This window comes from Miscanthus floridulus, chromosome 11, assembly GCF_019320115.1.
Source record: "Miscanthus floridulus cultivar M001 chromosome 11, ASM1932011v1, whole genome shotgun sequence".
Lineage (NCBI taxonomy): Eukaryota > Viridiplantae > Streptophyta > Magnoliopsida > Poales > Poaceae > Miscanthus > Miscanthus floridulus.
Genome location: NC_089590.1, coordinates 89741708 through 89802655, shown reverse-complemented (window position 1 = coordinate 89802655; position 60948 = coordinate 89741708). Strand labels below are relative to the sequence as shown.

General features: G+C 45.7%; 3 protein-coding genes, 1 long non-coding RNA gene and 1 pseudogene across 4 annotated transcripts in view; 1 reads left to right on the top strand and 4 right to left on the bottom strand.

Annotated features, from left to right (window-relative positions):
* Positions 1 to 583: 583 nt before the first annotated feature.
* LOC136492569 (DNA-directed RNA polymerases IV and V subunit 2-like) lies at positions 584 to 11265 on the bottom strand. Its single transcript, XM_066488539.1, is given in 9 exon segments — positions 584 to 1398; positions 2019 to 2290; positions 3311 to 4255; positions 5044 to 5335; positions 5435 to 6222; positions 6224 to 6316; positions 9056 to 9262; positions 9669 to 10314; positions 10985 to 11265. Coding segments are annotated over 8 exon segments (3720 nt in total). The 5' UTR covers positions 10290 to 10314; positions 10985 to 11265; the 3' UTR covers positions 584 to 896.
* Positions 11266 to 40221: 28956 nt separating this feature from the next.
* Positions 40222 to 42697, bottom strand: LOC136492567 (uncharacterized; annotated as a pseudogene).
* A 37-nt stretch (positions 42698 to 42734) lies between these two features.
* Positions 42735 to 45118, bottom strand: LOC136492568 (uncharacterized). Its single transcript, XR_010768124.1, has 3 exons — positions 44596 to 45118; positions 43640 to 43713; positions 42735 to 42802 (listed from the first exon to the last, which is right to left on the bottom strand). It is a non-coding gene; the product is annotated as an uncharacterized lncRNA (long non-coding RNA).
* Positions 45119 to 47010: 1892 nt separating this feature from the next.
* On the bottom strand, positions 47011 to 50112 carry LOC136493816 (uncharacterized). Its single transcript, XM_066489956.1, has 7 exons — positions 49790 to 50112; positions 49462 to 49545; positions 49117 to 49208; positions 48713 to 49008; positions 48407 to 48635; positions 48078 to 48282; positions 47011 to 47366 (listed from the first exon to the last, which is right to left on the bottom strand). The coding sequence occupies exons 1-7, from the start codon at positions 49883 to 49885 to the stop codon at positions 47271 to 47273; spliced, it is 1098 nt and encodes a 365-aa protein (XP_066346053.1). The 5' UTR covers positions 49886 to 50112; the 3' UTR covers positions 47011 to 47270.
* A 10704-nt stretch (positions 50113 to 60816) lies between these two features.
* The window catches only part of LOC136492547 (beta-D-xylosidase 4-like), a 7613-nt gene continuing 7481 nt past the window's right edge, over positions 60817 to 60948 (top strand). The window contains exon 1 of the mRNA XM_066488525.1: positions 60817 to 60948. This exon is cut by the window's right edge and continues 569 nt beyond it. The gene's annotated coding sequence lies outside the window, so the exon portion shown is untranslated.

Here is a 60948-nt window from a genome sequence, read left to right as displayed (position 1 = left end):
GGTTATATGGCAAACAGAACGGCACACCTGATCAAAGATCCAAAGCACCATACAGGCACGGTTCCTAATAATAATAATACAATCTATAAACTACTCGCTCGCCCCTCTCAAATTATCTGATGCTTTAGATTTGTTCTAAGTCAGACCAATTTAACTTTACTAAATTTATAGGAAATAACATTGATGTCTATGACACCAAAACCAAATAGATATAATATGAAAATATGTTTCATGATAAATCTATAGTTATTAGTTGGTACCATAACATTATTTCTTTTGTAAAAATAAAGACTTATCAAACATGAGGCATATAGGTTACTTATCAACATACTATTGAGCAAGTGGCACATGCTTCTAATCTTTCGGCCGGCGCCCCCTTTTGGATTGCGAAATTTTTCCTATGAGCCCTCAATAATCAGGGTATCTCGATTCATGATGACCTAGGATCTAGGAATCATGGCACAAATCAGCAGGCGCCAGTCGACTCCCATAGCAACACTCCCTGACCCCTACGGAGCAATACAGGCACTCCACAAAAACACAATCTTAAATCTTAAAACAAAAAAGGCATGCAGCTACACAATTCAAGCAGGAAACAGGAAACGAGTGTTCATTCACTTGAGCATAGTTTATCACATGAGCAGGGAGAAACAGCACATAAACGCTACAAGGTTTCTAGTTTCAACAGAGTTTATTCTCAAAGCAGAGGTGAATCCCCACGCCGGCTTGGAGATACCCACCTGCCAGTGCCGTTTCACTCCATCAGACTCGCCCATCCTTGCTATGCCAGCAGCACACATCGGCACGAGTTTTCACATAGCCCAGTACGATATCCTCATAGGCTAACTTTATGTACATAATAACTGGATGTCTGGATACAAGCAGGTCTACAAGTTCTAGCAGACTTCGGTGTCAAACTTGAGGCAGATCCCCATGCTGAAGAGTTCCTGGTAGAGCAGCTTCGCGCCATAGGGCACATTGATTCTCACTATGTTCTCCGAAGACTTGCAGAAGCCGCAGTAGGGGCCACGGATCTTTTTGCCTCCGGGGACAGACCTCATGACAACATTAGCCACGCGCTCACATGTCTGGCAGATGTGCATCTGGGAGAAGTCACTAAGCATGAAGAGGCGTTCATGCAGGTTGGCAGCTGACCCATGGGCGAGGAGGCAATCACGCTCCATTTCTCCAAACTTAACTCCACCAAACCTTTTCCTGTCGGCAACAGGCTGCCTCGTGAGGGGGTGCACCGGCCCAGTGTTACGGAATTTCACCTTATCTTCGGACATATGAATCAGCCTCTGGTAAAAGGTAGGACCCATGAAAACCAAGGATTGCATTCTTTCACCAGTTCGGCCATTTAGAACATTCTCAGCTCCCCAACGTGAATAACCAGCCCTGCAATGCAACAAGATACATAAAATTTTGGAAATCAACTGAACAAGTCACATAAGAAAACAAGTATACAACGCAAGAATATAACTAAAATATTCTCATTCTCAGATGCATTACATGCAAAGTTATTTGATTATCTGAAGTAAGATCCTCACTGATAACATGTTAGTGTGTGAGCACACTCAGCTTTATATCTTCTACTAGTGGGCCACTATGGATGTCTCGGTTAAGAAAAAGATAAGCATCAACTGATAGTAATACAAGTTAAAAGGGAAAGGGAAAGTTGTGTGTTTCCACCATTTTGGAGCAAAAGATTACAAAAAGATACATACATGTGAAATTACTGTAAACTAAGAGATACTAAGAACAATGCAATACATGTTTACTCAAATGACCAATATACAAAATACGAGGTTAGCCACCAGCCATTCTGTGCATGTGTATTTTATTTCCCTACCTTTCTTTTTCCTTTTTCTTCTTCTGTATGTGTAATAAGCAGTGAAGTACTAACAGAGTTAAGACTTGAGAGCATAGGGTGCATTAATGACGTAAAAGTTTCTTATAAGATGTACTAGTAAGCTTAACGATTACAAAGTTCAACTAAAACAAGAAGAAACACTTACTTGTGCAACTGTTCTGTAATAATGTCAACTGATGCTGTGGTGAATGGTGTTGCATATCTCATTGTACCTTTGCAGGCTATTCCCTTCCCCAGAGCAGCTTCAAGCAGCTGTCCAGGAGTTTGACGTGTTGGGAAGGCATGTGGATTTATCACAATATCCGGGACTATACCTTCGTGAGTAAATGGGAAGTTCTCTTGAGATTCTAGAAAACCAACAACACCTTTTTGGCCATGCATGCTGGAAAACTTATCTCCAAGGCAAGGTGTCCGAACCTAAAATCAGATCAACAAAGAAAACTTCATATGGTCAATAAAAAGTAACATATGTGGTGTAAATGTGAAGGTGGGGACGCAAAGAAAATTAGAATAGTCACATTATAAGTGTTGGAAGGAATCTAAGGAAATGGAAAAGGGTGACTTGAGCTGCTGGCCCAACCAAGCCAGCAGCCTATCTGGGCTCATCCATGTCCTAAAAGTCAAGAACAAGGAGAAGCCAAATTCGTATTATTACTTTTTTGGGGTATGGGGACGTGGGGTGGATCAATGCAATCATGTAAAGTACTGAACCCCATAAAAAGGTACTACCCCTGTTTCATAATACTTGTCAGATTTGATTTTCTAATTATCTATAGTTTTTTAGATATATGGTTCAATAGTGTGAAATTACCATTGTAAGAATTGCCAATATTGGTACCCAAAGAATATATGTACTTAGAAATATTAGCGTGTGTTGAAGTTACATCCTAAAAGCTAATAGTGCCAAGTGTTGTAAAAGAAAAGAGGTAATAAAGTCGAACCAAGTTTTATTTTAACCATAAAGGATGAAGTACCCATGAGCGCACACTGATGCTTGTCTTTCTTATCATCCATGATCTCCTCTTAATTGCATGGCAAGAATATAGGCATAGATAATTCATTAATATTTTTCAGTTAAAAAGGAATGTCAATAAGACCAACAATAATCGCTCAAGAGCAAGATAACTACTGGGTTAAATAAAAATGTCAGGCACACAAAACAGGCAACATGCTTAACTGACAGCCAATGCAGCTACAGATGGTTTATGTCAATTGGTGGAACAGTCAAGAGAAGAATGCAGCATTCTATTGTCAAATAAGGTCCGTACGCTCGCTAGTGAATCCAGAATTCAAGGAATGTACTAATTGGTTAATGCTTAATACTTCTTTGCTAAGACAAATGTCATTTAGGTCTTGTTTGGCCGCACTCGTATCCACCTCATTTCCACCCCAAGTTCCCAACACATGTGGAATGAGGAGCAGCCAAACAAGGATTACCTGTCTTAGAGTAACAACAGCAAAATTCTTCCCTTCATCATTTGCTGAAAGCAATACTTTCTGAACCATTCCCTTTTCTGTATGCTTCAGCTTAATACTGTGGTCTTCTCCAGATTCTGAGACTTTTCCAATAACGATGTCATTGGTCTGAAGACTTGCGCCAATGTAAGGTAAGCCATCATCATCAAGATTGTCAACACGTCCTCTTTTGCTTTCTATTTTTCCAAAGTCTATCTTTTCCTTCAATTTCAGTCGCTTGGTTCCATCCTTGTTTTCTACATCTGTCTTATAGCTCCTGAGGTGTTCAGTCCTAAACATACCTCGTTCAAGAGAAGCCCTATTCATAACCAGGGAATCCTCTTGGTTAAACCCCTGATGAACATTCACTGCTACAATTGCATTTTGTCCATTGAAATATTCTGGTCTCGCGAAGTCATCTTTTCTTCCAAAAGTAGTATAATCTGATCTGCCAAGACAGTCGGCTACAACTGTTTTGAAAAGAGGCCTCTGAGGATAATATAGTTGATGAGAAAGAGTATCAACTCTGATGTGTGGATTTGTCGTTGAGTACCCAATAGCTTGTTGCGAGTGTTTTTCAGATTGGTACAATACCCTCCGAGCAAAATTGTGGTTTGCAAAAGGAATGATACCACAGCTTAATCCCATAAGAAAGGAAGGATCCAGCTCACAGTGAGTATAACTAGATATAGCTCCTTCACTCTCAAACAAATGCCTGATTCCCCACGCACATTGTATATCTTCTTCCTCTTCAACACCAATGAACTCAATTATTTCTTGTTGCATTAATTCCTGGAACGAGAATGAACGCCCCTTCGGTTTTCTGATTTTATTAAGATTCTCAACCACAAGAAGGGGTCTGAGGATTCGCCCTGCATCAGAGAACACACGAACCTCCTTGTGGTGCTTGTCCCTTTTAATTTCAACCTAATAAGATGAAACGAGAAACATAAGAAACATTATAAAGAACATCTTGGTGTGGAATATTAGTATGCAGTACTGAGAAGGTGTCAACAACTAAAAGCAACCGACATCCTCACATTTGTGCATTGAGAAAAGGATGCAACCTAAAATTACATGACTCAAACACAACAGTTGAGATAGGCAGGAAATGTTCAGCAGTTAACTGAACCAGAAAAGAAAGACAGAATACAATTTGGGAAATTGATAATAAACAAACTAATATAACAACTTGGTCACTTCAAAGGAAATGATTTTAACTTATTTATACTCGCTCATTAACCAAATTGCAAAAAAAAAAAAACATTTATCCTCAAAAAATAGGTAATAGATACAAGACAGAGCACCAAGATTGCAAAGGAATTCGCTCAAAAAAAGAGTTGCAAAGGAGCCAAACAAACTAATATAACAACTTGGTCACTTCAAAGGAAATGATTTTAAACCTATTTATACTCGCTCATTAACCAAATTGTGAAAATCATTTATCCTCAAAAAATAGGTGATAGATATAAGAGAGAGCATTAAGATTGCGAAGGAGCCAAGGAAAACCATTATTATTCAAGCAGGCTTTATAAGCAAGTTATATGGATCAATGTATACTAAAGATGAAAAACTTTTGTAAAATCAATGACAGGAAATTGGGACTCTTCTAAAACAAAACATTGTAATATATGGAACCTGCACACCAAGCATCTTAGTAAAGGCTGCAAATAAGTTAAAGCAGAAAGTGACCAGCCATGAGAAAGAGAGAGAACCTGAGGATCAATCATACTGCTGCGTCTCATGCACCTCAATCGAAATACAAATGAAGCTGAATCTTTACAAGATCCCACCCAATTGCCATTCAAAAAGATCTTATCCATTCTTTGAATGTGCTCAGTAGGAATGTCATTCAGCTTACTCATTCCACAAGAAATGAAGCTCTCAATCAAGGGCTGCCCCATCCTTGAGCTAACAATAGCAGTAACAGCTAGATTTTTTACAAGTCCACAGTTTTCACCATCCGGAGTGGACAAAAAACACAGCTTTCCCCAATAGGATGGATTCCTGTACGTAAGGGTTTAGTTTTAAGTCGCTCCATGTTAGGAGATACAAAAACACAAGATGGACATGCAATACTTGGTTGCTGAAAAATAAGATACTTACGGATATCTTGCATCACCAGCTTTCCCAGCATAAGCAACCCGCTGCCGGGTTTTCCTCAAGTCAGACATCATTTGAAGAGGATTAGTTCTCCTTAGAGTCGCAACAATTCCTGAGCACCGTTCAGCTCTTTTGTAGGGATGGCACCAAGAACCAGTGGAAAAGGCACGATTTAGACCATTAGTAACAATCGATGCATCTATATAACGTTCAAGATCTTGTAACTCGCGGTCACTATTTAAATCTCTTTGAATGGCCTTAACCATGTGTCTCTCTAACAGCCTAAGATGTGCCCTAAGTTCCCTTCCAAGCAATTCACCAGGTAGGTCCAGCCTCTTGTTCCTGAAATCATCCTTATTATCACATTTACGCTTCCCAGTAAAAGCCATTAGCAGACATTTCACCATGTACCCTAAGAAAAATGCTTTGTTCCTATTTCCATTAATATCAGGAAAAAGAAACCTAGCAACATAGTCATCAAAGGACTCCGCCGGAGGAAATCTAGAACTTTTTACCAACTCATCAACATATTGACGAGCTTTATCTGATTTACGAAAGCCTTTACACAGTTCATCAGATTCTTTGATGGTTGCAGATATCGTGTTGATAACAGAAGCATCACAATCTTGCATATCTATCACATCAAAGGCTTCCTTATCTGATGATATTCCAAGTGCAAAGAACAACAACCAAACTGGCATTGTCGCATACAAAAAGGAAATGGAAATGATTTTGCTCCCACTGAAATCTTCACTCCTTGTAGATTCAACTAGTTTAATATATATACGTCTACTGCTTCATTTCATGCATAAAAGAGATCATCCAGCAAGGACGGTCACTAATCCAAAGCCTCTTTAGACATCTTTGCTCTTGAGCAATGAATACCTGCAGGTATGACAACAATAGAAACATAGTTAGATGACAGAAAAATACTATATGTGATTCAAAGGGCATTCTCTTTGCAGTAAAAAGGCTACGACTCAGATAGCCACACCCCAAAAGGAAACTCCAAATGAACTTAGCAAATAATCGGGTATCTGAAATCGTGAAATAGTATATGAGTATGTCATCAGCAGATCCTCATCGTTCCTGTAAATAATTATCACTGGAACTTTGAAAATCTATTAGAATCTCCAAGATGACTAAATAACACACTGCAGCTCATTTAGACCTATTGGATACGTGAATCTCCAAGATTTTTTATTATTTTCGTGAATTTTGAGTACATGGCCTGATACGTATGCCTGTTGGATACGGCCCAGCCCAACAAGAAACAATGCTATCTCCAAATGCCCCCGACGCCATAGCCCCCCCCATAGCCCCTGACGCTGGAACGCCCGCACCCTCGCGCTGCCTCCCGGAAACTCAGGCGGTACGCACGCCTCGTCCCGCTCGCCGGCCGCCGGCGACGAGTCTCTGCCCCCGCAACGTCGATCCAGCGACCCTCCGACTCCCGTGACTGGCCGTGAGTTCATCCACTTCCCTGTTCTCACTTCTCGATCTACTCTACTGTTGCTTGATTTCTTTGCTCCTCACTGAGGCATCTGTCAAGAAGAATTGATGCATATAAGACAGTGGGATGTGGGAGGAGATTCTTTTGATTCGCTTGGTGGTATTGGCATTCTCGAAGTGGCTGACCTCTCCCCCTTGATCTCTTCCCCTTGATGAGCCTGAATTGCAAGCTGTGTCTTTTGGTTTGGGTGATCTGCGGCTTGATGTTGTGGATGAGAATGAAACAAATGAGAAAATAGGAACTTGATGTGAGCCTGAATGCCTTTTATTACTTTCCTATATTTGAGACTACTATAAAAAAAAGGGGCGTACACAGTGCAGAGAGCTCCCGCTCTGTGAGGGGTATGGGGAAGGGTGTCAGTGGCAAGCCTTACCCTCGCTTGTGCAATGCGAGGAGACCGCGACTCGAACCCGGGACCTTCCGGTCACAGGCGGTAAGACTCTGCCGCTTGCACCAGGCCCGCCCTTCATATTTGAGACTACTATATTTGAGACTTGAGACCTGCTGTTCTGTAATAATAGAACTTAAGTATTTAAGTAGATTGCAATGTTTTGTTGTTTTATCAATTTTAATGTGTTATTATCTTTTTATTTTAAATAGTAAAACGTATCCGCGTATGGATTTTTTTTAGGAAATTGCCGTATCCTTATCCTTCCAATACCGATACATGTATCAATATCCGTGCTGCATAGTTTAGACCTGTGTTGCATGGATACATGTGATGGGCAGTGTATCCCTTATCAGATACGTATCTGATACGGATACGCAAAGGATACAGCTCCGATATATATCGGCAGCGTATTGGAAATGAAATAAATCCAACAAATGTCGTTACGCACCGGCGATACGTATCTGGGACAGACCACCAATATGGCCCATCCCAAGTAACCTCCGACACTCCATCCTTATCCACTCCCACGCTGTTCTGCGTCTCATTCGCTGCATCGTGCCGCCGCCCGCACACCCGTGCACCAGCGCATCGACACAGCACAGACAAGCGCTCCCATCCGCTGGCTGCCGGCGACGAGCCTCCGCCACACTGGCGACGCACCTCCCCCGCCCCCGATAAGAAGCTCCACCATGCCCCCACGTTGCAGCATGCACAGGCCCCTAGCAGCGATTCAGTGACGAGCCAACGACAACCCTCTTGTTGGCTTTCTATTCTCGAATTAGTCATGTTCTTCAGTTCTTGACCTCTGCTGATTTTCCTTGTTTCCCATCCTCATCTAGTGCACTCTGCTGTGTTTTGTCCACGATTTTTCCCAGCCGCAACAAGATGGCAAATGGCATCACCAACAAATTCGAGTACTACTGGTGCTAGTGCTTCGTTCTATACTTCTATGCCAATAACACCAATGACCAAGGCCAGAGCTCATACATTGAACTTCTATGTTTTCCTACAGTGATTTATGAACTTTATTCAGCCTGTTCGTTTCGGCTGGATTGGCTTATAAGCCATGGGCTGAAAGTACTGCTGGCTGGTTTGGTGTGAGAGGAAAACACTGTTGGCTGGCTAATAAGCCAAGCCAGATACAGGCAGTTACAGGCTGCCGAACAGGCTGATTATTTGGAAAATTAGTGAATGGAGATGCTTATCTTGACTTTTGGTTGACTCAAAAATTGAAAAAGAGGAAAACACCAATATTGTAGGGTAATATCGAACTTTCTTTTGGCTGCTATTGCTTCTATAATTTTAATGTTTTATTATTTATTTAATTAAATATCATAAAACGTATCCATGTATCGTATTTTTTAGACAAATGCCTTATCCGCGTATCCATATCCGCCCAACATTGATACACATATCCATGCTGCATAGGTTTAGACACAAGAAGCTAACATATGGCACCAGGAGGAGACCAACTCAAATGACTGATGTGCCAAAGTTTCCTTTGATACGATAGAATTCTGTGTTTATATAGCTACAATCATATTTGAACATTTTTCGCCCTCTTATGAGCTACCAGTAATGCACATTACACAATTTTGCTCACTGGGTTCTAAGAAAGCTCACAGCCCTATAGTCCCATACCAGCAACAAAAGGACACTTGAAAGTTAATAGTTCAATCATCCTACATAATACATTAACACAGAGATCACAGAGTTATACCTTCTCCATTCCCTTGACCAAAAAGTATCCACCTGCATCGAACAGGCACTCACTTTCCTTGAGACTATGCAACAAACATAAGTTTGATTTCACCATAACCGGAAGGAGGCCAATAAATATCCAATGAGTTTCATTCATGAAGTCCCTTTTTTGAACAAAACCATCATTCCCTGTTTTAGATTTGTCACTTTTCTCCAAAGAATAAACCTGATACAATGAAAAATAACCCTCAGATAATCAGGTGACCATAAAATCTAAGCAAATGTGAGTCATTATGACACCAAAACAAGTACCAAGGTCACACTACATGTCTCCAGCTTCATCATACATAAGGAATAAGTAAATGTAACAGACTCTTCAAATGGAATCGAGCAAATGGAGAAAACAAGAATAACTATAGTGCTGATGACTGATGGGATGTCCTCAAAACACCAATCACCCATCCAGTCCTAGGCTGCTTTATTTAATATTCAATCATTTAGAACTATGCTATACTTTTTTTTCCTCGTCACTGATTTTATAGCTCACCCAGGATGGCACATTTTTTTTGGAAAATCATGGCATATATAAAGAACAAGTAATGGACATGTTAAAGAATGAAAATACTCAGGACCTGAATAGTCACTTCTACTTTAAGTCTTGAAGCATATGTCATATTCTGGAGACGAGCATGCCAAGGTTTAAAATCAACAGAACCTTCATCTTTCCCGGTCCAAAACACAGGCTTTTCAAGCTTCACTCTCCCAAACTTGATGACGGCATGCTTCCAGCCACCTGATCCTTTCTTTGAAGGATCATAGCCAGGTTCAACAATCACTTCCCCCAGCGAATCAAAAAGCTCCTGGAGCCCATGTGAGACAAACTCATTGTAGGAATTTATCTGATGGCTAATCAGACCAACTTCATCAAAGAAGGACCTTGATGCTTCTTTACAAAACTTCTCTAGGCTTTCCACACTCATGTCGATTGGAGCATTGGAATATGGCTCGGAAGAAGACTTTCCATTAACATCATCATTGAGGGATGATTTTCCCTTAATATCCACATCCATAGAGGACTGGCCTTCATTGACATCTATAGGAGAATCCTTGCCTTCATCGACATCTATAGGAGAATCCTCGTTTCCCTCCATGCTATGGGATTTTCCTGCTCCATTGTCATCCAATACCATAGCTTCTGGCTCAGAATCAGAGCCATTTGATGGTTGCCCACTGTCCTTCTGTAGCTCTTCCATTACACAAGCACTGACAGCTTATACCCTATCAAGTATCACAAAATCACAAATTAGTCAAATTAGAAATTAATCGTCTCAACAGAAATAATACCATACAGAGTGGACTGTTAAGATCATGAAACCAAAACAACTAAGGCATTAATGTTCTACGAAAAATACGGTCATAAGGCGCAAGGGGAATTTGCATGCATGAAGCATCTTTCCAAAGAGTTGTGTGCCTCAACCTTAGGATGGTGTTAAATCATTTATACAGCTCAGAGTATACACTGAGTTGCATAAAAACCAAGGAGCAAGTGATAGCACATATCAGAGAAATCCAAGCAGAAAACAATGATATACAAACATCAGCCTATCACTTATCAACACCCTGGCTCATCATCAAGTGGTGACAAACTGAAGAAACTGGACGATTGCCACACATAAAACGTCAGCACAAAGCAAGTCACAACAGAGAAACCCCATCTATACTGCTGAATGGTTTTATTTTCACAGCAAGTCAGTACCGACTAACGAGTCATCAAAAGACACCAGGGGATGAAATTGACATAGGAGGCACAGCGATTCAGCTGAACCCTAGAAAATCATGGAAAATAAACTGCATTCGTTCTGGAAAATAAACTGCATTCTTCCTTGGTACGTTCTCAGATGCCCCACTCTAATAGAGTGCGGACGAGCGGCGGGTGGTGGATCCGAACCTGGTGGGTGAAGGGGAAGTTGCGGTAGGCTGGACGCGGACGCGGAGAGCGGGGTCGGCGGACAGCTGGCGGTGCGGCGAGGCAGCGTGTCGCCGGCGCCCGTGAGCGGTGGTGGGAGGCGGCGGCGGCGCAACCGCCGTCGCGCGTTCACTTGTTCCTTCGTAGTCCGTAGAGTGGGTGGGAGAGGGAGGGACGGAGAGTTCTGGCGGTGTAGCGCTGCGGGAGAAAGGAGAATCGCCTCGAGTCGGGGACGGGGGGTTTAACGGGGACGACCGGCGGCGTCGACGATGCCCGGTGGTTCTGACAGGCAGGCCAGTGGTCAGAAAGTGCTCTGCGGGTCCCGGTCTCAGTGAGGAGCGCATCTTGTCCGCCGAGACAGATCGACCGTCCATGGTGCCATGCAGGACATCCAACGGAAGAACGAACCTCATAGCGGGGATCGAGGAGGGCAAGAACATCGTGTCGTGTGATGTGATTTTCTGTGCGCGTAGAACGGGTATACTAGCTGTTTAGTGTGCCCAACCAACAGCAACGAGAAAAGGTGAAACGATCAATCGACAAAATGTCAAGCGCTCAGCCTTCGCATGTGTTCTTTTGTTACCACGAAAGTTACAACTTACAAGTGCTTTGTCTATTAGGGGGTGTTTGGTTTCTATTCGAAAATTTTAGTCCATGTCCCATTGGATGTTTAGACACATGCATGAAGTATTAAATATAGACGAAAAAAATAACTAAGTGCACAGATTGTGGCTAATTTGCGAGACGAATTTTTTAAGCCTTTGACAATGTTGTGCCACAGTAAATATGTGCTAATGGCGGATTAATTAGGCTTAATAAATTTGTCTCGTAAATTAGCCTCCATCTATGTAATTAGTTTTATAATTAACTCATATTTAGTTCTCCTAAATAGCATCCAAATGTCCGATGTGACATGGACTAAAATTTAATCCAGGAAACCAAACACTCTCTTAGTTTAGACGAAAAATAGTGTACAATATAGAGCCTATTGGTTGAAACGTGGACGATTTATCTAGCAAAAAAGTATTGCCTGTGCCTCGGCAAGTAAGTTGGACGGTTATGTTGTTTGGTTGGTGCCTTAGAAGACTACTATGGCTCGCAAGGGGCGTTGAGAATGCGTCGATTCCAGAAGCTATATGGAGTTACATATAAATGACAGATATTATTTTCAAAGTAAATGAGTTGGGTTTTGTTATCCACCTTTAGTAGATTTATTATCAAAATAGTTTTTGTGAGGAAAAATATTTCTGATAAAACATATTTAAATATGGTACTTATTGGTTTAATGTCACCTATGCAGCTGTGCTCCAACCTCACACGAATAAAAAATAAAATAAAAGAGAAATATTTTCGCGTCATAAACCCGGGGTCCCTCAGGGACCGGCTTCCCAAACAAAGGCTCGGCCCAAACTGATAACGCACAGTTCATGGGCCGGCCCAAGTATCGGAGCGACAGGGCGGGGGAGTGATCCAATCTCCGACCGGAAGGTCAGGCCGAGGAGGAACAGCGCCCGTTTTTCGACTCCGGCCCACCTCTCCGACCGGAGCGCTCGCTTCGGTCATCAGCCCGCCTTCGGACGGCCTCTTTCGACCGGAAGGCCTGGCCAAAAGCACCGCTTTCGACTCCGACCCCGCACTCTTCGACCGGTGATACGCCCAGCCCCTGCTCACCGCTCTTCTCCGACTGACACGATCAGAGCCGACTAGGATCAACCGACCAGGGACGCCCGCTCGGTAGGGACCAGGAGACGTGCGGAGAAAGCAGGGCAAGGGCATAAGTCAAACCACGATACCAAGGACCATACCCTGTACACCTGCAGGAACAGTACCCTGCAACCGCCCTAACACAAACAGTGTTGTAGGCGCCTACATTTCCCCTATAGTATTGCGGGTGCCATTAAACTCCCATATGGTGGGCTCCCCCCACATGCCTCTGGATATCGACAGTGTTGTGGGCGCCAAGATTTACCATATCGAGTGTACATGGTGAAACTCCTCACATGCCTCTGGGCATCAACAGTATATGCAGGTACCGACATCTACCATACCCAAACAAGAACGACAGAACCTCCCATGTGCATCTGACATCCAATAGTGTTGTGGGCGTCTACCATCATCCTGTACCCGTCGGCGTGGGCAACAAGGCTTAGAAGCATTCGTACTCTCTCTCTCACACACTTGTAAGGCCATCCCCTTCATCTATAAAAGGGGATGCGCTCTCTCCCATTAGACCTAGTTGATCCAAGTTAGTCCAGATCGATCAAGTTCACTAGATCACAACCACAGAACCACCAGGTTCGGACCTCAGGCACACGCTTGAACACTTAACCCATAGCGGAGCTCCTGTCGCTCTCGGCCCTTCCGACCGGAGCCGACCGGACCCCTTGTACACCTCATCTTTCTCTTTTTCGTTTGTAACCCCACTGCAGACTTCGAGCACCTGGGCTCAGGAATAAAGTCACCGACCGACTCAAACTGGACGTAGGGCACGTTGCCTGAACCAGTATAAACCCTGTGTCATTGAGTGCTAGGCCACCTCCGATCACAACGTACGGCAAAACTACAAATATTTACGTGTTGGTCACTTTCTGCACCGACAGTTGGCACTGTCTGTAGGGAAGACGTTGTATGTTCAATACTTTTTTGGTCATCGGATGGCCCACTTTTCCGCCACCCTCGCCGTGACGGGCTCAGGCGATACAATTCGCCTCGGCTCGCTCGAGTTTCCCACTCCCCCACCAGCTGGGATGCGGGTTCCACCCGTCTTCGAGCCATCCTAGGCCTTCCTCTTCGGAAGCCTGGACTTCATCGTCGACCGACTCGGCGTACTATACCTCCGTGAGGAGGCTCACGTCCCGACATCCGTTGGAGGGGCGCCCTCCATTGACTCTGGGACGCACGACTTCGACTACGTGGCATCTGTGCTTCTTTCTGAGCAAACTCTCTGTTCAAACTCCGCTGTGAGTAATGTACATGCTGTTATTTACTTACTATTCTCTATCTTCCGCCGATTACCCGGAGGAACCCCGTTGTCCCCAACGCGACCGCTATACGACCAGTTTCTCTATGGCCTCGCGTCTTCCGTGAACGCATATGCCCGGAGGCTCCGAAGTATGCCAGCGCCGCCCCCTCTCGCATCCGAATTTGTGGGAATGGCGAGCTATGCTCCTACCTATTTTCTCGACCTCATGGATGATGATGGCGAGAGTGACGGCTCTAGCATCGGTGACATGGCGCCTAGCCACCATCCGTCCTAGGAGTGCACCATGGCGGACGCTCTGGGACACCCACCAGTGGAAGCAGAGTCCTCACAGACTCACACCTCACCGGACTCTCATGCGAAGACCCCTCGGGCTCACATGGGAGCACGGTGAGGCACTACGACAACAGTGGCTGCATCAGCCACCGACTATGCCAGCGCGCCATACTGCGCCTCGTGCACATAGACCGATGAGCGATGCTCGGGGTCACGCCCGTTAGGTCCAGCGCAACACCATGGACAGGGGGACCGGCCCCCCATAGTTCGCTCGGGGTCAGTCAGAACATCGTCGCCGCGGCAATGCTTCTACGCAGCATGTCCGAGCCGAACGATCCTCATGAACAGGTGATCCACCAAAACCTCCGGGCACTAGTGGAGACCGCCGCCATGCAACAAGCAGAGAGCTCCATATCGCGACGCCAACTCGTGACCTCACTCCCCACCAAGGGAATGGGGACACAGCAGATGGGTTGCTCCACCCGATCACCACAACGACCGCCGAGCGTGGCATAGGAGGCCGTATTGGCACCTCGTCTTGACTTGACGACCGCTCCATACCAACCGCCTATCTATGTGCGGCTTAGGCCGAACCGAGACACATGCAGCAGCGACCGGAGTCCTAGCCCTGATGGCCCGGGACCGTGGACCTTTGTCCAAAACCTCCAGCGAGCGCCGCTGCCGCCGCACTCCAACGGAGGCCGGGGCAAAGGAAAGGCCAAGCGCTAGGATCAGGATGAGGGCCCCTCCACGTAGTGGGGGAAAAGAACAGAAAGGATCACCGCCGACCGGCCAACTCCACGTTGGACGCCACGGCTGATCACGCGAGCACGTAGCCCTAGCAGGACCCTCCGAGCCACTTCCACGAGCTCATGGAGAGCCCATGCACTAACAACGACTACCCCGTCAAACACCTCTATAAGGACTGCTAGCTCCTCAAGCGCCTTCTGCGGTAGGCTGGTAGGCCAAAGGAAGAAAAAGGCGAAGAAGCAGCGACCGAGAAAGAGGGCGCAACGAGTAGGGATCTGGACAACTGAAGGTTGAAGAGATCCAACCGAACACCTACCGACTAAAGGACAACAACGACGACATTCTCTCCAAACGCTTGGAACAACTATGTCGTTTCTCTTCCCCTAAGTTTCAGTCTTACCATTATTTACTTAGCGTATGCTCCTAGAAAAGCACCCTGACCCGAACACTTTTCGGTTCGAGGCGCTTAGGGGTTCCACTAGGGTACACTACCACCTCTCTATTTTATTTACTATCATATGGTGAAATTCCTTCCTACCCGACCAAAAGGGTAGTTCATTCCTTTAATTTGCCTTACGTAGCGTTGCTTTAAAATATTTTGACCGATCGCACCCCGCCTTTCCCTACGGTTACGAGCAGCTGAGTCTCACGGGCCACACCTTGGGCTCCCAAGGTTGTAGCCTATGGGACAAACAGGTAGGTACGAGAAGGAAAGAATAAAAAACAAAATTATGCTTAGGAAAAACTAAGGGACAAAAGGGGAACAAGCTTCCCCGAACGGAGTGACTCCATCATAGAAAATAAAAACAATCGTAGCCATTAAGCACACAAGAATGTTTACACGGGGGCTCCTCCACGAACTTAAACTTTTTACGTTCACTAAACTACTTATATTTCACAAGCTATTGGACCGGCTCGGTGGCATCTGCTGTCGGTGTGACCGATGAAGGCGTGGGCTGCTCACTTCTAGGCAGGACCACATTTGGCTCGGTCAAAGCTGGGGCAATGTCCACCTTCGACCCAGGCTCCGTGCTATCCGTAGGCTAGGCAACTGAAATGTCCTAATGGCTAGAGGGGGGTGAATAGCCTAATAAAAGTTTCTACAACAACACTTAACAAAAAGGTTAGACAATTATAAGGCGAAGCAAGTGTTGCGCTAGCCTACTCAAAATATAAGCCACCTACCATAATTCTAGTTTAGATAGTATCTATTCACACAATAGCTACGACACTACTCTATGTTAGTGTGCTCTCAAAGGCTAACTAAAGAGCCACACTAACCAAGCAAGCAACCTCTCACAACTAACTACACTAAAGAGCTTGTCAACTAGTTTGCGGTAAAGTAAATAGAGTGATCAAGAAGGTTATACCGCCGCGTAGATGAAGGAACCAATCAATCACAAGGATGAATAACAATGAAGACCAATCACCTCGGAATCAATGATGAACACAATAATTTTTTACTAAGGTTCACTTGCTTGCCGGCAAGCTAGTCCTCGTTGTGACGATTCACTCACTTGGAGGTTCACGCGCTAATTGGCTTCACACGCCAAACCCTCAATAGGGTGCCACACAACCAACACAAGATGAGGATCACACAAGCCACGAGCAATTTACTAGAGTACCTTTTGGTGCTCCGCCAGGGAAAGGTCAAGAACCCCTCACAATCACCACGATCGGAGCCAGAGACAATCACCACCCTTCGCTCAACGATCCTCGCTTCTCTAAGCCGTCTAGGTGGCGGCAACCACCAAGAGTAACAAGCGAAATCCATAGCGAAACACGAACACCAAGTGCCTCTAGATGCAAACACTCAAGCAATGCACTTGGATTCACTCACAATCTCACTATGACGATGAATCAATGATGCAAATGAGTGAGAGGGCTTTGGCTAAGCTCACAAGGTTGCTATGTCAATGAAAATGGCCAAAGGTTATGAGCTACAGCCGGCCATGGGGCTTAAATAGATGCCCCCATGAAATAGAGTCGTTATACCCCTTCACTAGGCATAACATGGGCTGACTGGATGCTCCGGTCCAACTGACCAGACGCTGCTCCTCAGCGTCCGGTTGCCCGATGGCGGCCATGTGTCTCCTGCGTTCAACACTGAACGTTTGATCTCAACAATCGACATGTTGACCGGATGCTCCGACAGAGCTGACCGGACGCTGGACCCTCAGCGTCCGGTCGTTTACAGTAAGGGTCCAAAACGAGTTTTTGCCGACCGGACGTGTCCGGTCATGAAGGACCGGACACAGCCCAGCGTCCGGTGCTTAACCCTAATCACTGTGCCGACCGACAATATGACCGGACGTGGCCCTTCAGCGTCCGGTCGTAGAGCGACCCAGCGTCCGGTTAGTTGATCGACGCCAGCATCATTGCGACCAACTCCATTTCACTTCTAACTTCTCCACCCTTGCTCAAATGTGCCAACCACCAAGTATATCACCTTGTGCACATGTGTTAGCATATTTTCACAAACATTTTCAAGGGTGTTAGCATTCCACTAGATCCTAAATGCATATGCAATGAGTTAGAGCATCTAGTGGCACTTTGACAACCGTATTCCGTTACGAGTTTCACCCCTCTTAATAGTACGGCTATCAAACCTAAATGTGATCATACTCTCTAAGTGTCTTGATCACCAAAACAAAATAGCTCTTATGGATTATACCTTTGCCTTGAGCTTTTTGTTTTTCTCTTTCTTCTTTCCAAGTTCAAGCACTTGATCATCACCATGGTATCTTCTTCATCATGCTATGATCTTTGTTTGCTTCGCAACTTGGAGTGTGCTACCTATCTCATGATCACTTGATAAACTAGGTTAGCACTTAGGGTTTCATCAATTCACCAAAACCAAACTAGAGCTTTCAGCAACGTCCTCCCCACGCATGCTTCTGGCCATGTCTTCACGGTGGACGTCCATCACCCACTGGGCAGAGACTTGCTCTGCCACCGACCTTGCGTGTGGCAGCAAGCCCTCCCCGATCGATTAGATGTCCTCCATGCTCAAGCCTTCTAATACCCACTACAGATAGTGGTGAAGTCCAGGTTTGGGTGGTGCGTTGCCACCGACGTTAGCACCCCCGACGCTCCGTAGAATAGCCCGCTCGTGATAAGGTCCTAGACCACATCCGGGACCTCCACCAGCTGGACGGCGGGTGTGCTAGTGCTTGGCACCGACCCAAAGATCTCTGAGACGACTAGCTAGGCAACATTGTGGATTTGGTCAAGTTTCCCCTCGAGCGCACGTTGCTCTTCATGGGACTTAGCCAGCTCCTCTGCATTCTGACTGAAAGTCACCTTGACCGTCTCTAGGTTCTGCTCCAGCAACCTCACCTTTCCACCCAGCTCTAAAAGAAGGGCGTCAAGCTCAAAAAACAAGCATGCTAAGGCAACCAACAAAAGATCCATAGGTCAAGGACAAGTACGGAAAACTCACCTCTACGGCAAGCTGTAGGTCGACCTCGACTAACTGCTGGGCGGACTTAACTCGCTCCTAGGCATCTCCAAGCTTCACGGATAGGTTGGCAAGTTTGGACATCGCGACATGTCCTTGCTCCCCAAGGATATCCTAGAGCTAATGCTCCTATGAATCCTGAAGGATGAACCACACCTTTGTCGGGTCCTCAGGGTAGGGCCACTCCAAGTCGCCCTCCGACAGCCCATCGGAGGGCCTAGCCTCCGATGGAACCACCGCTAGCTCCTACAACGACACCGACAGCTCCACCTTGACATCCGCCTCATCGTCAGATGGGATATCCACCACCTTAGGTGGGCAGGCCGCTATCGGGCACTCCAACTCTGTCCCAGCCATGTCTTCCCCCAGTGCCTTTAGCTTCGACCATGAGGGTGAGCCATATAGCCCTCCACCCAGCGAGGCAGGGAGCTCGGTCTCTCTCTCCTCTTCCACTATAGCTAGAGGAGGAGGGGCCAAAAGGGTTATGTCCGATGCAACCCCCACCGTCAGCACCGGGATCACTGCCAATGCCGATGCCTCCGTCGTCATACCAGCAACCAACCCGGGGGGCACCACCCTTGGAAGGGAAGGACTCACCGCCGCCACCCTGTTCCCCCTATCGCTCACCGCGACATGTTGTAGTGTGGGCCTCCAAGTCTCTCGCATGGGAGTTGGGGCGATGCTCAACCCCAACATCTCCCGACCACTAACAAAAAGTGCGAGTAAGTCACACTCCAAAAAAGGCTTAATAGCGAAAGATCAAAAAGAAACAAAGGAAAATGTACCAGGAGGTGAGCGGCACGACTCTGAAGGCGAGACCCAATGTCGACGGGCCTATAGGGCAAGGACCGCTCCCAGGCTACAACTCGTGCCCCCTCACTTCAGCTAGGGGTGGAGTCGTCCCAACCAGCTCCTGCCTGGCCGGTGGGTCGCCATGACCCTTGGCTCAGGACTCCTCGACCGGAGCAGCGGGCAGGGCACCCTCCAGTTGCGAGTCGTGTAACGCGCAGGTGCCAGTCTGCTCCTTGGACCACCCGGCTTGCTCGACCACGTCTGCGGTAGGCGGGGCCTCCACCGGCTGCGAGTCACACGTCAGCACCGGTCTCGAAAACGCACAAGTGCTAGTCCACTCCTCGGACCACCTGGCTTGCTCGCCCGCGTCCACCACAGGCGACGACGGGACCAACGACGCCACCAAGGGGCGCGGTGACCGCGTCTGCTTTGCCTCCCATTCACCGATGGCATCCGCGCTCGGTGCGGGAACCACCGCGCGCCTCTCCACCTTCTGCTCCTCACTAGTGGACACCGCCGTAGGATCGTGGTGCTACCGAGGTCGCAACGACCTCCCGACTTTCCTCCTCCTCGAAGAAAACCATGTCATCCACATCTGTGGGATCCTCCGACTCAAGCTCATACTCGACGTCGCTCTTTCTCTCCCCAGCCTTCATGCGCCGGGCAACCTCCTTCTCCTTCTTGTACTTCCGATGAGCCACCTTAGCCTTCTTCTTCTTCCTGGCGTCTATCGCCTCCTTCTAACTAGCCTGTAGGGCCACGCCTCCGGACCCTTGGGAAGGTGCGGTCGGGACTTGTAAACTCCAAGCCCCTGCGGAACGTGTGGCTCCAAATCAAAAAATAGGAAAAGCAGAGGAAGAAGTATGGACTAAAGAGAAGGGAGCATACCAGTCTGGACATGATAGTGGAGTTGAAAGGCGTTGGCTTCCCTTCGACCCTCTCTTTGGGCTTCAGCTGCAGCACCCGGCCAAGGCGACTCCAGACCTCGTCGTTCGGCAGATCCTCCGGCGACGCATGGTCTGGGTCCGACGGGCTGCTGTACATCCACATTGGTCGCGTCCTCTCCACCAACGGTGCAACCCGGCAGTGGTAGAGGGTGTGGAACACCCGCACCCCATCAAGACCGCACCGCACAAGCTTTTGGAGCTCCTCCTCAATGACCTCCACCTTCTTCCTCTCCTTATGGGCGCAACCCCACGACCAACTTTCTTGCTTCTCCAGCCTCTCGTCAGTGAACGCCAGGAACGGCGCCTCCACTGGATTCCTGATATAAAACCACTCCCCATGCCACCCTCGGTTGGAGTCATAGGAGAGGTACATGGGATACGAGCCTCCCGCACTCGGTTTCCTCTGCAGGGCAAAACCCCCCACCGGCGCATTCTCAACCGGATTCCCCACCGTCAAGGCTCCCCAAGAGAACAGCCGCCGGAAGAAATCTATGTGCGGCTCTATCCTGAGGAAAGCCTCATAGACGGTGACGAAGCCGGCGATGTGCCGCACCCTCGTTGGATTAAGGTGCTACAGCTCTAGACCCCACTCATTGAGGAGCCCACGTAGGAACCAGTGCGCGGGGTACCCTAACCCACGCTCATGGAAGGTAAGAAAGGACACCACCTCGCCAGGCCGAGGTTGTGGGAACTCCTCCCTTCTGGGAACCCTCCAGTGCGCCACCTCCTTCGACGACAGGAACCCCTTTGAAGCGAAGGCCTTCAACACTGACTCCCTCATGGTGGACGACCTCTAGTCCGACATTTTGCTCCGAGGTCGTAAAAGGATTGGTGAGTTTTTCTGTTCTCCCTCGCTCTCACCCCTTTCTTTCCTAGAAACCACCGCGGCTCTCAGGAACGCAAGAAGGAAGATGAAAGGAGGCGGCAGATGAGGAACGGGCAAAAGAACGGGGCGAAAACCCTCTCCCTTCTCCTACTTAAGGAAAAGGGAACAACAGTTAGGGAAGGGCGTGCCGATCAGGGAAGGCGAAATGGTGGAGAGAAAAACTCTCTCTCTCTTTCCCATTTAATGCAGATGAGACGCGCCCAGATCGATGAGACACGCCCTGACCAATGAGACATGCCCTACCCGATGGAACGACTCCTGATCGAACAGGACTGGCCTAGGCATGGCCCACCACTACCGCACGACCAACCACTACCGCATGCTAGGCACAAGAACCAAAGTGCCACTGCATGCAGGCGGCTCTCCGCTTCCCCAGGCCAGACCTGGAAAAACCCAAAACGGGATCTCTACCAGGAGAGACCATTAGGCCCCCTGAGTCGATCGAATCACTCAGGATAAACACCGAGAAGTAGGTAAGGAGCAAAGGGACGCCCCATATAGGCCATGCCGACTCCGTCATGAACGACGAGCATGGGTCCCGGTCGGATGTTTTCGACTGAAGCTTTCCAAACCCCATCACTTAAGTCATCAAGGTAAACACTAACAACCCCCTCTATTTATTTATAATCATTTCATACATCCATACACGCATTCATTCCATATGCCCGAGCCTCCCGGACGATTCAGGTCCTGATTCGTCCGGGGGCTCGGGAACTAAGCATCGCACGTGCAGCGAAATGCATCACAACGCTCCGTGTTGCATCACGAAGCGGCGGTTGCCTCATTCAACATGAGTAACCAACAGAGCTAGGGGAGAAAAATGTAGATGAGCCCCGTGCAGCCCTCACCCAGTCTGGCAGACTAGGTCATCTCAACCATCTCGTTCGATCCAGAACCTCTTGCCAAGCCCACAGAATCTCCATCAAGGGGAGGCCGTTAGGCCACCCGGATCGGTCTCTGGAATGACCCAGGCATCTACCGGGTTGTAGGTAAAGGAGCAATGGAATGTCACAAGAGGGCTATGTTGACCCCATCATGAACGACGGACCCGGATTCCACTCGATCATACCTGTTAGTGAATTCACCGAACGCGTCACTCGAGCCCGGGTGATCGGGACAAGCGACAAAACTCAGCCCCTTCGGTTATGAGGAATCGAGGATGGGGTAATGCACACAACTCACACCGACCCCTACTAAGGCCCAACAGGGCTCGGGGGCTTAAGACAGAAAATGCCTAGGTCTACGACCCCGATCTCGCCCCATCCGGCTACGCTCCGACTGCGCTCCAAAATGCCCGGGTCTGCGACCCCAATCTCGCCCCATCCGGCTACGCTTCGACTATGCTCCAAAAACTACCTGGGTCTGCGAGCCTGATGAAACCCCAAAAGGGGTTGTCATCAATTACCAAAAAGGGGGAGATTGAAAGCTCTAGTTTGGTTTTGGTGAATTGATGAAACCCTAAGTGCTAACCTAGTTTATCAAGTGATCATGAAATAGGTAGCACTACTCCAAGTGATGAAGTAATAGCAAAGATCATGATGATGGTGATGGCATGGTGATGATCAAATACTTAAACTTGGAAAAGAAGAAAGAGAAAAACAAAAGGCTCAAGGCAAAGGTATAAATAATAGGAGTTATTTTGTTTTGGTGATCAAGATACTTAGCGAGTGTGATCACATTTAGGATTGATAGCCGTACTATTAAGAGGGGTGGAACTTGTATCGAAATGTAGTTATCAAAGTGCCACTAGATGCTCTAACTCATTGCATATGCATTTAGGATCTAGTAGAGTGCTAACACCCTTGACAATGTTTGTGAAAATATGCTAACACATGTGCACAAGGTGATACACTTGGTAGTTCGCACATTTGATCAAGGGTGAAGAAGATAGAGTTGAAAAGGAGTTAGTCGCGCTGGTTACAGAGTGACCGGACGCGTCCGGTATGGTGACCGGACACGTCCGGTATTTGGCGACGAACTCAGCGACCGGACACGTCCGGTCACCACACCGGACACGTTCGGTGTGAATCAGCAAACGCAGTATTCAGCAGAACAGTTGATCGAACGTTGGTGACATCCGGTCTGGTGTGACCGGACGTGTCTGGTCGAGAGTGGATGCATACTGTACTCGACCGGACGCTGAGGCTCAGCATCCGATCAGTTTCTTACAGACACGTCCGGTCGGCCCTATGGTGGAGATGCCCGCTTGTTAAAGTGCTTGGGTAGCCAAAGGTTTTCTCTCAACAAAGAGGGATTAGGTTATACCCCCAAGAAAGGCAAGGCGGCCTTTGTCACTCCCAAAGTTAGCTTTGTGAAGGGCAATGGTCGGTTTTGCAATAGATGCAAGTAAGTTGGGCATATAGAGCAATATTACAAGATTAACAAGAACAAGCTACCTAATGTATCCTCAATTAAATTTGATTCTTGTTACATGCTTTTCAAGGGTGCCAATGGTGTGAGGGCTAAGTTTATTGGTACACCAATTGTGGGCCTAAAGAAGAAGGTCATTTGGGTACCAAAGACCTTGGTAACTAACCTTCAAGGACCCAAGCAAGTTTGGGTACCTAAAAGAAATTGATCCTCTTTTGTAGGTCAATTATAAAGCCGGAGGAAGGCATTGGGTGCTTGATAGTGGGTGCACACAACACATGACTGGTGATCCAAGAATGTTCAATTCAATCAATGAAAACAAGAGCAATGGGATTGATAGTATCACATTTGGTGACAATGGCAAAGGCAAGGTCAAAGGGCTTGGTAAGATTGCAATATCCAATGACTTGAGTATTACCAATATGCTACTAGTAGAGAGCTTGAACTTCAACCTATTATCGGTAGCTCAATTGTGTGATCTTGGTTTCAAGTGCATATTTGGTGTGGATAATGTAGAGATCATAAGTGTAGATGGCTCTAACTTGATATTCAAAGGATTTAGATATGAGAATCTATACTTAGTGGATTTCAATGCTAGAGAAGCTCAATTGTCAACATGTTTGATCACTAAGTCTAGCATGGGTTGGTTATGGCATAGAAGGCTTGGTCATATTGGAATAAAACAATTAAACAAGTTGATTAAGCATGACTTAGTTAGAGGCTTGAAAGATGTCACATTTGATAAGGATAAGCTATGTAGTGCATGTCAAGCCGGAAAGCAAGTTGGTAATACACATCCTAAGAAGAGCATGATGAGCACATCTAAGACATTTGAGTTGATGCACATGGACTTGTTTGAACCAACCACATACACTAGCATTGGTGAAAACAAATATAGATTTGTGATTGTGGATGATTTCACTAGATACACATGGGTGTTCTTTCTTATTGACAAGAGTGATGTGTTTGCAACATTCAAATAATTTATCAAGGCCATTCACAATGAGTTTGAAACAACCATCAAGAAAGTTAGAAGTGACAATGGTAGTGAATTCAAGAACACTAGAATTGATGAGTTGTGTGATGAATTTGGAATTAGACATCAATTCTCGGCTAAGTACACTCTTCAATCAAATGGCTTAGTTGAAAGGAAGAATAGAACTTTGATTGATATGGCAAGATCAATGTTGAGTGAGTACAATGTGAGTCATTCATTTTGGGCCAAAGCAATCAACACGGCTTGCTACTATAGCAACCGACTCTATTGTCATTCCATGATAGAGAAAACACCTTATGAGCTATTGAATGAAAGAAATCCCAACATAGCATACTATCGGGTTTTTTGTTGTAAATGTTACATATTGAGGAAAGGCACTAGATTGAGCAAATTTGAAAAGAAATGTGATGAAGGTTTCTTGCTTGGTTACTCTACTACTAGCAAGGCTTATAGAGTTTGGAATTTGGCTAATGGTAATCTTGAGGAGGTTCATGATGTGGAATTTGATGAAACAAATGGTTCCCAAGAGGAAGATGAGAATCTAGATGATGTAAAAGGCACTCAATTAGTCAATGCAATGAAGAACATGGACATTGGTAATATAAGGCCAAGAGAAGTGATTGATGTTGAAGATGACAAGAACCAAGTGCTCTCTAACTCAAATGTGCAAGCTAGTGGCTCTCATGATCATGTTCAAGCAAGTACTAGTGTTGAAAATGTGCAAGATCAACAACAAGTTGTTAGTTCATCATCTCAACCAAATGATCAATCAAATGCTAGCAATCAAGTGCAAGTGCTTCAACCAACCAATGTTGTAAGAGATCATCCATTAGACACTATCATTGGTGATATTTCAAGAGGTGTGCAAACAAGATCAAGATTGGCTTCATTTTGTGAGCATTTCTCATTTGTGTCATCCATTGAACCTAAGAAGATAGATGAAGCTTTGAGGGATGTTGATTGGGTCAATGCTATGCATGAAGAGCTAAACAACTTGACAAGAAACCAAGTATGGGATTTACCGATTTAGTTGAGAGGCCTAAGGGTCATAATGTGATTGGAACCAAGTGGGTCTTTTGGAACAAGCAAGATCAAGATGGGATAGTAATAAGGAACAAAGCAAGATTAGTGGCTCAAGGTTACACTCAAGTTGAAGGTCTTGACTTTGGAGAAACATATGCCCCAGTTGCAAAATTGGAAGCAATTAGGATCTTGTTAGCCTATGCTTGTGCCCACAACATCAAGTTGTACCAAATGGATGTGAAAAGTGCATTTCTCAATGGGTACATCAATAAGCTTGTGTATGTTGAGCAATCTCTTAGTTTTGAAGATGAAAAGAAACCCAACCATGTTTACAAGTTGAGAAAGGCTTTGTATGGATTGAAACAAGCACCTAGAGCATGGTATAAGAGATTGAGGGATTTCCTACTCTCTAAGGGATTCAAGATGGGAAAGGTTGACACCACTCTCTTCACCAAGAAGCTTGGAAATGACTTATTTGTAATGCAAATCTATGTTGATGATATCATCTTTGGATCAACAAATCAAGAATTTTGTGAGGAGTTTGGCAAGATGATGGCAAGTGAGTTTGAGATGTCTATGATTAGAGAGCTTAGTTACTTCCTTGGTCTTCAAATCAAGCAAATAAAGAATGGTACATTTGTGAGTCAAGGCAAGTATATCAAGGACATGCTCAAGAAGTTTGAAATGGATGATAGTAAAGCTATTAGTACACCAATGGGGACAAGTGAAAGCTTAGATAGTGATGCTAGTGGCAACATGGTGGAACAAAAGATGTATCAGTCTATGATTGGAAGCCTACTCTATGTGACCGCATTAAGACCGGATGTGATATTTAGTGTATGCATATATGCTAGATTTCAAGCATCACCAAGAGAAAGTCACTTGAAAGCAACAAAAAGAATATTGAGGTACTTGAAGTATACACAAAATGTTGGATTGTGGTATCTCAAAGGAGCAAGATTTGAGTTGATTGGACATTCGGACTCCGATTATGCGGGATGCAAAGTTGAGAGAAAGAGCACATTGGGCACATGTCAACTATTGGGAAGATCACTTGTGTCTTGGTCATCAAAGAAGCAAAATAGTGTAGCACTTTCAACCGCCGAAGCGGAGTACATTTCGGCCGGTAGTTGTTGTGCTCAATTACTTTGGATGAAGGCTACTTTGAGTGACTTTGGAATTAAATTCAAGCAAGTGCCATTGCTATGTGACAATGCGAGTGTCGTAAAGCTCACAAACAACCCGGTTCAACACTCAAGAACAAAGCATATTGATGTCCGCCATCATTTCATAAGAGACCACCAACAAAAAGGGGACATTTGCATAGAGAGTGTGGGCACCGATGATCAACTTGCCGATATATTCACCAAGCCACTTGATGAGAAGAGGTTTTGCAAGCTAAGGAATGAATTGAACATACTTGACTTCGCCAATATGTGTTGATGCAACCCCATTATATGACATGCCTCTCCTTCGAGCAATACAAGGTATAAATTGATTGGCATGACATACATCCTTGCTAAGGACATGATTAGTGCATCTAGACATATTTCACATTCAAATAGGATCATTCATGAAAATCAAATGAATTTGATGCTTGTATGTTACCACTATTGCTTGTATGTTTGAAATGATCTAGTGGTAGCATATGACATGTTTGTGGGCTTATAAACCTAGTGTTTGATCTATAAAATGAGCTATAAGTGTTTAACTCAACATGGTACAAGATAACCCTTATTTGGAGGTGTGAAGAAGCTCGTCCTTGGATCAAACCGAGTTAAATATCTTTTGCAAGTAAACTAGATTGAACCAAATTGAAAAATGATCCTCATTTCACATGGTCTCACCCCAACCTGTCTATAATTTGAACCTATCTCTACTTTAAGCCTTTGTGGTCATTGATGACAAAGGGGGAGAGAAACAAAGATAAGTGATAGGGGGGAGAAATAGTGTAGAGAGATAAGATATGACAAAGGAAGGGGATCAATTCAAATTTTGAGCACACAAGTAGAGGGAGCAAGCTCATGAACTTGTATGGTGCATTTGAATGTGCATTTCATGTGTTTGCTTGCATGGCACAAGTTCTAAATTTCAACATCCATGCTTGTGTGGTGTATGCTAATTGTAAATTTGCATGATGAAATGAAAATCTTGTGTGCATAGGACATCTAATGATTTCATTCCCATGTATTTACAAGTGGTATCTAGCTAAAGTAACTAGACTTATGTTCATCATATGAAAACTAGACCCTTACTTGTAATATTGATCTCATGGGGTATTCTAGTTTTTATGTATGACTAGTTACGATTGATGCTAAGGATGGTATATTGGTGCACTCCGATAGGTTTCACGCTTCAAAGGTCCATCTCTTATACCTTAGCATCATTTGGTAGAAATTGTCTCCTACATATCCTAACTAAACATATGTGCAAAGCTACAATCCAAACTCTTAGCACATATATAGGGGGAGCAATTGCTACCATATGGAGTTCATGAAACTTGTCCATATCCTTTACACATGGTAAATATGCTTGGGCAAGCAACATGAATTCAATTGAATTTTAATTCATATCTTTGTATAAGGGTTGTCATCAATTACCAAAAAGGGAGAGATTGAAAGCTCTAGTTTGGTTTTGGTGAATTGATGAAACCCTAAGTGCTAACCTAGTTTATCAAGTGATCATGAAATAGGTAGCACTACTCCAAGTGATGAAGCAATAGCGAAGATCATGACGATGGTGATGGCATGGTGATCATCAAATGCTTAAACTTAGAAAAGAAGAAAGAGAAAAACAAAAGGCTCAAGGCAAAGGTATAAATAATAGAAGTCATTTTGTTTCGGTGATCAAGATACTTAGCGAGTGTGATCACATTTAGGATCGATAGCCGTACTATTAAGAGGGGTGGAACTCGTATCGAAATGCGGTTATCAAAGTGCCACTAGATGCTCTAACTCATTGCATATGCATTTAGGATCTAGTGGAGTGCTAACACCCTTGACAATGTTTGTGAAAATATGCTAACACATGTGCACAAGGTGATACACTTGGTGGTTGGCACATTTGAGCAAAGGTGAAGAAGATAGAGTTGAAAAAGAGTTAGTCGCGCTGGTTACAGAGTGACCGAATGCGTCCGGTATGGTGACCGGACACGTCCGGTATTTGGCGATGAACTCAGCGACCGGACGCGTCCGGTCTCCACACCGGACATGTCTGGTGTGAATCAGCAAACACAGTATTCGGCAGAACAGTTGATCGGACGCTGGCGACGTCCGATCCGGTGTGATCGGACGCGTCCGGTCGAGAGTGGATGCTTACTGTACTCGATCGGACGCTGAGGCTCAGCGTCCGGTTAGTTTCTTACAGACATGTCTAGTCGGCCCTAGGGGCTTACTGGACTCGACCGGACGCAGCGGCTTAGCGTCCGGTCATTTGTGTTTGTGCGTCCGGTATGAGCGTCCGGTCGTCGGCAGAATGGGCAGCAACGGCTATGTTGGTTTGAACTGGACACGTGGCAGTCTAGGAGCTACCGGACACGTCCGGTAGGACGACCGGACGCATTTGGTATTCACGGTCGGAGCGTCCGGTGCTGCGTCCGGTGCATTTTGACCAGAGCATCCGGTCGATGCGTAGTCAGCCAAATAACTGAGCCAACGGCTCTATTTCATGGGGGACTTCTATTTAAGCCCCATGACCGGCTCAAGCTCACTCACTTGCACATTTTTCATTGACATAGCAACCTTGTGAGCTTAGCCAAAGCCCTCCCATTCATCTCCATCATTGATCCATCATCTTTGTGAGATTGGGAGAGAATACAAGTGCATTGCTTGAGTGATTGCATCTAGAGGCACTTGGTATTCATGTTGCGCTGCGGATTTCGCTTGTTACTCTTGGTGGTTGCCACCACCTAGACGGCTTGGTGCAGCGGTGGAGGATTGGCACGAGTTGGTGATTGTTCGTGGCCATCTCCGGTGATTGTGAGGGGATTAGTACCTTTCCCAGCGGAGCGCCGAAAGGTAACTCTAGTGGATTGCTCATATCATTGAGTTACCTCACTTGCGGGTAGGTTCTTGCGGTGTCTAATTGTGTGGACGAGGTTTGTGCAACACCTCTTAGCCGTTGAACCACCAAGTGTTGGTCGACACAACGGGGACTAGCGTGTTGGTAAGCACATGAACCTCGGGAGAAAAATCGGTTGTCTCTTGCCATTTGATATTCTCCCGGTGATTGGTTTCATATTCATCTTGTGATTGATTCATTCCTCTACACGGCGGTATAACCATCCTACTCACTCGTTTATATTCTTACAAATTAGTTATAGCAAGCTCTTTAGTGTAATTAGATTTGAGAGCTTGCTTTTCTATTTAAGTTTGCTTAGTGGAGCTCTTTAGAGTAGAAAGATTGAGAGCTCTTAGTGAGTAGCATCATAGCAAATTATGTGTCTAGCTATCATTGCAACTAGAATTGTTGGATAGGTGGCTTGCAACCCTTGTAGAGCTAGAGCAAGTTTGCATTTAGCTATTTGTCATACTAATCAAATTGCTCTAGTTGATTTGTAGATTTTTAAATAGGTTATTCACCGCCCTCTAGCCATATTAGGACCTTTCAATGTGTGAGCAAGTGCACACTTGCTTTGAGATGAAGAGAAATGAGTGCAAATAATTAAACAAGAAAGTCAAATTTCTTGAGCAATCTCTTGATGAGCTCAATGCCACTCATGAGAGGCTAATGGAAGCCCATGAGAAGCTTGGCAAAGCTCACTCTAAGCTTGAAAAAGCTCACTCCTCTCTCATCGAGCAAGTCAAGAAGGAGGAGGCTAAGAAGGAGCAAGTGATCGTGTCTTGTGATGTGGGACTAACATGTGATCTTATTGATGAAACTTTTTATAAGCCCATTGTAGTTGCTCCCGCTAACACTTCTTGTAGCACTACTACTTCTACTTTACCTTTGAGTGATGGTCTCACTTATGATGCCTCACTAATGGTAGAAAATGAGACTCTCAAGAAGGAGGTGAATAAGCTCACTCGTGCCTTAGGCAATGCCTATGGTGGAGATGCCCGCTTGCTAAAGTGCTTGAGTAGCCAAAGGTTTTCTCTCAACAAAGAGGGATTAGTCTATACCCCTAAGAAAGGCAAGGCGGCCTTTGTTACTCCCAAAGTTAGCTTTGTGAAGGGTAATGGTCGGTTTTGCAATAGATGCAAGCAAGTTGGGCATATAGAGCAAAATTGCAAGATTAGCAAGAACAAGCTACCTAATGTATCCTCAATTAAATTTTATTCTTGTTACATGCTTGTTAAGGATGCCAATGGTGTGAAGGCTAAATTCATTGATACACCAATTGTGGGCCCAAAGAAAAAGGCCATTTGGGTACCAAAGACTTTGGTAACTAACCTTCAAGGACCCAAGCAAGTTTGGGTACCTAAAAAGAATTGATCTTCTTTTGTAGGTCAATTATAAAGCCGGAGGAAGGCATTGGGTGCTTGATAGTGGGTGCATACAACACATGACCGGTGATCCAAGAATATTCAATTCAATCAATAAAAATAAGAGCAATGGGATTAATAGTATCACATTTGGTGACAATGACAAAGGCAAGGTTAACGAGCTTGGTAAGATTGCAATATCCAATGACTTGAGTATTACCAATGTGCTACTAGTAGAGAGCTTAAACTTCAACCTATTATCGGTAGCTCAATTGTGTGATCTTGGTTTCAAGTGCATATTTAGGGTGGATGATATAGAGATCATAAGTATAGATGGCTTTAACTTGATATTCAAAGGATTTAGATATAAAAATCTATACTTAGCTGATTTAAATGCTAGAGAAGCTTAATTGTTAACATGTTTGATCACTAAATCTAGCATGGGTTGGTTATGGCATAGAAGGCTTGGTCATATTGGAATGAAACAATTAAACAAGTTGATCAAGCATGACTTAGTTAGAGGCTTGAAAGATGTCACATTTTAAAAGGATAAGCTATGTAGTGCATGTCAAGCCAGAAAGTAAGTTGGTAACACACATCGTAAGAAGAGCATGATGAGCACATCTAAGGCATTTGAGTTGATGCACATGGACTTGTTTGGACCAACCACATACATTAGCATTGGGGGAAACAAATATGGATTTGTGATCGTGGATGATTTCACTAGATACACATGGGTGTTCTTTCTTGTTGACAAGAGTAATGTGTTTGCAACATTCAAATCATTTGTTAAGGGCATTCACAATAAGTTTGAAATAACTATCAAGAAAGTTAGAAGTGACAATGGTAGTGAATTCAAGAACACTAGAATTTATGAGTTGTGTAATGAATTTAGAATTAGACATCAATTCTCGGCCAAGTATACTCCAAAATCAAATGGCCTAGTTGAAAGAAAGAATAGAACTTTGATTGACATGGCAAGATCAATGTTGAGTGAGTATAATGTGAGTTATTAATTTTGGGCCAAAGCAATAAACATGGCTTGCTATTATAGCAACCGACTCTATTGTCACTCCATGATGGAGAAGACACCATATGAGCTATTGAATGGAAGAAAACCCAACATAGCATACTTTTGAGTTTTTGGTTGTAAATGCTATATATTGAAGAAAGGCACTAGATTGAGCAAGTTTGAAAAGAAATATGATGAAGGCTTCTTGATTGGTTACTCCACTACTAGCAAGGCATATAGAGTTTGGAATTTGGCTAGTGGTACTCTTGAGGAGGTTCATGATGTGGAATTTGATGAAACAAATGGTTCCTGAGAGGAAGATGAGAATCTAGATGATGTAAGAGGCACTCAATTGGTCAATGCAATGAAGAATATGGACATTGGTGATATAAGGCCTAGAGAGGTGATTAATATTGAAGATGACAAGAATCAAGTGCTCTCTAACTCAAATGTGCAAGCTAGTGGTTCTCATGATCAAGTTCAAGCAAGTGCTAGTCATGACAAAGTGCAAGATCAACAACAAGTGGCTAGTTCATCATCTCAACTAAGTGATCAATCAAATGCAAGCAATCAAGTGCAAGTACTTTAACCAATCAATGTTGCAAGAGATCATCCACTGGACACTATCATTGGTGATATTTTAAGAGGCGTGCAAACTAGATCAAGGTTGGCTTTATTTTGTGAGCACTTCTCAGTTGTGTCATCTATTGAACCTAAGAAGATAGATGAAGCTTTGAAGGATGTTGATTGGGTCAATGCTATGCATGAAGAGCTAAACAACTTCACAAGAAACCAAGTATGGGAGTTAGTTGAGAGGCCTAAGGATCATAATGTGATTGGAACCAAGTGGATCTTTCGTAATAAGCAAGATCAAGATGGGATAGTAATAAGGAACAAAGCAAGATTAGTGGCTCAAGGTTACACTCAAGTTGAAGGTCTTGACTTTAGAGAAATATATGCCCCGGTTGCAAGATTGGAAGCAATTAGGATCTTGTTAGCCTATGCTTGTGCCCACAACATCAAGTTGTACCAAATGGATGTGAAGAGTGCATTTCTCAATGGGTACATCAATGAGCTTGTGTATGTTGAGCAACCTCCTAGTTTTGAAGATGAAAAGAAACCCAACCATATTTACAAGTTGAGAAAGGCTTTGTATGGATTGAAACAAGCACCTAGAGCATGGTATGAGAGATTGAGGAATTTCCTACTCTCTAAGGGATTCAAGATAGGAAAGGTTGACACCACTCTCTTCACCAAGAAGCTTAGAAATAACTTATTTGTAATGCAAATCTATGTTGATGATATCATATTTGGGTCAACAAATCAAGATTTTTGTGAGGAGTTTGGCAAGATGATGGCAAGTGAGTTTGAGATGTCTATGATTGGAGAGCTTAGTTACTTCCTTGGTCTTCAAATTAAGCAAATGAAGAATGGCACATTTGTGAGTCAAGGCAAGTATATCAATGACATGCTCAAGAAGTTTAGAATGGATGATGCTAAAGCTATTAGTACACCAATGAGAATAAGTGGAAGCTTGGATAGTGATGCTAGTGGCAGCATGATGGATCAGAAGATGTATCGGTCTATGATTGGAAGCCTACTCTTTGTGACCACATCAAGGCCGAATATGATGTTTAGTGTATGTATGTATGCTAGATTTCAAGCCTCACCAAGAGAAAGTCATTTGAAGGCAACAAAGAAAATATTGCGGTACTTGAAGCATACATAAAATGTTGGATTGTTGTATTCCAAAGGAGCAAGATTTGAGTTGATTGGATATTCGGACTCCGATTATGTGGGATGCAAAGTTGAGAGAAAGAGCACATCGGGCACATGTCAACTATTAGGAAGATCACTTGTGTTTTGGTCATCAAAGAAGTAAAATAGTGTAGCATTTTCAACCGTCGAAGCGGAGTACATTTCGGCCGGTAGTTGTTGTGCTCAATTACTTTGGATGAAGGCTACTTTGAGTGATTTTGGAATCAAATTCAAGCAAGTGACATTGCTATGTGACAATGAAAGTGCCGTAAAGCTCACCAACAACCTGGTTCAACATTCAAGAACAAAGCATATTGATATCTGCCATCATTTCATAAGAGATCATCAACAAAAAGGGGACATTTGCATTGAGAGTGTGGGCACCGAAGATCAACTTGCCGATATCTTCACTAAGTCACTTGATAAGAAGAGGTTTTTCAAGCTAAGAAATGAATTGAACATACTTGACTTCTCAAATATGTGTTGATGCACCCCCATTATATGACATGCCTCTCCTTCGAGCAAAGCAAGGTAAAGTTGATTGATATGTCATCCATCCATTGCTAAAGACTTGTTTAGTGCATCTAGTCATTCCTATCATGTCCTAGGCTCATTCATAAAAATCAAATGAATTTGATGCTTGTATGGTACCACTATTGCTTGTATACTTGAAATGATCTAGTGGTAGTATATGACATGTTTGTGGGCTTGTAAACCTAGTGTTTGATCTAGAAAATAAACTATAAGTGTTTAACTCAACATGGTACAAGATAACCCTTATATAGAGGTGTGAAGAAGCTTGTCCTTGGATCAAATCGAGTTAAATATCTTTTATAAGTGATCTAGTTTGAACCAAATTGAGAAAATAATCCTCATTTCTCATAGTTTCACATCAACCTATCTATAATTTGAGCTCACCTTTTGTGCTAATTGTTAACAAAAGGGGAGAGAAATTCACAAAGATAGTAAGATAAGAGGAGCAAACAAATGAAAACAAATGAAATGATATTGTAAGGGGATCAATAAAAAATGCACACAAGTAGGGGGAGCAAGCTCATAAACTTGTATGTTATATTTGCTTGCATGGCACAAGTTTTAAATTTCAATATCCATGCTTGTGTGGTGTATGCTAGTTATAGGCTTGAATGATAAAATGAGAAACTAGTATGCATAGGCTAAAGTAACTAGACTTATGTTCATTCTATGGAAACTAGACCCTTGCTTGTAATGTTGATCTCATGAGGTATTCTAGTTTTTATGTATGTCTAGTTACCAATGGTGCTAAGGATGGTATATTGGTGCACTTTGATTGGTATCACGCTTCAAAGGTCCATCTCTTATACCTTAGCATCATTTGGTAGAAATTGTCTCCTATATTTCCTATCTAAGCATATGTGCAAGCTACAATCCAAACTCTTAGCATATATGTAGGGGGAGCAATTGCTACCATTTGGAGTCCATGAAATTTGTCCATATTCTTTTACACATGGTAAATATACTTGGGCAAGCAACATGGATTCAATTAAATTTCAATTCATATCTTTGTGTAAGGGTTGTCATCAATTACCAAAAAGGGGGAGATTCAAAGCTCTAGTTTGGTTTTGGTTAATTGATGAAACCCTAAGTGCTAACCTAGTTTATCAAAGTGATTATGAGATAGGTAGCACTACTCCAAGTAATGAAGCATTGATAAAGATCATGGTGATGGTGATGGCATGGTGATGATCAAATGCTTGAACTTTGAAAAGAAGAAAGAGAAAAACAAAAGGCTCAAGGCAAAGGTATAAATAGTAGGAGCCATTTTGTTTTAGTGATCGAGACACTTAGTGAGTGTGATCACATTTAGGATCAATAGCCATACTATTAAGAAGGGTGAAACTCGTATTGAAATGCGGTTATCAAAGTGCCACTAGATGCTCTAACTCATTGCATATGCATTTATGATCTAGTGGAATGCTAACACCCTTGAAAATGTTTATGAAAATATGCTAACACATGTGCACAAGGTGACACACTTGGTGGTTGGCACATTGGAGCAAGGGTTAGGAACTTCACCGGCGCCCTAGACAGAAAAGACGGAGGTCACTATAAGTAATCGGACGCTGGTCTTGGTTGGACCGGCGCGTCTGGTCAGGTGAAGCATGAAGACGCTGGCGTTGGTCTCTGACCAGACGCTGGGTCACTTAGTGACCAGACGCTGGAAGGTTGCGTTCGGTCCTGCTGACATGGCAGCGCACAGGGGACTTGCCATGTGACCGGACGTTGGGTGTGTCCGGTCGAGCATGACCGAACGTGTCCGGTCGTAAAAAGTCATCTCTGGATGCTTACTGGAAATGATCGGACGTTGGGGTTCAGCGTCCGATCACTTTGAGCTGCTGCGTCCGGTCATCACTTGACCATTGAGACCGGGCGATCGACATTTGAAGAGAGGGGACACGTGGCACGCATCGCGTGACCGAACGTTGAGGTCTAGTGTCCGGTCACCCCGTGTTGTGCCCAGTGAAGGGGTACAACGGCTCTATTTCATGGGGGCTTCTATTTAAGCCCCATGGTCGGCTCTAGCTCACTCTCTTTGCCATTTGTATTGACATAGCAACCTTGTGAGCATAGCAAAAGTCCTCCCACTCATCTCCATCATTGATCCATCATCATTGTGAGATTGGAAGAGAATTCAAGTGCATTGCTTGAGTGATTGCATCTAGAGTCACTTGGTATTTGTGTTTCGCTGCGAGATTCACTTGTTTCTCTTGGTGGTTGCCACCACCTAGATGGCTTGGAGCAATGGAGGAGGATTGGCACAAGTTGGTGATTGTTCGTGGCCATCTTCGGTGATTGTGAGAGGATTTGTACCTTCCCCGGCGGAGTGCCAAATGGTAACTCTAGTGGATTGCTTGTGTCATTGAGCTACCTCACTTTTGGTAGGTTCTTGCGGTGTCCAATTGTGTAGACGAGGTTCGTGCAACACCTCTTAGCTGCCGAACCACCAAGTGTTGGTCGACACAACGAGGACGTAGCATGTTGGCAAGCACGTGAACATCGGGAGAAAATTGGTTGTCTCTTGCCCTTTGGTATTCTCCCGGTGATTGATAAAGTATTCATCTTGTGATAGGTTCACTCCTCTACGTGGCGGTATAATCACCTGACTTACTTATTTACATTTCCACAAACTAGCTATAACAAGCTATTTAGTGTAGCTAGAATTGAGAGCTTGCTTTGTGAATTAAGTTCATCTAGTGGAGTTCTTTAGTGTAGCAATTATGAGAGCTCTTAGTGAGTAGTGACCTTGTAAATTATGTGCCTAGTGATCATAACAACTAGAATTGTTGGATAGGTGGCTTGCAACCCTTGTAGAGCTAGAGCAAGTTTGCATTTCACTATTTATTATACTAATCAAATTGCTCTAGTCGGTTTGTAGATTTTTAAATAGGCTATTCACCCCCCTTTAGCCATATTAGGACCTTTCACCGCTAAACAAACACTCCCCAGACGGTTCAGCCCGAACCGCATGGGGGCTCGGGGGCTCCTGTCGGGTTCATAAACTCGGGGTCCCTCAGGGACCGGCTTCCCAAACAAAGGCTCGGCCCAAACTGATAACGCACAACTCATGGGCCGGCCCAAGTATCGGAGCGACAGGCTGGGGGAGTGATCCAATCTCCGACCGAAAGGTCAAGCCGAGCAGGAACAACACCCGTTTTCCGACTTTGGCCCACCTCTCCGACCGGAGCGCTCGCTTCAATCACCAGCCCGCCTTCGGACGGCCTCTTCGACCGGAAGGCCTGGCCAAAAGCACCGCTTTCGACTCCGACCCGTACTCTTCGACCGGGGATACGCCCAACCCCTGCTCACCGCTCTTCTCCAACTGGCACGATCAGAGCTGACTGGGATCAACCGACCGGGGACGCCCGCTCGGTAGGGACCAGGAGACGTGCGGAGAAAGCAGGGCAAGGCGCACAAGTCAAACCATGATACCAGGGACCATACCCTGTACACCTGCAGGAACAATACTCTGCAATCGCCCTGACACAAACAGTGTTGTAGACGCATATATTTCCCCTATAGTATTGCGGATGCCATTAAACTCCCATATGGTAAGGCTCCCCCCACATGCCTCTGGATATCGACAGTGTTGTGGGCGCCGGGATTTACCGTACCGAGTGCACATGGTGAAACTCCTCACATGCCTTTGGGCATCAACAGTATATGCAGGTACCGACATCTGCCATACCCAAACAAGAACGACGGAACCTCCCATATGCATCTAACATCCAACAGTGTTGTGGGCGCCTACCATCATCTTGTACCCGTCGACGTCGGCAACAAGGCTTAGAAGCATTCGTACTCTCTCCCTCTCACTTGTAAGGCCATCCCCTTCACCTATAAAAGGGGATACGCTCTCTCCCAATAGACCCAGTTGATCCAAGTTAGTCCAGATCGATCAAGTTCACTAGATCACAACCACACAACCGTCAGGTTCGGACCTCACGCTTGAACACTTAGCCCATAGCGGGGCTCCTGTCGCTCTCGGCCCTTCCGACCGGAGTCGTCCGGACCCCTTGTATACCCCATCTTTTTCTTTCTCGTTTGTAACCCCACTGCAGATTTCGAGCACCTGGGCTCAGGAATAAAGTCACCGACCGACTCAAACTGGACGTAGGACACGTTGCCTGAACCAGTATAAACCTTGTGTCATTGAGTGCTAGGCCACCTCCGATCACAACGTACGGCAAAACTATAAATATTTACGTGTTGGTCACTTTCTGCACCGGCAAATACTGACAACTTAATAGAAAACAATAAAAAAGAGGTTAATCACTTTCAAATCAAACCAAAACGCGGTGCCCAACGTGCAGGCCAAGGCAATTGAGCCAGGCGTTGGATTTTGATCGTCGTAGCTTCTAGAAACCTACTTGCTTGGGCAAAAGTCTTTCGAGACCCGTAACCAAACGAGCCCGTAGCGTAGTTGTAGTGTAGGGGTAAAGATGCAGAAAGCACAACCTATAGGTCCTCCCGTTCTCACCAAAAAAAGGCCACCCATTCTAAAAAAACACTTCTTGGACAATTTAAAATAGAATATGTGGTTCACTAATGCTTGTTGGTATGTTGTCGCCACTAGCGACATATACTGATTAGCCAGGATTCGTGGCCTTTTCTCGACCCTGCAGAAGAGGGTCTTCTCCATCAATGCATTGGGAGAGGTCTTACCCTATGGGATCGTGCTTTTTTTTATATTTGTACCTTACTAGTATGATGAAAACTTTTCAGATCAAACGTGCTCATCCTTTGCATGTGTTATTTGAAAAAAAAAAGTTATAGGTGTTTTGCCTAATAATAATGCAAAAAGTTATACATGACTCTAGTCACTTGACGCACTTTAGTGCTTTCTTCTGTACCGATTTACTACATGATCATGTTTCCTTTAGCAACTTAGGTAACAAAACGAATTAAAAAAGATCAAGAGATCCTTCCTTTAGAAAAGAGAAGATAATACTAATGATAGCCATTGCCTTGTTAACTGGCTCGTCAAGTCCTTAGGGGTTAAGTGTGCTTGATCTCGACAAATTTGGAAGAAACTCGCATCTACGTTGGTTGTCACAAGACTGTGTTGACAACTCTAAACCACAGGTGATCAGACAAAGATGTAAGGTCACATACAATTTGGCTAACGAGATGCTTTCCATGCCTCCATCATGGTTAAGACCGAAAATGGAATGAAGGCACCCTTTGGGGCACCATAATTGCCCGGAGAGTGATCACCTGTTCAAACCGATCAAAAGAAAAATAAATAATTAGTAGAGCAAGATAAGAGCCCTTCATAACAACATAACAACCACAACACAAACTTGAGAATTTCATACCCCTTTGGACTGTCTACATGATGTGGAGTCATAAATGGATGTGCATGACATGATCACCTGGAAATGGACGACGGATGGCTAATAATCTAGTTTGATTTAAAAAGCGAATATAAACAGAACAAATGCAGATCGTAAACAGAACAATGCAGATCGTGAACACTTACAGGACACGATCCTAACGGCGTGACATGATCATCCCCCTTTTCACCAAAAGAGTCTTGACCCATTTTCTTTGTTGGGAAAGCTACAACATGAGGCAAGTTCCCCAAGCAAATCCAAAGGGACCAATAATGACACAAATTTAATATGAAATCTACAGAATCTGTGGAAACTTTGAAAACAAATTACTCCCCCCATTCTAAATTATAAGATGTTCTGGCTTTCTAGATATATAGTTTTGTTACGCACTTAAATATACAATATGTCTAGATACATAAGAAAAACAATATATCTAGAAAAAGACAAAATATCTTATAATTTGGAATGGAGGAAATACCTTTTCTGCGTTCGAACTTCTAAATTTCCACATTATTACACATTTTTCTGCAATTTTTAATAAACTATCAATTGTTACCGGTTTTAAAAATACTAGGTAACAGTGAATCCCACACTCCCACTGATTTACTAGCCTAAGGTTCGAACCCATCAGGAAGAACTAAATATTTCAGTAAATAGGTTTGCAAAAATTCGGAGAGACAACTTACAAGCTTCCATATAATTTCTGAACCCAAGTAACTATGCAGTTCTCAGCTCTTTGCACAACATTGACTAAATGCTAAAACCACTCTTGTACATAGCAAATACTACTGTTACACAATGGCCAATTGGCAAGTACTACAGTTACACAATGGCCATTTGAAAAATCATGTATATATTACATTGCAAGAATCATAATAGAGGCATGCAAAATAGCCTGAATTCTCTGTTTGTGCTCACTACGTCACATCCTTGGTGTTTCAGGCTTTCGAACCATCAGGATTGCTTCCCAGGTTGCCTCCAACTCCAAGCATGGACATCAGCCCTCCACCGTGCACCCTTCCCTCCGTCACCACGAGCCCAAAGCTGTGGCTCCGGCTCCCTCCGTCATCCCGGCCGTTGCCTGCTAGACCACACGAAGGAGAGGCCTTCAATGAGCCAGGGACCAGCTCCTGATGTGGTATCAGGAGCCTGCCGGCGCTCTGCATGTCTCCAGACGAGTCAACGCAGTCTGACCATGCGCCATGGCTGGATGATGAGATGGCATGGTCCATGTTGCTATCAGCTGCTGATGAACCAGAGACAATGCCGCTGAAGTGGGAAGGCCCGACCATGCTTCGTGCATGTCCAGGATCATGCTCTAGCTTGGAAGCCATCAGGGTCGTATGTGCAGCGCATAGACCGCTCCTTCCCCTAGCAAACTTGTCGCAGCCTTTGCTCCAAGCGCATCGCTTGCCCCCGCCATGGGCCTTGCAGAAGTCAGTACTCCCCTGTGCGCTCTTGTCGCACCCATCAAACCTGCAACGTTTGCCACCACCGTGCTTCACACAGCAATCAGAACGACCACGGGCGCTCTTGGTGCACCCAGGAGCGGAGCAGCGTTTGCCCCCTCCATGCGCAACACAGAAGCTAGTTCCGCCATGGACGCTCTTTGGGCACACCCCACCTCCCTCAAAGAGGCACCTCTTCCCGCCACCATGCCCTTTGCAGAAGGACGTGCTGCCCTCTGCGCCTCTGGTACAGCCATCAAACATGCACCTCTTGCCTCCACCATGAGACTTGCAAAAGATGGTGCTTCCTTGCGCCCCCTTACTGCAGTTTGGGTACTGGCACCGGCGACCACCTCCATGTGAGATGCACAACCCAGGATGGCCTTCAGCACTACGAGTGCAACCCTCTATCCTGCACCTTTTCCCTCCACCATGTTTTATGCAGAATCCAGATTTCCCCCTTGCCGCTCTTGGGCATTCCTCAATCCCACACCGGCGCCCACCACCATGAGCAATACAGAACTCTGTCTTCCCTTCAGCGCTTTTGGTGCAGCCTAACTCTTGGCAGCGTCTCCCTCCTCCATGAGCTTTGCAGAATGCTGTTCGACTCTCAGCACCTTTGTTGCAACCAGGCTTCTGGCACCTCTGGCCACCGCCATGAGAAATGCAGAGTCCTGATGCACCCCTTGCACCTTTCGAACACCCATTGAACCTGCATTTCTTTGGGTGGCGCTGATGACTCCTCTGCTCACCACTTGTACCGGCTACTATATCAGAAGTTGCAGCAAAAGAACAATCAGCTGTAATGGATAGGTCAGGGCTAGGATGAATCTCGTGATGATTCAGAGATCTATCATGATCACTTTCAGAATCACATCCAGTTCCATCATGCTGTTGGACATCGGTGTCTGGAGATGTTCCATTAAGACAAAGATCTTCTGATCTTGGCGCAAACAGAAGTGGCAGCATATAACCACCTCGTTTCCTTTTTGCTGAAGTTGATCCCTCATCAATAAGTGGAAAGATGATACCAGTCTTCCTTGCAAATGAATAATTCTTGCTGCCACTCGCTGTTGTAGATTGCAAATTTCTTGAGCTGCATCTTGAAAGGACCCAACATTAAACCAGGGTCGGTTGTGCCATAATGTTGAGTGAGCAAAGTTGCAGATTGATAAGTTTTGTTTCCACCAAATGAGTGACTATCAGCAGAATATAGATTTGGTGTTGGCCCAAGTCCAAGGACCAGCCTGCAGCTATCATCAGGAGTGGCCAAACTTTGATCGCCATGCTGAAATGATTTTCTAGAGTTCTGTGCTATTTCTGAGCTCCTGATGCAACCCAAGTTCACGGCTGACACAGCTAGTTCTTCATTCCTGCAATTTATGGCAGATGGTTGGGCCTGGGAGATTGAAGAAGAAGCTATATGTTCCTTCCCATGAAACCAAAGATTTGTCATACTGAGGTCCATCCTGCTTAGTATAAATAAGGTAGGATTATGATAGGAAGAAATTTATATGCTGTTCAGAGACCAGATGCTTCAATCCAACCAACAGAATTTAGGACTCCAGCTTTACAACTTCACCACTGAGGAAGCACATAGTATACACAAAATGAAAATACACATGGATGCTCATGTAATGTATACCACCACTGACAAAACCTGATGTATCAGCCCTGTCCATGAGCATGAAGCTTTATTGATCCCAGATGGAAAACAATGAGGCTGCAGAAACTAATGGACAAATCATATGCACACTATCTTATGCATCCAGAACCCCAAAGGGACTTCATAAAATGTCCACGATCTGCAGGTGAAGCAAGTAAGACCATAAGTGAAATTGAACAAATAAGATTGAAGAGTAGTAAGACAACAGCTGATTGAAGTTAATATTCCATTTTTATTAAGATGATGCAAATAATGTGAGAGGAAAAAAGGTGCAAATATCAAGCCGAACTCAATGTTTTGAAAATCTGCATGCAGCCTGCATGCAAACAAACCACAAGAACCTGGAGACTGAGGTACAATTATAAATGGACTCAAAATCGTACGAAAGTTAGCATATGTATCTAATGGAAACAGTGTCGACACTCAACAAGATACATAAAAACTTTTGCTGATCAGTTGATTTCACAGTTAAGTAGCATGAAAAAAAAATCGTGGGTATGTACAGAAGCAATATGATTACTGAAGAAACTTAAAACGCCTGTGGGGAAGCCATCATAATGTTTGCTTAATTTGAAATAGCAGCATCATTTGAAAGACTGAAATAGCACTTATTACTTCAGAATCCTTACACCAATACTCACTGACATATCTCCACACCCCTCTGAAGTTGAGTTACAAAGTTTGATTTTTTTTTACTGTAGAGACAATCCATGTGACCATGTCCACTGGACAAGAAGTTGCATAGTTCCAATTATAATTATATTTGTTGTTTGTCCATATCTCTTGAGCACATGTTTTACAGAGCAAAATTTAGAAATTATTGCGTGGGTATGCACTGAACATTAAGTGATGCTGTTGACACAGAAAACTATATAGGTACTCCAACGAATAAAAGATTAGTTTTTCCTTGAATTGGAAACTTCAGCTCAAACATGTAATTAAGAAACTGCCTACAGAAGAAATGGATGAATTTTACCAAATTCCCACTAAAATTCACAAGATCCACTGCAAAGCTTCAATTATGCCAACTTTCCCATTAAAATCCATGCACTGAAACCATAGAGAAAGACAATCATTTAGGGAAGTATCTTAACTTTCGTGCATCCAATAATTCCAGCACAAAACAGTTAGTCCTCAAATGATTGTCACAAGAACTCCACTCAAAGGAAAGCCTTAAATTCTCAAGACTCGCAACTAAAGAAGAAAGAAGATTAAACAGGGAGGAGGGAAAGAATTGTGAACTTTCCAAGGAGCAGCAAATCTACAGTAACAGACTACAGAGAATGTTTGTCTGAAGTCTAGTTGGATATAAGAAGTTGCAAATTCCCAGAGATAATTATTTCTTTTGTTTGAACAAATTTCTTGAGCTCATGTTATAAGTTAGAAAATCTAGAAACCATCAAAGAGATACGCAAAAGAAGAAGAAAAGGTTGTGCGGTACCCTTAAGGCTAAGACAATTGCTTAGGTGCTATTAGAAAACCAACTTCCTTGGATTTGAAAGGCAGAAATATGCATCAGAAATTGATAAGGAATGATGAACATTGCAAATCACAGCATGTACCTTTGATTTTGATTTTTCAAACTTTAGAGAAGATAAGCATACTAATTTCTCTACAGAGATGTGGGTTTACCAAATTTCCACTAAAACTCACAAGGGTCACAGCAACTGCTACAATTTGCCAAGTTTTGCTCTAAAACTCATCCATTGGGGTCATAAAGAAAAACAATCCTTGCAAGCACAAGACCTTACGCAAGCTTCATGCCCTATCACAGCACAGGGCAAACAAGTCCTACTACTTAAGTAATACTAATAAAGGGACTGCCACACGAACTCCACCTCCTCCAAGAAGAAACGATTAAAACTTGAGAGAAGGTGAGAGCTTGCGCTTTTCATAGCAAGAGAGAGAGAAGTGAGAGGCGGAGATCAGTACCGGCGCGGAGAACCCCGGAGGCGGCGAAGCGAAAGGGTGGAGGAAGACCAGGGCGGCGAGGGGAGCGATGGGGACGGGAGACGCGAGACGCGAGATAAAAAGAAGCGTGGGAAGGAAAAGCCGGGAGCTTTATGCCATCGTGCGTACCGATGCCATAGGGGGGATGGAATTTGGCTTTTGGGGCTCGGGAGGAGCAGAGCAGCAGCGCACCACCACCACCCGAGTGCCATCAACCACCTAATCATGGCAGCATGCGCGATTTGGAAGCGGACGCGCGGCCTGGCGCTCGGATCCGGCTCCGGCCCCAGCCACAGCCGCAGCCACGGCGCGGCATCGCAGGGCGGCGACGCGGTGAGCCGGCCGCGGGCTGCTGCTGCTGTCTGCACGCCCGCGCGCTGGCAATGGAGGCATCGTGGCGTGGAGCCTGGAGCAGCGGACGGTGGCCGCTTCAATCAGTTCTTTTTTTTTTTTGAATCACCGCTTCAATTCTGACGCCATGAACAGCTCCTTGTTTTGTTTTTGCTCGGCGGCCGCGTGCGTGCGTAAGCTTAACGACCTTTAACGAGGCAAGCACGGGGGGCCCGCAGCCCCGCACCCGCGTGGGTCAGCGCCTCCTGGCCGTCCGATTGGCTGGCCACAATCCACGGACCACTAGAATAGAATTACCACATTATTTATTTATACTACAAAAGAAGAAATGGTCCTGTTTTTAACATTATCTCTTACAGTGACAAGGTGTCTACGGTGGGGGCCTGAAAGATCATCGTTCATCGCTGCTAGCGCAATAGTGCTAGCGGACAATCATCTGAAAACGATGGCACGAATGCGTCCGTACAGTGAGAGATCTGTTGGGATCGAAATCGACGTGGCCAATTCGCTGGAGACCGCCCCAATCATGGAGGGAGGGTGAAATCTCGAGATGGACCCCCGGCGGAACGTACGAGCCTGGCGTGTCGCGTCTGGACCGGTGCGCGCGCGCACGCAGTCACCTTTTCGGAACTCGGATGGACAGCGAGTGGACGCCCCGTAGGGTAGGGGTCACGCCGGGACGCACAGCTCCGACCGATCATGCTAGAGACCACCGATCGGCTAGCTTAGCTCTCGTCCGTCCTCGGAAAGGGGACGGAAGCGTCCGCACTCCAAAGTCCGCACAATTACGCAGTTACGCTGGCGTGGCGGCACGGCACCACTCGCGGCAGCCACCGAGCCGGCGCTCCTCGGCTAGGCTCGCCAAGGCATGGCGTGGCGAGCTGCCGAGGCCGAGCAGAGCCGCAGCGCGAGGGAGGAAGACGGAATCACGGAAAGACGAGTCAAGGCGCCGCGCCCGGTTGCCACCGCCCCGCGCCCGCGCCCGCGCGCCCCATTCGCTGCGTCCGGGCCGTCCGTCCACGCGACGCGACGCGGGGCCGACGCGGCGTTACGTGCGCGCGCGCGTCAGCGCTCCCATCCCCCACTTCTCGGCCACCGCACTGCGTACGTAGGAGTCGCAATCGCAAGCAACCATCCCCTCTGGTTCTCGGCGTCCGCAAGGCAGCCCAGGATTCGACCACCGCACGCACGGCCGAGCCCACCGGCCCCGGGCACGCCAGAGGGATGGCGCCATGTCCGGCGGAGTTTACCTGGCCCGTCCAATGGCGAGGCGCCGCATTTCGTAGATGTTGGTTCGTATTCTCCCCGTCAGGTCAGGCGGCGACGTGCCGTCTTGGACTCGGAACATCTCGGACGTCGACGTACTGAGTACAGGTGGCGGAGACCTCCATCACAAGAGGCGAATAAACCATATATATGCTGGTCCTATACAATACAATACAATACACAGCGATCAGTTTTAATTTTGGTGCAGTCCCCGAGCATATGTTTATTTTCCCCGATGAACTCAGCACAGCTACAAAAAGATTAGCAGGCGTGAGTGGAGTATAATACTACACATCCTTTTCGTAGGTAGAGACTCTTCAAACGGAGAAAACATGGTTGCAAAATCCCTACTACAATATTATGGCTAATTTATTTATGTGCAACCTGGCTGGCAGCGTTCCGGCGATCCGAAAACCAAGTTGCAAATGAAGGCATCAACGTCGGTGCAGGTAGGGGTGGCGACGAGAATAATACAGCTGATGAATTATGCAGTTCATTACGTTACATATGGGCTGCGGTACGGGTTTATCACTTTAATTGGTGTACTTTAATCCAGAATAGTACTGCTTTCTTGCAATTATTATTATCAGGCCCAAGAAAGCAAAAAATAAGTACTAGATTCTTTTCTTGAGTGAAAAAAAGAGAAGTTTCTAGACATGGACAGCATGGATTGGTGGGTTTACAGGCTAACGCAAGAACGTAGTACATACCGGATTTTGATGCTCATCAGGCGTAACATGGCCCCCTTGATTGGAGTTGACAATTCAGGCACCTATGAAATAGGGTAAAATGATTTTCCAGCGGAAAATCATAGCCACACAGACAAACATCTTTGCTAGTCTGATGTGATACTGTGCGAACTTACAATAGATCAAATCGTGTGAAGTATGACAGGCTGCAGGATACTAGGGCACAGTAAAAGCATCCACACAACACACTTCAAAATTGCAGATTGCTTTACAACTTAACAATTGGAAAACAAAAACTGTATATCACACACTCAAATCAGGCATAGTTTCTCAAGTGGCACTGGTTAGATCCTAACGGACTTCATCCTCCTGAATCAGGATCTCCTCCTCCGCTACTCCCCAGCAACAACTCTGAGGATTTCCACCGCATGAGGACGGGCAGCAGCTCTACAGTAAATTGAAACAAGCTAAGGAATATTGTAAAATGGAGAACTGTAAACAAAAGAATGCAATGAACAATGCCTGGTTTCATCCCAGTACCAAGAAGAAGAAATACTAAACAATGACAACTATGTACATGTAGATGCCCACTGAACTTTCAAGAATGCCATAGCATGGATCACTAAAGATGTTCCCTAAGCAGAGAATCTGCAACTCACAAACAGAATTAGTTGTCTGGAAAATGGTATACCATTGAAAGTCTATTTTAAACTGGGCCTGTTTAGTTTCACATCGGCGCCGTCGAATCCCAAGAACTCTGAGCATTTCGTTTGTTTGTCATATTGCCAATCGTGAGGCTCAAATTCGTATCGCAAAGTACAACAACGTGCCATTAGTTTTGATTCGTCAACATTAGTCTCATCTACCACTTTGATTACGGGAACTCTTTGCTAGTGCTGGAATTAAAATCGGATAAATCTGGCAGATGTTTCAGACAACATATCTGCTAGCAATTCTGAAAGTACATTTAGAACATCAAGGACACAGAAATCTCTTCACCACACAAAGCTGAAGTGATGCTTTGACGATACAATGTTCTTTGTGGTGTACTTTGTAGATCAAATAATTTTTGAAATAGAACTACTATCTGGGGATCACGTTTCGGCAACCCAGAATTCCTTAGACTTCAGTATCAGAAAATTGAAGAATAAGACATACCTTGGAGCAAGTGTATATGATAACAGTCAGCCAAGTCCAGCTGCTGGGTGCATAATTTGAGGAACCATCTCCAGCTTCATGGAGAAAGTATGATAAAGGAGACATCAATTGCAGTTCATATTGCCTTGGTGAACCACACAGCCTACAGGTGCCAGGATCTTGTAATTTTGTCATAGCCATCAGTGGTTTGCCACCACAAGAATACCTAAAGAAATATTGCATGCCAAAATTTAATTCAGGTTGTGCAAACCAAAAAGGACAAGAAACAAATGGTTTGCAAATACCAAGTCAGGTTGCAACGATACTATATGAACTAAATGTTTAACTACCTAAAGCATTGCTGGGGATATGCATCCAACCGTTTCTTGAATTTTAAAAAAGTTCTGTCAGCACCAATAGCTTTATCGTACTCATACTTTTCTCCTTCCCATTTTTCTTCTTCATCATTTGCGGTATCCATGATTTCTTTGTCCAAAACCAACTCACTGCTACTTGAACCCACAGTGCCTTTGCCCCCAAATAGTTCCTTATCATAATATATGTAAAAACAAGGAAGAACTGCAACAAAAATTATATCAGATCAAAACACTCAGATTTTCATACATGGTAACGAGTTCTTTCAAACTTGTCCTCACCTGGTATGCTCGGATCACATGCTTGCTCCTTCAATACAGGACATTTTAAATGAGCATTAGCATGCTTCGATTTATTCTTCTTCTTTGAGTTAGATGCCAAAGTTGCAGCTTGCTCAAGAGCTTCGGCTAAGGCATCTAGATCAAAATCGTCATCGTCAATCTCAGGAATTTTATTTTTATCATTTTGTTCTTCTGGAACACTTGTAGAAGGAGGTCCATTCGATTGGCCTAATTCATCGCCACCACCTTCTGTTTGCATAACATTACGGCATTTTTGAACTCTTAGGACCTTCCAACTATAAGAAGAAAAAGGGAAACAAAAAGGAGAAAAGACATACTGACTTAAAATTATGTAAAGGTCTGGATATCTAATAAACAGACTGAATCAACTGGCATATACTTGCCTTTGAGGTTTAGGTCCACATTGTGGTGTCGAGCAAACAAGCACATAGATTATCCTCTCCTCAATGTTTAGCTTTGCCACGGGTGCATGTACCTTAGGTTAGAACAACATTAATAAATAGGGTGAGGCAAATAGGGCGAGGCAAAAGTACTAGTATCAAAATACTAGCGTTCTGTACCATCACGGATCAGTATGTAAAACATACGAGTAGTTTGCAATGCTAAGTCAGAGAGTTGCAAGCTTGTAACTTTATAAGCCTGTGCCCAAGCACCACAAGACTCATTTTCCTAACATGACTGACATAAAGTTCAACTAGTAAAATCTTGCTAAATTGACAGGCACTCACCTGAGCAACAAGACAAAGCTTGGTCCCACATAAGCTGCACTGAAGAGTCTCGGGCTTAATGCCCATATCAATAGTTGGCCAATCCTGCAGGGAAAAAAAATCAGCAAACAGACTCAAAATGAGCTCCGCGTTCAATTACTGATGCCCCATTGCTTATGATCCCTCAGAAAAATCTCTCTACTCTGAGAAGAGTCATCAAGTAAAACTTATAATCGTGGTGGGTTAACTGAAGAAGATGCATGACATAAGCACGTCCTCCAATTCCTAAGCAAAAACATATAAGCTAACATAATCTAGAACCAGGAAGAGGTACACACAAAAGACATACAGGAACTCCACCAATCTTAGTGGTGTAGTGGTCGGCCTTCTCCCGGTAATCCGCCGCCCAGGGACCTGGCAGACCTAGATGCACCTCCTCCGCCATGCCCACCTCCCTGCTTTTGTGCTCTTCCTCGGCAAAGGGAGGTTCAGCCAATACGACGAAATCCTTTACAACGCAAAGGCACGGACCCCCTGCTACTCGCCGGCGACCGGCGGCACGAAGAGACGTGCGCGGAGCGGTGGGGGACTGGGGGGAGGTTTTAGGCGGCGACGGCGGTAGGCGGAGCAGGACCGCAGTCCGCAGGAGCAGCAGGGCAGGGCAGGGGGCTCTGTGACTCTGAGCCAGTCTGGGCCGGCGCTGGTATCGTTGAACGAGATCTGCTGCGAACTTACATGGGCCTTGTAAGGGCGGTAAGGCCCGCCCAGAGAATATGGATCAGATGGATGCATCCCATCCCATGTTTCTCAAAAAAAAAAAAAAAAGGATGCATCCCATGCAGACACAGCAGGGCGTTGCTCTTTTTTTTTTTTTTTTGATTGAAACTCACAGCAGGGCGTTGCTGCCATGCCTTGCCTTGCCATGTTCATGATCTCATCCCACGTCCTCATCGCCTGCAGCTGGGTGGGGCACTTGTCGGCTCGCCCTGCTTCCGCCGATCTATGTCCGATACCCCAGCACGTCGATATGGCATGTTGCATACGTATAGCTCCAACTTTTTGTGTGTCCATTTGTCGTCTAATATTGGCTCTGTTGTACGTGGCACTATCAGGACTTGATTTGACTAGTAAATCACTCAGAAAAGCTCTAATCATCAGCACCATCGGCCGTGATTAACAATTGGTTGTGCGAATTAGGCCTCGTAGTTGAAGACTTGAAGGTGGGCCTAAAGCGACGGATCAGATCGGGATACGACGATTAACCAGCACCTTCGTCTTCCAGATCTGAAGATCCAACAGTGGCTTCTCTGGGGAAGTGAACATTCTCCGGCGGTGGCACTTCGATCCCATACGACATGCCGGATCGAGCACGTTCTGATATTCGATCGGCTAGCACGACGCGACAACGGAAGATACAACCGGACTTGTCACGGAGCAACCGAATGCAGGCTACAGGGCTGACACCTTGGCCCGTTCTTTTCGCTGAAATTTGGCTGGTGTTGCTTTTGACGCTGATGCTGATGCTAATTTTTTTTTTTGAGAAAAAAACATTATTTTTTTGCTGAAATAGTTCAAGCCGCTCATGAGTGGAATGTAGAACGCTGGGTTGGTGACACGTACGAGAGCGGACAACTCGATTAAAATTAAATGGATCGTTTCGCTGCACTTTACGATAAAATGCATGTGCTTACTATCTCCAACAGCCCAAACTCAAACACAAGACCCATTCTAAGGATTAGATCATGAACAGTCACTGGATCACCCACCCCCAATTCTCTTTCTTCAACAGCGAACCCAAAATTTCTCGTACCCTCGTCCACTTCAAACAAAAACTGTCGTCCTCTTCTCTTCTCGACGTTTCCTCCGCCTCCCCCAATCCGACCTCGGCGCGACACGGCGGACGGGCGAGCACCCCTCCCCCGGTGCGGGGGTCGGCCGGCGGCGCTAGGGAGAGCGGCCCCCCTGGCGGCTGTAACACCCCGGTGTTATGCCAGCATTTAGGCACTGCAAATCATGCATATCATGCATCATCAAGCATCCTAATCATACATGCCCAATCCTGAAAATAATAACTGAAACACTGCTTCGAAACATATGAAACATGTTGTGAAACCTGAATGTTGCATACACTTGTTAGAGTTGTTTTTGCCCTGATTTTGCTTGCTAGGTTAGTAGAACTTGTTTGGTTATGCTTGTAAATCATCTAGGATTATTTAGTTCAATTCTTAGAGCAAAGTTTATATTCAAATTATTTCAAAATTTTGCTTTAAAAATAATTCCCCGAAATTAAGGTTTTGAGTTAAAATTGACTTTAATTTTAACATTCAAAATCTATCAAGAATTTGGCTTTGGTCATAAAATCAAAGTTGTAGATGTTGAAAAATGGAATAAATTTCATTTTTACACCAATTTGTGAAAATGCTTTTAAATGGCTCAAAAATGGAAATTTAATTCTGTTTATTTGAGAAATAAAAAGAAAAGAATTTCATTTCGCTTAGTAGGCCGCCGCTCAGCTTCCCGGCCCACGGCCGAAGCCGGCCTGGCCCGCGTCCCCGCCTGCCGCGCGTTTCGCCCTGGCCTGCAGCGCTTCGCCGGCCCAGGCCCACGCCGTGGCCGCTCCCGCACGCAGCCGCGCCCGCCTTCCCCGCCTGCCCGGCCGCCACGTGGCGCTCGTACACCGGCGGCGAGGGGCGGTGCCTGCGTCGACCAGCCGCGCCCCGCCTTCAAAGTGGTCCGAGCGTGTGCACGCCACCCCACTCCGCCATTCACTTCGCCTGCCTCCCTGCCTCTCGCTCCGCAGCAGCAGCTGCCGAGCTCGCCGACGCGCTCCGCCGGCGTCGAGCTCCTGCACCACCGCGCCATCCCCCGATTCGCGCCGCCAGCAGTTCCGCCTCGTCGACCTCCGTCGTTTGCGCTCGCCAGAGGCTGCCGTCGTCGAGGTGAGGGCCGAACGTGGTGCGTCCTTCCTCTCCGGCGGGCATGCCGCCGTGGCCGCGCGGACCCCCACGCCATCGGGCCAGCTCCGGTCTGCCAATCGGTGCGGCTCCGCGTGTTGAGCACGCTGGAACCCCCCCCCCCCCGCGCCACGGAAGGGCTCGCCGCCGGTGAGCACCGGCCGGCGGAGCACCTCCCCTGCCCCTGGGTCGCTGACCCGTGGGGCCCAGCCGCAGTGGCTGGCGAAGGCCCCGGGTGGCTGGCCAGTGGGCCAGTTGACCCGCTGGGTCCCGCTTGTCTGTCTCTCTGGCGCGGGTTTTGGGTGAATAACCGGGTGGATCTAGCAGATTTGAGCATGGAGTTTAAAAGGATTTCAAAAATGATTTTTCAGAATTCTATTTAAATGCTTTGGAAAATGGTTGTGTACTCCTTTTGGCTCCAAATCTGTTGGAATAAATTTTGCTAGGTTCTTTATCACCAGATCTACTTGGGAAAATTATTGTATGTCATTTTTGAGATACTTTTCTGTAGAACTTTATTTAATCATGTATATTGCTGATAACTGGAAAAATGTGTAGAAAAATCTATGGGCTTCAGAAAAATATGATTCCAAGTTTGTTAATCTTCTTATGTAATGTACTTCCTAGGAAAAATATGGGTCATGCATGTACTGTAGAAAAATTTTGAGGTGTAGTTCAAGTACCTTTAATGGCTGATTTTTGTTATTTTAGCTAGAGATCAAACTTTGTATAAAATATGCATGTGATAATTTTTGTACAGTAATTGTATGCTATGAAGAACATAGGAAAAATGCTAACTCTGTTGTTTGACACTTTTCGCAGTACAAAGTATTTTCATGTTCATAATCATGCCATAGCTTGTTATTTTTGTGTAGGCTAACCCACTCATTCAAATACCATGAAAATATGATAGTAGACTATTTAGGGTAGTACTGTGCTGTAGTAATTTTCTAAGATTTTTCTAAGCAATAAAAATAGATGTTGCTATTCAAACCTATTATTAATTAGGGTTTAATTAAGTGTTGCTTTTGTGTGATTAAGAAATTAGTAAAGCTTTGGTGTATCTTTGAAGCATTTAATAAGATGTGTTGATTTAGAATATTAGTAGTAGAAGAGAATGCAGTAGATGACATATGCTTGTAGTATATGTTCTTGGATGATGTTGACTACATTGCATTCAAACATATCCATTGTATTCATCTCATTCGATGCACCGATTGCATAAGCACTTACGCACATTGCATCATACAGGATCGTAAACCGAGAACCCAGTCGTCATACCCGAGGAGCCCGAGGAGCAGCTCGAGGTGCAGCCGCAGGAAGTGCCCGAAGCCGACGAGGAGGACGTTGAGGAACTTCCAGAGTGCCCCGATCACCGTCCGAGCTCCTTCGAGAGAGGCAAGCCCCGGAGCATTTTCTCCCGGTTTGCAATTATTAATTAAATACTTTACTTTAATTGATACATTACGTTCAGGAGTTGTTTGCAACCGTTGCTGCATTATACCTTGTTTACCTTTGTTATACTATATCCTTGTTACCCTGGTATCCGCAGTCGAGTCAATGCTTAGCTGGCTTAGACCGGTAGAAGTCGGGTGATTTCCTATCACCTGCGAGCTATAGGTGGTTACCTGGATCTGCTTGGATGACTATGAAGTCATGGTATAACTAAGTGTTAAATGAAGTTGAGATCGGACGGAGACTTGCAGAGTTTTGGACTGTAGTGCTTTCCGTCTGTGTCGATTAAGGACCGATCGTTGTTGGGCCTCGAGTCATGTTGAACGCATGCCTTACATTTAGCTGGCCGGATAAAGTACCTTCCGACCGCGAAGCTGGGAGATTATTCGGGCTGAGTAGATTGCCCGCAACGCACTGTGCCGGAGCAGGTGTGGTAGGACATGGGGGCGAGATGATAAGACCAAAGTGCAGTCGGTCGGCCCCCGAGTACATATGGTTCCTGGCAAACTCGAGATTCCTGGATAGTTGACTCGGTGATCAATATCTCACTTTAGCGGGTGAGTGAGGTTTGTGTAAGGAATAAATCACCAGCTGGTTAGGAATCGATTCGAATCGCCATCGCTCCTGGACAGTGAGCACTTGACTTGAGTTACTTCATCGTAGTAAATGTTGATGGAACACTTGGACAGTTATAATGAATATGACAGTATGGAAGTTGTTTAATGATCATTGGTTATCATTATCTGTTTAATCACATGTTTGCTCTAGTATAGGTGCAAACCTAGTCGACAGGTTAATAACAATTAATTTGACAATAATGCTTTTGAAAAGGGTCTTGAAATGCTAAAAATGCTTCTTTTCGCAAATGAGTCAGCTACCCTACTATAAAGCCCTTCATAATCCTTGGTGTCACTTATTTTTGGTTATGTCGGGTAAGTCTAGCTGAGTACCTTCTCGTACTTAGGGTTTTATTCCTGTAACATCCCGGCCCAGAGCTTAACAGGATTAATAGGATACTCATACCAATAAGTTGCAACTTCTTTTCCGGAAGCCCATCTGCAAATAACTCCGAGGTTAAGCGTGCTTGGCCTGGGTCGATGGGTGACCGACCGGGAAGTTCTTCTCGGGTGCGCACGAGTGAGGACAAAGTGCGCAGAAAAGACCTGTATTGGTCTGTGAGGGCAGTCTATATCCTAGAGAAGTTGCCAGATGTAAGCGGGCCCGGCCTCGGAGAGGCGGGACGTTACAATTCCCACTTGTTGCAGATGGGCAGATGTATTACGGCTACTGTATCAACTGCCTTTATCCTGCGATGGGTGATGCTTAGGACCATGGGCATGGTCATTCCTTACGTCTCGTCTGATGCTTTTGTTGGAGATGATCATTCGCTGGCACTGTATTTGAACTCCGTGTGAGTGTGTGTGGTTTGAACAAATGGCTTCCGCTACTTTTATTCGAACTTGTTTTGTAATAACTATGTTTAAACTCTGATGTATCTGAGATGCAAACTTTTATGTAATATGTGATGGTGACCGCTAAACTTATTACGATCTTGGCTGGAATGGAAGTTGGTTTGAAATCCTTCGTGATTTCACGGACTACCGGGTTATACGGGCTTAAGTTTGCTAAATCGACTGCTCTGGCGGATGATTTTCTTACTTAATTTCGTATAATTGGTCGGTTCTGTTACAGCGGCGGCCCTGGGCGAGCGCCCCCTCCCCTGGCGCGGCGGCGCCCCAGGGGCGAGCACGCCCCCGCTCAACGGTGTGGCCTCTCTCCCTTGCTCCTCTCCTTATTTCGCCGGTGCTGGGGTCGAGCGTCGGTCTGTGCTTGTCGCCGTTCTTTGTTGGGTCGATCTGGGGCCTCCAAAACCGGATCCAGGGCTTCCATGCCCGGATCGGTTCGTTCCCCCACGGATCTGGCCTGGTGGCATCCTCTCGCAGCGTCCGGCGTTGAGGGATGCGGCATGGGGACGTCTTGGGGCGCCGCAGCTCCTCGCCTAGCCGGTAGCGCCCCGCCGCGGTCCTCGCCGTCATCTCGTCCGCGGGCCCACCACTACGAGCGCAAGATTTTTGCGTCGTCTCTCCTCGACGACGCTTTTTTGCGTTCTGGCTGGCTTCGGATGCAAAATGCCTCCTCTATTTGGGTCTTCTGTTGGAGCGTGTTTTTTTTACCCAAAACACTGTGAATGATCTATTTTGCGTTTGGGTTGTGTTATTGGAGACAGCCTTAGGATCCCAAAGGCTCGACAGCTAATACGTTCAAAGTTAGGTCTGATATACTGAAGCTCTGTACTTTTGTGCGGTACCCAGCAGCTTGAATTTGTCAGAATATACTTAAAAAAAACCTTTGTCAGAATATGTGCTCCAAAGTGCAGCGTACGCTGGACTACTGGAGGAAGCACCGGCCGATTTCTCTGAACAAGAATCCAGAAGACAAAAATATATATACATGGTGTTATTTGATTTGTACTAGTGAAATCCTGGATATCTCTCTCGATCATGAGGTGCTACAAAGAACAGCACGCATGATGTTTCCCGGACAGCTGTGACCTCTGTGCTGATGAATCATGGATGTTGCAGTTGCAGAGCAGTGCAGGCCATGCTGATCTGAAGGTTGGCAGCTGGGAGCCTTGGACACCGAAAAAATCAAAAGAGGTTGGTAGAATATCACTGCTCTACTACTCTGCAGCGACGTTTTTCAGAGTTGATGAGTGGATATCAGACCCGCGATGAGTTTATCGCAAGCAAGGGAGACCCACCAGCCACTAACCTGTGCCTGCTGCATAATCTCTATCCTATACTGACTCGATGATGAACCCGCATCCTGTAATGCCGCAGATTAAAATAACTGGCACCTTCCGTATGAGTAGACTGGCACTTTGAACACAAAACGCGTGATGTGTGATAAATAAACACACATCAAAATGTTGGTAAAGTACACTCCGAGAGGTGAAAATAACAATGGCATGCAGATGCAGATAGCATCAGCAGGTGGTAGAGCTAGCAGTTTAGCCTGACTATAGTCAACATGGCAGCCGTGCATCTCCCGGGATCGTTTTTCAGTACCTGCATTGCATGAGTGACGAGCCAGCAACGCTCGAGTCATCATCCATCTGCAACTACAAGACTCCAACGGCTTCTCTTGCCCACCACGCACAACACCTCGCATCGCACACGACCCACAGCGTCGCACCGGCTGACAGCGACGCCGGGCGGCAACGGATTCGGTGCCCACCCGGCACGTTGCTGTTAGACGCACCGATGACGCCGGAACCAACTACGGGGTCGTCCACCGGCTCGGGGCTCGGGGCTCGGGGCTCGGTTCCGCTCGGCGGGACGCGCGTGGTCACGTTCACGTAATCACGTCGGCACGGCACGGCACGCACCACACGCGCCCGTCGGCCCGTGACTGCGCCCGGGGCGCCGCGGCCGCGCACCGCCTGCTCGTACGCTGCGTCCGCAGGTGCGCATGCAGGAAAGTCACGGGAACCTACGCCCATTTCTGGCGTTTTATGCGGGGCGCCGGCCCGGCCGTGGCCCGTGGGGACACGCGGCACACGGGCGTGCCGTGCGTGGCGTCTTGCTGGGTCTCTGGCGCATGCACGCACCACGGGCAGATACAGTAGATAGGTAGCCCGTAGCCTGCTGGCGGCTGCTGCTGAAACAACCCCTGTTGGCCCCGAGAAAGGGAAAGAATCACGCGTGCGTCGTCGATCGTACAAGAGACTCTCGTGCTTTGCATTGCTCACGGTCCATGATCTCGTCCTGGTAGCATGCATGCGGTACCGCCGCAGCTCCGCGCGCTGTCGCGGTGCGCCGTTCTGCGTCGGCTGCCAGTGTCCACGGTCAGGGTCTCAGGCCCCAGGCTCACGGGAACTGTTTCACCTCTGCGGATATGCTGGCGCTGGCGCGTGTGGTTGCCAATTGTGGACGGCCAAGGGCCAACCGATCACATACGCTGCCCTGCTGTGTGACCTGTCGTCTTATGCGTGCATTGAGGGTTCTCAAAGCAGCACAGCGCTCGTACCTTTCAGAAAGAACGATGCAGGAATGCACAGGATCACAGTGTAACTACTCCTGCATGCAGCACGTATGCAGATACGCGCATCGTAATAAAACCCAAAACCATTCTTAAATATGTTTGCTTTTAGTACAACAATCGCAAGCAACTGCGTCCTGTAACTGTAACTGGTAGGGAATCATGCTCCCAACCATTTATGAACCGAAAAGGGCAAAAGGCTATATGTACCACCAGTCCACAAAGGCGCATGCGCATTTGACTACAGAGCAGAGCAATCTGATGCGTTCCCATCGACTCTGTGAGCTCTTTCTGACGAGTGACGACTGCTCCTTTTATCAGGTGGTGATGTGCAACCTGACAGACATACAGACAGCGTGCCGGGAAGGAAATGGTATATAGGGTTCAGGAGAAGCTTCCGTATTTCACGTCATGGAAGCGATTCGTATCGTACTCCCCTCCAACGTAAAGAGAACTGTCTCCAACTCTCCATCACGTGCGGTGAGTCGGTGACGGTGCATTGACCGGTAAGATTTCATACCGAGACCATTTGGGCATGCTCGCAGCTCTGACTTGCGAAAGCAAGCAAGGCACATTGCCCTGTTTCCGGACGGGAACTTTCCATCTGACCGAGACCTCTGAGCTCGAGATCTGGACCTGACGTTGCCGTTTCATCCTACGCGAAATATTCATGGGCGAAATCCGCTTGACGTGCAATCCCGGCAGGCCACCGGATGGCTTCGCCGCGCAGGAGCAGGACCAGCGGCCCGAAACCGTCGCGCCCTGATGCCGACCGCGCGTCGCCGTCGAGATAAACGTGCACTCGCGACGGCGGCCGTTTAAGAGGCAGATTCGTTCGGTGCGGATCATCAAGGCCTGTATAGCCACACGGAAACAGCAATGATGGTCATCTGAAACCGGTTTTCTGGACTGCGAGGAGACACGGTCCCTGCGTGTCGATACGCACTAGTTCATGTGATGGACATGACGATACGGCCTGAAATCTGTATGTGTGGATCCCAGGGAAATTAAACATGCACGCATGCGATGCATCCGTCCATCCAGTGCGTATAAGTATAGCCTTATCTCTCATTTCTGTACTACCCCGTATACGGCTGCTGAAAAAAGGACGCGTAACCACCGATGGTCCTGCGACTGCGATCAAAGCAACGCATGAAGCGACACGGGCGAGCCCCATTCGGCTTATCCCTTATCCGGCTTATTCAATGTTTTTCTCTCACAACATTTCAATCAAAACAGTATTTTCTAGTCAATTTCAACCAAGTTTCAGCGAGCCGAACGAGGCCTAGCCACGAGCCGCGCCGGCCGAATTGGAGCTGCTCATGACGTGACAGTCTGCGACGGTTCTGATGTTCTATTCTGAAGGTGGCCGGCTCAACCACCGAATGTGTCGGTAATCGATCTCATACGCATTGTGCGTCTTCGTTGCGTTTCCTTTTCCATGGTGGCAACCACCGCGCTTTTCCGTGGAAGAAGAATCTCTCGTCCATCCCCAAAGCCTACTACTCCGTGACTCCGTCGGTCACGTACACCGGAGTAGCTAGCCCAAAGCTCACGTTATACCACATCAACCAAAAAAACATTTAATTAATGGTTGAAACAACCTTCTACTACATATAGTTTCATATTTGATATTTCATATACACTTGATGCATTTATTCTATGAGACACTGAGAATTTTATTGGAAACAATGCCATAAGTTTCATTTAGGTGGAACTCATTTCATCATTCTCTCTTTTTTTTTTACCATGTCATCAAAATTGTTTATGTGGCACCTATTAAATGAGAATAAAACTTCCACGATGAGTGTCCTAAGCCCAAACATATTTATTTTTGGCACAAGAGGGAGTAACTCTTTTAAGCTACAACATAGTACTAGCTTTTTCCCAAATGGGAATTATTATATTTCAGGTGTCTGACACTTAACAATTTTTTAAATGACAAATTGCATCATCAAGAACCAAAGTCTAAAACATTGAAGAACAATGTGTGCAATAATAATGTGGGAGTTACAACATTATGTTCCATCTTCCATTAACCCACATCATTGTTGAAGAGCTATTTGTAACTTTGCATATTTTGCATGAAACTATCAAATTTTTCAGGCACTTGAAATAGGCGTGATTTGTTTCATTATTTATTTATAGCTAGCTATTAGCCTACAAAGAATTCCATAAACAATCACTAAGTTCCTTAGCCAAAGAGCATACCAATTCTTTAAATGACAATTCTTTAAGCAAAAAATACTGTATTGTTATGATATTTATTTATGTAGTAAAAATCACAATAATAAGTAAGCATTTTTTTTAAAATATGAATGTAATCACATAATCTTTTTGTTACAGAATCATGTATGGATAGAAAATACGACCAAAGGCTCTTGCTTATGGAACGAAATACGTTTTCCAGGCGATGGGTTGCAGCATTGAAAATCAACGTCTGAATCAAAGGTCCCGTTCGCTGGTCTGAAACTTGGCTGAAACTGGCTGAAAAACACTGTTCCGGCTGAATTGTTGTGAGAGAAAAATACTGTTCCGGCTGAAAAAAAGAAGCCGAACAAAAGAGTGATGTCAGTAATATTAATGTGGGGGTTATAGCATCATGTTACTGTTACATGTTCCGTTCATCAGAGAAAAACGTGTGCAACACTGAATACTTCGCGCGCCTGAAACACTCGAGAAAATCGTACACTTGAAATATAGAGATGTGATTCTCTATTACACTTTTCTATTGCTACTAGGATTACGACTTTTTTAGCCTAGCCAATAATGCCATGGCATAAACAATCACTAGGTTCCCCCTTAGCCGGGGGATAGAAGAGCATCACAAGTTCATGACTTCACCATGCATTCATCGAGGGAGGCTCAGTCAGGTGGAAGAGGATAGCCGGAAGCCTGGAAGGATGGCTCCAAGAACCGCGTCACGGACTCAGTAGAATACAAGGCGCGAGCACAGTGCTCGCAAAAGAAGAGGACGAGAAAAATGAGGGCGCCTCCCACGTCGGCCCTCCCCTCCACCGCCGTCCCCGTCACGGGGGCGCCCCCTCGGCCTCACCTC

Excerpts from the sequence above, each read along its gene's own strand:
- LOC136493816 (XM_066489956.1), bottom strand. The coding sequence starts at position 49,885 with ATGGCGGAGGAGGTGCATCTAGGTCTGCCAGGTCCCTGGGCGGCGGAT. Across the intron at positions 49,209-49,461 it reads AGCTTTGTCTTGTTGCTCAG|GTACATGCACCCGTGGCAAA; the intron begins GTGAGTGCCTGT and ends TTCTAACCTAAG. Across the intron at positions 47,367-48,077 it reads TCATATACACTTGCTCCAAG|AGCTGCTGCCCGTCCTCATG; the intron begins GTATGTCTTATT and ends AATTTACTGTAG.